This window comes from Mytilus trossulus, chromosome 5 (genome assembly GCF_036588685.1).
Source record: "Mytilus trossulus isolate FHL-02 chromosome 5, PNRI_Mtr1.1.1.hap1, whole genome shotgun sequence".
Classification (NCBI taxonomy): Eukaryota; Metazoa; Mollusca; class Bivalvia; order Mytilida; family Mytilidae; genus Mytilus; species Mytilus trossulus.
In genome coordinates this window covers 86567473-86639561 of record NC_086377.1, presented here as the reverse complement: position 1 = coordinate 86639561, position 72089 = coordinate 86567473, and the positions used below count along the sequence as shown (strand labels likewise).

At 31.2% G+C, this 72089-nt stretch overlaps 1 protein-coding gene and 1 long non-coding RNA gene across 2 annotated transcripts; both read left to right on the top strand.

Annotated features, from left to right (window-relative positions):
- Positions 1-41434: 41434 nt before the first annotated feature.
- On the top strand, positions 41435-51503 carry LOC134717524 (uncharacterized). Its single transcript, XM_063580014.1, has 6 exons — positions 41435-41528; positions 42126-42217; positions 42600-42640; positions 43227-43388; positions 48832-48948; positions 50986-51503. Exons 1-6 carry the CDS (start codon positions 41479-41481, stop codon positions 51190-51192), a joined length of 669 nt encoding a protein of 222 aa, XP_063436084.1. The 5' UTR covers positions 41435-41478; the 3' UTR covers positions 51193-51503.
- Positions 51500-52518, top strand: LOC134717525 (uncharacterized). Its single transcript, XR_010107367.1, has 3 exons — positions 51500-51636; positions 52210-52270; positions 52445-52518. It is a non-coding gene; the product is annotated as an uncharacterized LOC134717525 (long non-coding RNA).
- The last annotated feature ends 19571 nt before the right edge of the window (positions 52519-72089 follow it).

Below are 72089 nucleotides of genomic sequence, written 5' to 3'. Positions count from 1 at the left end.
CAAATGTTTCAGAAATAAAATTGAAACAACCACTAGTTTATTTAAAGATTACTCCTTTTTCATTTCTCCTTTTTCTCAGTAACATTTTTTCAGTAATTTTTTCTACTTTTTGATATTCATTCAGATTTGACCTTTATTGGTAATTTTTCAACATTTTACTGTTAATTTGACAATTTTTTGGATAATTGTATACAATGTGACTTTAAATCGGTCATTTGATGCAGATAATTTTCTAATATGTATTGACAAATGTATTAGAAGTAAAATTCATATAACCACAGCTTTATTTCAAAATACACCATTTTCTCAGTACTATTTTTTCAGTAATTTTTCTACTTTTTGATATTCATTCAGATTTGACCTTTATTGGTAATTTTTTAACATTTTACTGTAAATTTGACAATTTTTTGGGGATAATTGTACACCATGTGACTTTAAATCGGTTATTTGATCAAGATATTTTTCTAATATGTATTGAGAAATGTATTAGAAGAAAATTGAAACAACCACAGCTTTATTTAAAAGTTGACATCATTTTCTCAGTATTATTTTTTCAGTAATTTTTTCTACCTTTTGATATTCATTTAGATTTGACCTTTATTGGTAATTTTTCAACATTTTACAGTTAATTTGACATTTTTTTGATAATTGTATACGATGTGACATTAAATCGGTCATTTGATCAAGATAATTTTCTAATATGTATTGACAAATGTATTAGAAGTAAAATTGAAACAGCCACAGCTTTATTTAAAAACATTTACCATTTTCTCAGTATTATTTTTCAGTAAATTTATCTACTTTTTGATATTCATTCAGATCTGACCTTTTCTACTGTAAATTTGACATTTTTTTTGGATAATTGTATACCATGTGACATTAAATTTGTCATTTGATCAAGATAATTTTCTTATAGGTATTGACAAATGTATTAGAAGTAAAAATGAAACAACCACAGCTTTATTTCAAAATTATAACATTTTCTCGGTAACATTTTTTCAGTATTTTTTTCTACTTTTTGATATTCATTCAGATTTGACCCTTATTGGTATTTTTTCAACATTTTACTGTTAATTTGACAATTTTTTGGATAATTGTATATGATGTTACTTTAAATCGGTCATGTGATCAAGATAATTTTCTAATATGTATTGATAAATGTATTGGAAGTAAAATTGAAACAACCACAGCTTTATTTAAAAAATACACCATTTTTTCAGAATTATTTTTCAGTAAATTTACCTACTTTTTGATATTCATTCAGATTTGACCTTTATTGGTAATTTTTAAACATTTTACTGTTAATTTGACAATTTTTTGGATAATTGTATACGATGTGACTTTAAATCGGTCATTTGATGCAGATAATTTTCTAATATGTATTGACAAATGTATTAGAAGTAAAATTCATATAACCACAGCTTTATTTCAAAATTACACCATTTTCTCAGTACTATTTTTTCAGTAATTTTTCTACTTTTTGATATTCATTCAGATTTGACCTTTATTGGTAATTTTTTAACATTTTACTGTAAATTTGACATTTTTTTGGGATAATTGTACACCATGTGACTTTAAATCGGTTATTTGATCAAGATATTTTTGTAATATGTATTGAGAAATGTATTAGAAGAAAATTGAAACAACCACAGCTTTATTTAAAAGTTGACATCATTTTCTCAGTACTATTTTTTCAGTAATTTTTTCTACCTTTTGATATTCATTCAGATTTGACCTTTATTGGTAATTTTTAAACATTTTACAGTTAATTTGACATTTTTTTGATAATTGTATACGATGTGACATTAAATCGGTCATTTGATCAAGATAATTTTCTAATATGTATTGACAAATGTATTAGAAGTAAAATTGAAACAGCCACAGCTTTATTTAAAAACATTTACCATTTTCTCAGTATTATTTTTCAGTAAATTTATCTACTTTTTGATATTCATTCAGATCTGACCTTTTCTACTGTAAATTTGACATTTTTTTTGGATAATTGTATACCATGTGACATTAAATTTGTCATTTGATCAAGATAATTTTCTTATAGGTATTGACAAATGTATTAGAAGTAAAAATGAAACAACCACAGCTTTATTTCAAAATTATAACATTTTCTCGGTAACATTTTTTCAGTATTTTTTTCTACTTTTTGATATTCATTCAGATTTGACCCTTATTGGTATTTTTTCAACATTTTACTGTTAATTTGACAATTTTTTGGATAATTGTATATGATGTTACTTTAAATCGGTCATGTGATCAAGATAATTTTCTAATATGTATTGATAAATGTATTGGAAGTAAAATTGAAACAACCACAGCTTTATTTAAAAAATACACCATTTTTTCAGAATTATTTTTCAGTAAATTTACCTACTTTTTGATATTCATTCAGATTTGACCTTTATTGGTAATTTTTAAACATTTTACTGTTAATTTGACAATTTTTTGGATAATTGTATACGATGTGACTTTAAATCGGTCATTTGATGCAGATAATTTTCTAATATGTATTGACAAATGTATTAGAAGTAAAATTCATATAACCACAGCTTTATTTCAAAATTACACCATTTTCTCAGTACTATTTTTTCAGTAATTTTTCTACTTTTTGATATTCATTCAGATTTGACCTTTATTGGTAATTTTTTAACATTTTACTGTAAATTTGACATTTTTTTGGGATAATTGTACACCATGTGACTTTAAATCGGTTATTTGATCAAGATATTTTTGTAATATGTATTGAGAAATGTATTAGAAGAAAATTGAAACAACCACAGCTTTATTTAAAAGTTGACATCATTTTCTCAGTACTATTTTTTCAGTAATTTTTTCTACCTTTTGATATTCATTCAGATTTGACCTTTATTGGTAATTTTTAAACATTTTACAGTTAATTTGACATTTTTTTGATAATTGTATACGATGTGACATTAAATCGGTCATTTGATCAAGATAATTTTCTTATATGTATTGACAAATGTATTAGAAGTAAAATTGAAACAACCACAGCTTTATTTCAAAATTATAACATTTTCTCGGTAACATTTTTTCAGTATTTTTTTTCTACTTTTTGATATTCATTCAGATTTGACCCTTATTGGTATTTTTTCAACATTTTACTATTAATTTGACATTTTTTTGGATAATCGTATATGATGATACTTTTAATCGGTCATGTGATCAAGATAATTTTCTAATATGTATTGATAAATGTATTGGAAGTAAAATTGAAACAACCACAGCTTTATTTAAAAATTGCACCATTTTTTCAGTATTATTTTTCAGTAAATTTATCTACTTTTTGATATTCATTCAGATTTGACCTTTATTGGTAATTTTTCAACATTTTACTGTTAATTTGACATTTTTTTTCGGATAATTGTATACGGTGTTACATTAAATAGGTCATTTGATCAAGACAATTTTCTAATATCTATTGACAAATGTTTCAGAAATAAAATTGAAACAACCACTAGTTTATTTAAAGATTACTCCTTTTTCATTTCTCCTTTTTCTCAGTAACATTTTTTCAGTAATTTTTTCTACTTTTTGATATTCATTCAGATTTGACCTTTATTGGTAATTTTTCAACATTTTACTGTTAATTTGACAATTTTTTGGATAATTGTATAGGATGTGACTTTAAATCGGTCATTTGATGCAGATAATTTTCTAATATGTATTGACAAATGTATTTGAAGTAAAATTCATATAACCACAGCTTTATTTCAAAATTACACCATTTTCTCAGTACTATTTTTTCAGTAATTTTTCTACTGTTTGATATTCATTCAGATTTGACCTTTATTGGTTATTTTTTAACATTTTACTGTAAATTTGACATTTTTTTAGGATAATTGTACACCATGTGACTTTAAATCGGTTATTTGATCAAGATATTTTTGTAATATGTATTGAGAAATGTATTAGAAAAAAATTGAAACAACCACAGCTTTATTTAAAAGTTGACATCATTTTCTCAGTACTATTTTTTCAGTAATTTTTTCTACCTTTTGATATTCATTCAGATTTGACCTTTATTGGTAATTTTTCAACATTTTACAGTTAAATTGAAATTTTTTTGATAAGTGTATACGATGTGACATTACATCGGTCATTTGATCAAGATAATTTTCTTATATGTATTGACAAATGTATTAGAAGTAAAATTGAAACAGCCACAGCTTTATTTCAAAATTATAACATTTTCTCGGTAACATTTTTTCAGTATTTTTTTCTACTTTTTGATATTCATTCAGATTTGACCTTTATTGGTAATTTTTCAACATTTTACTGTTAATTTGACAATGTTTTGGATAATTGTATATGATGATACTTTTAATCGGTCATGTGATCAAGATAATTTTCTAATATGTATTGATAAATGTATTGGAAGTAAAATTGAAACAACCACAGCTTTATTTAAAAATTGCACCATTTTTTCAGTATTATTTTTCAGTAAATTTATCTCCTTTTTGATATTCATTCAGATTTGACCTTTATTGGTAATTTTTCAACATTTTACTGTTAATTTGACATTTTTTTTCGGATAATTGTATACGGTGTTACATTAAATAGGTCATTTGATCAAGACAATTTTCTAATATCTATTGACAAATGTTTCAGAAATAAAATTGAAACAACCACTAGTTTATTTAAAAATTACTCCTTTTTCATTACTCCTTTTTCTCAGTAACATTTTTTCAGTAATTTTTTTCTACTTTTTGATATTCATTCAGATGTGACCTTTTCTACTGTAAATTTGACATTTTTTTTGAATAATTGTATACCATGTGACATTAAATCGGTCATTTGATCAAGATAATTTTCTTATATGTATTGACAAATGTATTAGAAGAAAATTGAAACAACCACAGCTTTATTTCAAAATTATAACATTTTCTCGGTAACATTTTTTCAGTATTTTTTTTCTACTTTTTGATATTCATTCAGATTTGACCCTTATTGGTATTTTTTCAACATTTTACTGTTAATTTGACAATTTTTTGGATAATTGTATATGATGTTACTTTTAATCGGTCATGTGATCAAGATAATTTTCTAATATGTATTGATAAATGTATTGGAAGTAAAATTGAAACAACCACAGCTTTATTTAAAAACTACACCATTTTTTCAGTATTATTTTTCAGTAAATTTATCTACTTTTTGATATTCATTCAGATTTGACCTTTATTGGTAATTTTTCAACATTTTACTGTTAATTTGACATTTTTTTTCGGATAATTGTATACGGTGTTACATTAAATAGGTCATTTGATCAAGACAATTTTCTAATATCTATTGACAAATGTTTCAGAAATAAAATTGAAACAACCACTAGTTTATTTAAAAATTACTCCTTTTTCATTACTCCTTTTTCTCAGTAACATTTTTTCAGTAATTTTTTTCTACTTTTTGATATTCATTCAGATGTGACCTTTATTGGTAATTTTTCAACATTTTACTATTAATTTGACATTTTTTTTGATAATTGTATACGATGTTACTTTAAATCGGTCATTTAATCAAGATAATTTTCTTATATGTATTGAGAAATGTTTCAGAAATAAAATTGAAACAACCACAGGTTTATTTAAAAATTTCTCCATTTTCTCAGTATTATTTTTTCAGTAATTTTTTCATTTTTGATATTCATTCAGATTTGACCTTTATTGGTAATTTTTCAACATTTAACTGTTAATTTGACAATTTTTTGAATAATTGTATACGATGTTACTTTAAATCGGTCATTTGATCAAGATAATCTTCTTATATGTATTGACAAATGTATTAGAAGTAAAACTCATATAACCACAGCTTTATTTAAAAGTTACATCATTTTCTCAGTACTATTTTGTCAGTAACTTTTTTTCTACTTTTTGATATACATTAATATTTGACCTTTATTGGTATTTTTTCAACATTTTACTGTTAATTTGACAATTCTTTTGATTATTGTATACGATGTAACTTTAAATCGGTCATTTAATCAAGATAATTTTCTTACATGTATTGAAAAATGTATTAGAAGTAAAATTGAAACAACCACAGGTTTATTTAAAAATTACTCCATTTTCTCAGTAGTATTTTTTCAGTAATTTTTTCTACTTTTTGATATTCATTCAGATTTGAACTTTATTGGTAATTTTTCAACATTTAACTGTTAATTTGACATTTTTTTGGATAATTGTAAACGATGTTACCTTAAATCGGTCATTTGATCAAGATGAATTTCTTATATGTGTTAACAAATGTATTAGAAGTAAAATTGAAACAACCACAGGTTTATTTAAAAATTAATCCATTTTCTCAGTATTATTTTTTCAGTAATTTTTTCTGCTTTTTGATATTCATTCAGATTTGAACTTTATTGGTAATTTTTCAACATTTAACTGTTTATTTGACATTTTTTTGGATAATTGTAAACGATGTTACCTTAAATCGGTCATTTGATCAAGATGAATTTCTTATATGTGTTAACAAATGTATTAGAAGTAAAATTGAAACAACCATAGGTTTATTTAAAAATTAATCCATTTTCTCAGTATTATTTTTTCAGTAATTTTTTCTACTTTTTGATATTCATTCAGATTTGAACTTTATTGGTAATTTTTCAACATTTAACTGTTTATTTGACATTTTTTTTATAATTGTATACGATGTTATTTTAAATCGGTGATTTAATCAAGATAATTTTCTTATATCTATTGACAAATGTATTAGAAGAAAAATTGAAACAACCACAGCGTTATTTCAAAATTACACCATTTTCTCTGTAACATCTTTTCAGTAATTTTTTCTACTTTTTGATATTCATTCAGATTTGACCTTTATTGGTAATTTTTCAACATTTTACTGTTAATTTGACAATTTTTTGGATAATTGTATACGATGTTACTTTAAATCGGTCATTTCATAAGATAATTTTCTAATATGTATTGACAAATGTATTAGAAGTAAAATTCATATAACCACAGCTTTATTTAAAAATTACACCATTTTCTCAGAACTATTTTTTCAGTATTTTTTTCTACTTTTTGATATTCATTCAGATTTGACCTTTTATTGGTAATTTTTTAACATTTTACTGTAAATTTGACATTTTTTTGGGATAATTGTACACCATGTGACTTTAAATCGGTTATTTGATCAAGATAATTTTCTAATATGTATTGAGAAATGTATTAAAAGAAAATTGAAACAACCACAGCTTTATTTAAAAGTTACATCATTTTCTCAGTACTATTTTTTAGTAAATTTATCTACTTTTTGATATCCTTTCAAATTTGACCTTTATTGGTAATTTTTCAACATTTTACTGTTAATTTGACATTTTTTGATAATTGTATACGATGTTACTTTAAATCGGTCTTTTGATCAAGATAATTTTCTTATATGTATTGACAAATGTATTAGAAGTAAAATTGAAACAACCACAGCTTTATTTCAAAATTACAACATTTTCTCGGTAACATTTTTTCAGTATTTTTTTCTACTTTTTGATATTTATTCAGATTTGACCTTTATTGGTATTTTTTCAACATTTTACTTTTAATTTGACTATTTTTTGGATATTTGTATACGATGTTTCTTCAAATCGGTCATTTGATCAAGATAATTTTCTAATATGTATTGACATATGTATAAGAAGTAAAATTGAAACCACAGCTTATTTAAAAATTACACCATTTTCTCAGTCTTATTATTCAGTAAATTTACCTTCTTTTTGATATTCATTCAGATTTGACCTTTATTGGTAATTATCAACATTTTACTGTAAATTTGACATTTTTTTGGATAATTGTATACGATGTGACTTTAAATAGGTCATTTGATCAAGACAATTTTCTAATACATGTATCTATTGACAAATGTTTCAGAAATAAAATTGAAAAAACCACAGGTTTATTTAAAAATTACTCCATTTTCTCAGTATTATTTTTTCAGTAATTTTATCATTTTTGATATTCATTCAGATTTGACCTTTATTGGTAATTTTTCAACATTTTACTATTAATTTGACATTTTTTTTGATAATTGTATACGATGTTACTTTAAATCGGTCATTTGATCAAGATAATTTTCTTATATGTATTGAGAAATGTTTCAGAAATAAAATTGAAACAACCACAGGTTTATTTAAAAATTACTCCATTTTCTCAGTATTATTTTTTCAGTAATTTTTTCATTTTTGATATTCATTCAGATTTGACCTTTATTGGTAATTTTTCAACATTTAACTGTTAATTTGACAATTTTTTGAATAATTGTATACGATGTTACTTTAAATCGGTCATTTGATCAAGATAATCTTCTTATATGTATTGACAAATGTATTAGAAGTAAAATTCATATAACCACAGCTTTATTTAAAAGTTACATCATTTTCTCAGTACTATTTTGTCAGTAACTTTTTTTCTACTTTTTGATATTCATTCAGATTTGACCTTTATTGGTATTTTTTCAACATTTTACTGTTAATTTGACAATACTTTTGATTATTGTATACGATGTAACTTTAAATCGGTCATTTAATCAAGATAATTTTCTTACATGTATTGAAAAATGTATAAGAAGTAAAATTGAAACAACCACAGCTTTATTTCAAAATTACACCATTTTCTCTGTAACATTTTTTCAGTAATTTTTTCTACTTTTTTATATTCATTCAGATTTGACCTTTATAGGTAATTTTTCAACATTTAACTGTTAATTTGACAATTTTTTGGATAATTGTATACGATGTTACTTTAAATCGGTCATTTGATCAAGATAATTTTCTAATATGTATTGACAAATGTATTAGAAGTAAAATTCATATAACCACAGCTTTATTTAAAAATTACATCATTTTCTCAGTACTATTTTTTCAGTAATTTTTTCTACTTTTTGATATTCATTCAGATTTGACCTTTATTGGTAATTTTTTAACATTTTACTGTAAAGTTGACATTTTTTTGGGATAATTGTATACGATGTGACTTTTATTCGGTTATTTGATCAAGATAATTTTCTAATATGTATTGACAAATGTATTAGAAGAAAATTGAAGCAACCACAGCTTTATTTAAAAGTTACATCATTTTCTCAGTACTATTTTTTCAGTAATTTTTTCTACTTTTTGATATTCATTCAGATTTGACCTAAATTGGTAATCTTTAAACATTTTACTGTAAAGTTGACATTTTTTTGGGATAATTGTATACGATGTGACTTTAAATCGGTTATTTGATCAAGATAATTTTCTAATATGTATTTAGAAATGCATTAGAAGAAAATTGAAGCAACCACAGCTTTATTTAAAAGTTACATCATTTTCTCAGTACTATTTTTCAGTATTTTTTTCTACTTTTTGATATTCATTCAGATTTGACCTTTATAAGTAATCTTTTAACATTTTACTGTAAAGTTGACATTTTTTTGGGATAATTGTATACGATGTGACTTTAAATCGGTTATTCGATCAAGATAATTTTCTAATATGTATTGAGAAATGTATTAGAAGAAATTTGAAGCAACCACAGCTTTATTTAAAAGTTTCATCATTTTCTCAGTATTATTTTTTCAGTAATTTTTTCTACTTTTTGATATTCATTCAGATTTGACCTTTATTGGTAATTTTTCAACATTTTACTGTTAATTTGACATTTTTTTGATAATTGTATACGATGTTGCTTTAAATCGGTGATTTGATCAAGATAATTTTCTTATATGTATTGACAAATGTATTAGAAGTAAAATTGAAACAACAACAGCTTTATTTCAAAATTACAACATTTTCTCGGTAACATTTTTTCAGTATTTTTTTCTACTTTTTGATATTCATTCAGATTTGACCTTTATTGGTAATTTTTCAACATTTTACTGTTAATTTGACATTTTTTTTGATAATTGTATACGATGTTACTTTAAATCGGTCATTTGATCAAGATAATTTTCTTATATGTTTTGACAAATGTATTAGAAGTAAAATTGAAACAACCACAGCTTTATTTAAAAATTACAACATTTTCTCGGTAACATTTTTTCAGTATTTTTTTCTACTTTTTGATATTCATTCAGATTTGACCTTTATCATTTTTATTGGTATTTTTTCAAGATTTTACTGTTAATTTATCCATTTTTTGGATAATTGTATACGATGTCACTTTAAATCGGTCATATGATCAAGACAATTTTCTAATATCTATTGACAAATGTTTCAGAAATAAAATTGAAACAACCACAGGTTTATTTAAAAAATTACTTCATTTTCTCAGTATTATTTAATCAGTATTTTTTTTACTTTTTGATATTCATTCAGATTTGACCTTTATTGGTAATATTTCAACATTTAACTGTTAATTTGACAATTTTTAGGATAATTGTATACAATGTTACTTTAAATCGGTCATTTGATCAAGATAATTTTCTAATATGTATTGACAAATGTATTAGAAGTAAAATTCATATAACCACAGCTTTATTTAAAAATTACACCATTTTCTCAGTACTATTTTTTCAGTATTTTTTTCTACTTTTTGATATTCATTCAGATTTGACCTTTGTTGGTAATTTTTTAACATTTTTCTGTAAAGTTGACATTTTTTTGGGATAATTGTATACGATGTGACTTTAAATCGGTTATTTGATCAAGATAATTTTCTAATATGTATTGAGAAATGTATTAGAAGAAAATTGAAGCAACCACAGCTTTATTTAAAAGTTACATCATTTTCTCAGTACTATTTTTTCAGTAATTTTTTCTACTTTTTGATATTCATTCAGATTTGACCTTTATTGGTAATTTTTCAACATTTTACTGTTAATTTGACATTTTTTTGATAATTGTATACGATGTTACTTTAAATCTGTCATTTGATCAAGATAATTTTCTTATATGTATTGACAAATGTATTAGAAGTAAAATTGAAACAACAACAGCTTTATTTCAAAATTACAACATTTTCTCGGTAACATTTTTTCAGTATTTTTTTCTACTTTTTGATATTCATTCAGATTTGACCTTTATTGGTAATTTTTCAACATTTTACTGTTAATTTGACATTTTTTGATAATTGTATACGATGTTACTTTAAATCGGTCATTTGATCAAAATAATTTTCTTATATGTTTTGACAAATGTATTAGAAGTAAAATTGAAACAACCACAGCTTTATTTAAAAATTACAACATTTTCTCGGTAACATTTTTTCAGTATTTTTTTCTACTTTTTGATATTCATTCAGATTTGACCTAATAATTGGTAATTTTTAAAAACATTCTACTGTAAATTTGACATTATTTTGGATAATTGTATACGATGTCACTTTAAATCGGTCATTTGATCAAGACAATTTTCTAATATCTATTGACAAATGTTTCAGAAATAAAATTGAAACAACCACAGGTTTATTTAAAAAATTACTTCATTTTCTCAGTATTATTTAATCAGTATTTTTTTTACTTTTTGATATTCATTCAGATTTGACCTTTATTGGTAATTTTTCAATATTTTAGTTTTAATTTGACATTTTTTTTTATAATTGTATACGATGTTACTTTAAATAGGTCATTTAATCAAGATAATTTTCTTATATGTATTGAGAAATGTATTAAAAGTAAAATTGAAACAACCACACCTTTATTTCAAAATTACACCATTTTCTCTGTAACATTTTTTCAGTAATGTTTTCTACTTTTTGATATTCATTCAGATTTGACCTTTATTGGTAATATTTCAACATTTAACTGTTAATTTGACAATTTTTAGGATAATTGTATACGATGTTACTTTAAATCGGTCATTTGATCAAGATAATTTTCTAATATGTATTGACAAATGTATTAGAAGTAAAATTCATATAACCACAGCTTTATTTAAAAATTACACCATTTTCTCAGTACTATTTTTTCAGTATTTTTTTCTACTTTTTGATATTCATTCAGATTTGACCTTTGTTGGTAATTTTTTAACATTTTTCTGTATAGTTGACATTTTTTTGGGATAATTGTATACGATGTGACTTTAAATCGGATATTTGATCAAGATAATTTTCTAATATGTATTGAGAAATGTATTAGAAGAAAATTGAAGCAACCACAGCTTTATTTAAAAGTTACATCATTTTCTCAGTACTATTTTTTCAGTAATTTTTTCTACTTTTTGATATTCATTCAGATTTGACCTTTATTGGTAATTTTTCAACATTTTACTGTTAATTTGACATTTTTTTGATAATTGTATACGATGTTACTTTAAATCGGTCATTTGATCAAGATAATTTTCTTATATGTATTGACAAATGTATTAGAAGTAAAATTGAAACAACAACAGCTTTATTTCAAAATTACAACATTTTCTCGGTAACATTTTTTCAGTATTTTTTTCTACTTTTTGATATTCATTCAGATTTGACCTTTATTGGTAATTTTTCAACATTTTACTGTTAATTTGACATTTTTTGATAATTGTATACGATGTTACTTTAAATCGGTCATTTGATCAAGATAATTTTCTTATATGTTTTGACAAATGTATTAGAAGTAAAATTGAAACAACCACAGCTTTATTTAAAAATTACAACATTTTCTCGGTAACATTTTTTCAGTATTTTTTTCTACTTTTTGATATTCATTCAGATTTGACCTAATAATTGGTAATTTTTAAAAACATTCTACTGTAAATTTGACATTATTTTGGATAATTGTATACGATGTCACTTTAAATCGGTCATTTGATCAAGACAATTTTCTAATATCTATTGACAAATGTTTCAGAAATAAAATTGAAACAACCACAGGTTTATTTAAAAAATTACTCCATTTTCTCAGTATTATTTAATCAGTATTTTTTTTACTTTTTGATATTCATTCAGATTTGACCTTTATTGGTAATTTTTCAATATTTTAGTTTTAATTTGACATTTTTTTTTATAATTGTATACGATGTTACTTTAAATAGGTCATTTAATCAAGATAATTTTCTTATATGTATTGAGAAATGTATTAAAAGTAAAATTGAAACAACCACACCTTTATTTCAAAATTACACCATTTTCTCTGTAACATTTTTTCAGTAATGTTTTCTACTTTTTGATATTCATTCAGATTTGACCTTTATTGGTAATATTTCAACATTTAACTGTTAATTTGACAATTTTTTGGATAATTGTATACGATGTTACTTTAAATCGGTCATTTGATCAAGATAATTTTCTAATATGTATTGACAAATGTATTAGAAGTAAAATTCATATAACCACAGCTTTATTTAAAAATTACACCATTTTCTCAGTACTATTTTTTCAGTATTTTTTTCTGCTTTTTGATATTCATTCAGATTTGACCTTTGTTGGTAATTTTTTAACATTTTTCTGTAAAGTTGACATTTTTTTGGGATAATTGTATACGATGTGACTTTAAATCGGTTATTTGATCAAGATAATTTTCTAATATGTATTGAGAAATGTATTAGAAGAAAATTGAAGCAACCACAGCTTTATTTAAAAGTTACATCATTTTCTAAGTACTATTTTTTCAGTAATTTTTTCTACTTTTTGATATTCATTCAGATTTGACCTTTATTGGTATTTTTTCATCATTTTACTGTTAATTTGACAATTTGAAAAAATTAGGGTCACCATGGAAAGGGCCAGGCGTTGTAATTAGTAAGGTTACCGGGTACGTGTACAAGGTGAAACTCCAACGGGTGGTTTTTAACACTAATCATGACCGACTCAAGCCATGTGGGGATAGGAAGATTCCTGCTTGGTTGGAGACGTGTAGGGACAAATTTAAACAAGGTATTGATGTCTTGGCAGGCAATAAGACCAAGCCTACTACCCCTCAGTACTGTGTGTGTCGGGGCCCAGACACGGGTGAGACAATGGTCCAATGTGATAATTGTAGGGAATGGTTCCATTTAACCTGCATAGGTATGTCAATCCAAGAGGCCAATGAGATAGATCCCTACATTTGCCCAAACTGCCAACTTGTCCGTCCTACTCCACCCTCAAAAGATAAAAAAGGGGGAGAAAATGAGTAGGTAACCATATTGTGTAAATAGTCAGTTTTATTATTGTGTATCAGATACGTAAATTGTCAGTTTAACTAATGTTTGTTTATTTTTTTTCATATTTTTCAGAATGTCTGATTCTGAGTCCTTCAGGTCGTGCTCCAGCGAGGGCAGTGATTAGGGAAGGAGTTATGGTGACTCCCAGCCGGGAGTGGGCATTCAGCCCTTTGATGTGTCCTTATTGGATCAAGCCACCCACAGGAGAAGGGTCAGGATGGGAGAACCTGGCCAGGAAGGACCTGTGGTGGATTCTACAGTATTGCTGGAGGTACCAGTAATACTAGAAGTAAGTGTGTCAGGGGGACAGGAGGTACCTGTTCTGGTTGATGGCTTGCAGACACTTGCCATCTCAGAAGAGACTCCAGAGGAGACAGAAGAGCCAGAGGTGCAGGGGGAAGTGCCTACAGCACACGGTGAGGAGCAGTCTGCTTCAGTGCCTGCCAGCACGGACCCCATGGCTTTCAAGAGAGAGATACCCGATGCATGGAGGGGCAGGGAGTCACAAGTTTGGACAGGCCCCATAAGTGGGTATAAGGAGAGGACCTGGAGGGTGAGTGCCAGGGACGTTGCTTGTCCAGTTCCTGGATGTCCCGTGATGACGAGGCAGATGCGGGAGCACGCATTGGGGGATCATGTGTCCCCAATGTTTGAGTCCAACTTTAACAGGGAAGTGATGTCCAATCAAGGCTTCCACCAGTTCAGGGGCCACATGGTGATCCTGTTGGCCAGGTGGCTCACTGGCCGAGAAGACGTATTCTCTTCAGAGTTTGTCTCCTGGTTGCAGGAGAGAGCAGCCATCCCAAGCGGTTGTAAGATCCAAGGAGTGGACATGCCACCACTGAGAGCCGTTTGTCAGCAGATGAATTGGCAGAAATGCAGTGTGTATTCCCTGCATCCCATCACCAGCCCGGTAGTGATACTATATTGGAGGGTGATATTAGGTGTGCTTAGGTACCTAAGCCCAGCACACAGAGCCTGCGTCGCTCTAGATGAGTACCAGGGAGATAACGGTCCGGCATATGACATCCTATGTCAGGCAAACTCCAGATTCTGCCAGGTGGTAGAGCCCGTCGTGGCTCAGTCCACAACCAGAGAGCCAGCGACAGAGACAAGCTGTAGCTCTAGCTCTGTGGATGTCCCACAAGTGACACAGCCAGTGCAGTCGGTGCCCCAGAGGGAGGAGGAAGAGAGGGTCACTCCACCAGTGGAGGAGTCAGTAGCCGTGGCAACCAAGCCAGATGAATCATTGGTGGTTCTAGTGTACCACAACACTAGGAAGTTGGTTGGGGTAACATCTGTTGCTAGTGCTGTTGCCCAGGCTAGGGAGGTGTTTGACCTGGAAGACCAGGAGGTCGTGCTGACCTACCTGGGAGCTGAGTTAACCAGATCCGTCAGGATGGAGTTGCTGCCAGCCATGGCAGAACTCATGGTCACAGTCAAATGAGCTACCCAGAAGTGACAACAACAGATTTTGGTTTTTGGCATTAGCCTCCGCTTCCTGTCTGGAAGCTGTACTCCCCAGGATTTGAAAACCAGGCCAGTGTATAAATTGTAAAATAGTAGATTAGTGTTGGACATTTTTACATATCGCCATATTGAAGAACGGTATTGGTGTATACATTGTTTTTTATGGTCATGGTTTTCACTTTTTGTTCCATGCTGGAACGGGTGCTTAATTTTTAAGGGGGATTTAGTAGAATAGCAGGTAGTTTAGAATAATTGGAAATTCAAGGGGAGCTTAATGAACTGACAGAAATAGAGATCTTGTAAATTTTTGATTATTTGTAGTAGATTTAGTTTTTGTGTATTTTAGAGATATGTGATTCAGAATTAGGACAATTCTAGAAATTGTAGCTCCGAGTAACGGACATGAATTTTTTTTTTATTGTCTTAGGCAAATAGTTCAGTGATTTATTTTTTAAATGTCATGTTTTAAGGGAAAAGATAAAATTTCAATAGAGACCCAATAGCCAGGGAACAGGGGGGTGGATTTTAGAAATAACCCATTCGTTGGTTAGGTAATTAACTTAGTATTTTGAATTAAAGGCATAAGGGGCGTCTTCAGTTGTCAGGCCTTTGTCGGAACTTATAGTTCCTCCTTTTTAGGAAGGAGGGGGGTGTTGTATCTTTACCCTAAGCCCCGGGTTCTCCCTATTAGGAGTAGACAACTGATACCATTCTCCCTGCCAGGAGTAGACGATGGACACCAATGGGCCTCTGGTTGGATACAGCGGATGTCAGAGCCTGCGCACGCCTGCAGCGCCCTCTTCATCTTATGGTGAACTATCACGTTAGACGTAATCACGAAGACACAGTAAACAACGCCCAAGTTATAGGTAATTACATAATACTTAAGCCTAAGTACTTCTTATATGTATAAAGTCCAGGTCAGGTCCTTTTAAGGGAAATAGTCTTTCCCCAAGACGAACACCACATTACTATGTTAACCTCTTCAATTTCTAAAACATTTTAAGTGGTAAGCTCTTGTTGATCCAGAAATACATGTGTTACTTAATTATTAAATTTGTTTATTGAAAAGCACTTTACGCCCATATGGACCAATGGCTTAAAACATTATACATAATATACAGTTTACATAAAACAATGAAAATAAACAATGAACTATAATTTGTCTTTTTTTTAAAAATCAATATATAAGAGATTCAAATTATATCAAGGACTCCCTGCCCTCAGTCTTAGTGACTTTTTTAAAAAGGAGCCTAATTTGCAAGTGTCCTGCTTTGTTTCAGGATTGAGGATATGTTTTAATTTATCTATATCATTTAAGTTATTATATTTATTTTCATTTAAAAATTCTTTTCTTAATTGTTCATTTATTTTACATTTAAAAAAGAAATGAAACTCATCATCTAGTACATCACAATGTGTACATAGTCTTAAATCTCTGGGAATATTCCTGTATCTTCCAGTTTCTATTAATAAGCAGTGGTCACTTATTCGAAATTTAGAAATTAGTTGTCTATATTCAAAGTTTTGAGAAAGTAGGTATGGTTCAAAGTTATAGCTTTTCTTTATTTTTTTTAAAAGTTGGAGTTTGCTATTCTCTTGTAAATTTAATATTTTATCATTATATAAATAGGAGTTTTCTAGATTTTGTTTGTATATTAGCCTATAATTATCTTTATTTTGGTTAACAATTTCTAAATCATTTTGACTTCTGACATGATTTACATAGGAGTACCAAGAATAAATACCTGCATTATGTAAAGTTTTTGCCAAATTTAGTGTCTCTTTTAGTAAGGGACTAGTTTCTTCCCTTAATAGTCTATCATGAAAAAGAAGAGTTTGTCTTTTTATAAAGCAATCAATAGGGTAGCTGCCTAATTCAGATCGAGCAGCTATATTGCAAGAGCATTTTTTTACTCCTAAAGTTAACTTATTAAATTTATTGAGTACTTTATCAGGTGGACTTTTGTCAATGAAATTAAGAGTATCTACTTTTTTGTTATTTTTATCTCCTTTAATTGAAGCTTTATAAAAGGATGAGTATGCATCCATATACCATATTTCACTGTTATAAGTTAATATTGGTCTGACGAGTGAGTTAAATAAATGGTTTGACAAATTTACAGGAGTCTGATGAATCGAATTACAATATGTTTTTATAGAATACATTACTTTCATAGATTTTTTGGCTAATTCTTGTGCTGAATGAATAAGATTTCCATTCTGACTAATGATATTACCAAGAAATTTAAATTTTTCCATTTGCTCTAATTTATCACCATTATAATTAAAAGAATGGTTAAGATTTTTCCTATTGTTACTTGTGCTTAAAATCATAGTTTTAGTTTTTTTACAATTTACAGTTAACTGCCATTTATCACAGTATTGAGACAAATGGTTTAAACTTGACTGAAGACCCTCTTTAGTTTCAGACATTATCAAAATATCATCAGCAAATAGGAGGCTTCCAATATTTGTCTGTTCTATTTTCAAGGGATCACAGTCATCCTGTTTAAAAATTTGAGGTAGATCATTTATGAAAATATTGAATAGGGTAGGACTTAAAGAATCCCCTTGTCTTACCCCTCTAGTTACTTCAAACCAGTTAGTGATTTTATTATTAATCTTTATTGAAGATTTAGTGGTTGAATACATATTTTTTATTACTTGATACATTTTACTGCCGATACCCTGGGACAAAATTTTATATAATAAAGCTGTTCTCCAAATGGAGTCAAATGCTTTACGTAAGTCAACAAAACAAATATATAATGGTTTCTTTTTTAAATTTAAATATTTATTAATCAAAGTTTTAAATACAAATAGACTGTCTGTAGTTCTTAATTTAGGAAGAAATCCAAATTGTTCCTGGCTAAATTTGTTTTCCATATATTTAATTATTCTGTTATTTAAAATTGAGCTAAATATTTTGGCAATACCATTTATAAGAGATATTCCTCTGTAGTTATTTGGGTCTTTGGAATCTCCCGACTTAAATATTGGCACTAATAGAGAATATTGCCATGTTTCAGGGGAATATCCTGAATCAAGAACAAGGTTATATAATTTTGTGTAGCATTTAATAGTTACTGGACTACAATATTTAATCACCTCATTTACAATGGAGTCTGGTCCAGGGGATTTTTTCATTTTAAGGGATTTTATAACTTTATTTACTTCTGATATAGTTATTGGGCTATCAGTTATTTCATTAAATCTATTTTCACTCTCTTTGTTTTTCAAAAAAAGGTTTATCTCATCTTCTGCTTGTTTTTGAAAATGGTTTCGTTAGGTTATCTGATTTCATATTAATTTCTGTGGTATTCATATTATTTCTTAGAGATTTAAGTAGTTTCCAAAATTGTTGAGGGTCTTAATATGCCAGCTATGCTGGCACTTATGGTAGAAGCATCGTTTTTGGACAAAGAACGATAACTCTTTCTAGACGACCCATCTGAAAAGTTTCGTCACTCTCGTACGCTTATTTTTTTTAATGGCGGCCGAATTTAACGTTTCAACGCGATCTTGAAAAAAACGGGACAGATCAGAATAATTTTGATGTTGAATATGACATGAGTTTTTATTTGATAGATAAAACAAGAATTCAGAAATTTTGGCAACTTGTGTATCATATTTAAATTATTTATTATATATATAATATTTATTGTACCACGGAAATTACCGAAGTTAGAACAACAACATCTGACGCCATGTTTCGTCTGCTTCAACATTCCATTATCAGTGAGGTCAAAACAAATTAACTAAATTATCACAGGTACTTCATTTAAAAGTCACAAAATCATAGTTAACGATAACATATTTAGCGTAAAAGTTCCGTCCATCCATGGGAACACAGAAATAACCTCTGCAGGCTATACATTTCAGATTTTTTTTATAATGGCCATGCGGCATGCAAGGTAAACTCCGGTGCACTGGTTGACAATGAATACTAATGTTCATCTGTCACATTATTCCCCTCACCAAGGAACACTGATAATTATACTGTTGAATGTGATCACGGTTATTCATGCAGTCAATGACGAATCAATTATTTTTCATAAGGAGGACCCACTGACGGGGCGCTCTATAGTCATGCTTCAGTGACAGTGATTCTCTATATAATCAACAATTTCTTTCCCAAGAAAAGGGGAGACCGTCCCTCTCTGGATCATATGGTAGCCCACAGACTAATTCAAAACTTAACAATAGTTTAAAACATAAAAATTTATTCAATCAATTCTAATTCTGTTCTTCCTTTAGCAAACTCTCAACAAATCTTTTCAGACTAGTTGAGTATGTATTAATGTCACACCTTATAGATGGAAACTGTTTTGTTTTCTCTCTTTTAAGTTCAATCATAAAAGGAGACTTGAGTCTGCGTAGTACATTTAGAACTGACTTAGTACTGTATACATTGTACGACAACTACTGTATTGATTCATATATACAGGGCATGTTACTTGGAAGACTAGTGTGTGGGCTACATCCTAAAATTAAAGCTGCAGCAGTCACTTGCATATTTAATGCATCAATTTAAACCTGTCATATCAAAACATTTTCAATCTACCAAGTACTTTATCACTATTTCACTATCAGGTTCACATTTCAACAATTGGATATTTATAGTCTATGCTTACTCTTCATATTTTACGAAATGGATACTTATAATATATTGTATTTGCTAATTTTAAAAAGATGACGTTTTGATGACGTCGCATGATGAAGTTTTCGTTCATTTTGCTTTTTCAGTAAACAGTACATCTGTTGATAAATATTATGAACATGTTGTGTATATCTAAATATGTTTACCTATGTTAAAAGACGTGCATAGCATCAAATCATGAAAATGCAAATTGTTAAATCTCTAAGAAATCTCGTAGGATTTCCGTTGCTATTTTTTCGAAATAGGTGCAATTTGGGTACCCTTACGTTAGTGATGAAACTCTGTACAGGAGATGAAACTGTTGGTGTATTTACTACTGAAGTTGGTAAAAGAATCCATTGAGTTATTGTGTATCAGTCATTTCAAAATAATGTACAATTCCGAATTGGAACTTTTAAAAAAGTAAAGTGGTTTGAATACAAATTATATTTAAAGAACTAAAAACACATTGCTTTTCGAACATATTCCCAAAATATGCAATCTTATTGACACCTGAAATTTTTTTTTTGGAAATATTGTGCCAGATGGTGTCCGATTTTGTCCATCCTGTTACTTTTTTCAAATGTCAGAAAACATGATATTTAAAAAGAATATATCTAATCAAAGTATGTATCGTACTTATATAACAGTGTACATTTCAAATCCCATTAACATTTATCCTTTATGAAGATTACCAAAAAAAAAATCTGCAGATAGTCGGCACGTTCAGAAAAATCATCATTTTTTTTATTTTCTAAAAGCTCTGAAAAAAAAAGTTTGGTAAACTTGGCAGCACAAATCGACTTATTTGTTCCTTTTTAATAATATTTGATAACAAATTAGCCCAATGATCAGTTTTGTTCATAGTAAAAATGATTTTACACATTTTTGAAGGTAACAGGAACGAACAATGACAGTAACAGGAAAGACAAGGAAGTAACAGTAAAGACAAAAAACTTCTGGTCACACAAATCAATAAAAAAAACACTTTTTGGGATCTCCCAGTGATACAGAACCAGACAAATAACAAGAACTGAATAAATTGTATTCCCTGTTTTGTCGCTTACCCTGTGATAAGAACAATACCTTGTTGGCCCGAAGTCATAAAAATGGGTAAAGATAAAGTGACATGTCATTTTGTGAGTTCAGTGCTTATACGATTTTGCTCAGTATGTTGTCTTTATCTCGTTATGTAAATCTCATCCTGAATATGCATTTAAATTTAAATGGACGCTTACCAATTACAAATCCAACCTTCCGTCAAACAATCGTAGAGAAAGTATATATTGTAGGAGTAAAAACCAAAACTAATTTCATCTTTTTAAACTTTAAAGTAAAACTTCTTAAAAGAACACAACACAACATTTGAACAAAAAGTCAGGAAGAACATTTTCGATTGTCATTGATTAATATTGTAGTCGTGACAAGGTTTTTGTCCATATTTCCGGATCCACTTCATAATTACTGGAAGACCCTTTGATTTTCTTTGGCTTTGGAATAATGGCCAATATTCTTGAGTAGTTGTACCAGCACTTGTCTTTTACAGCTTTTGGCCAATAAAAGACATTCTTCTTTATATCTCTTTCAAGTCTTTGCATGCATACCACATATACATCTAAAGAATCTACGTCTTCCACATATCCTGGATAGAGCGTGCTTTCATAGGTCTACAATGACGTACTTGTGAAGACAATTGTTAGCGTCAGGGATGATTTCAACAGGCTCGTTTTTTTCCAATAAGGGCACAAAGTGGTTTGGAACCCAGTAGTTATAGTTCATATCGAGACGAGTTGATGTCCACATGATATACAACGGATTATCGGAATCCTTTTCCATTGGCTCTATTCTCCGATAAAGATCTTTCCGTACGTTCGGATTCCCTTTTTTGGGATACACTGACACTATTGGCCTTCTAATAACACTTGCCAGAGCAAAAATCTGCCATATGCCCATGTATGTTTTGGAATTTCTTATCTGCATTATTTCTCTCTCATATATATCTTCAATTGATCTTTCCATCAATACAACGCCATGGGTGTATTCATCAGAATACATTGCGAAACTTTTTAAGATGTTTTTATTCTGGTCATCTGTCCCAAAAGCATTTGACAAGTAGTTTTTATCCAGATAAAACCTTTTGTTTAGAGACACTTCTTTTATGATATGTGCTCGGATTTCATCGGCATAATAATCGTTTCCAAAAACAAAAACACTTCCGCATGCTGGAAGGCAGTTTCCATCAGCTCTGACCTGTACTGGAAATAGAGTTTTGTCGGTGCAGACGTCATCTGGGAATAGTTTCATGGATCTATTGTCAATAGCAAAGTTATCTTTTTGAATAAACCTATCTTTTCCATGCAAAGTTTCTGTAATAGATTCCAAACAAGTAATTTGCAAATGTTCAAAAGATCCACATTTTTGCAATGTTTGCAAAAGACTTGAATTCTTGTTTTGACAGGTTTTGTCCTCTTCCATTTTTCTCTGTAATATAACATCTTTTTTATAAGAATTCTTGATTTCCAAATTTATGTCTTTATAAGGTGTTGATATAGATACCAGTGGTTCAGATTTTTTAATCAACTTTGCTTGATCTGTACCTCCACATGCAGAAAATTCAAACGAATCACAAAGATGGTCAGAGCAATAAACATCAATGCAGCTTATGCCTCTATACCTTAACTTTCTCTCTGATTCGGTGAAGATTTGATGTATTTTCATCGTACCTGGAATAGTTTTCAATGGTATAGGAATTCTCTTGTCTGCTTCTAAAACGTCAGGCTCCTTAACTTCGTAAAGCTTGATTTTAGTACCAGTCTCAATTGTCTTGATAAATGCATCTGCTGTCAATATATCTGCTCCAAAGCTTACTTGTCTATCTGCTGATCGTTTAATAGACCCCCCTATGCCATCTGGTATTCCCTTCCCATGTCCTGCTTCGTGGAAGTTCCAGCAAGCACCAGTGAACCCAAGCTCAAATGGCATGGTCGAAAGAAGATAGAAATTGATTTTCTGTCTGTACTGACTTGTAGGTCCATCGCTGTAAAAATGCAAGTACTCTACAATTGGATACAGATCTTTAATTTCATTCAAAATAGGTAGCATGTATGCCCATATACTTTGAGGGTCATGTCTGAGGGAATCTGACACTCCACAAAATGAACGGATAGTATCCATATCTTTTGTAACATAGTAACCAGTATGAAGGGATATTTGTGGTAATGATGCTCCAAAATGCATCGACTGAATTTCCTTTGACATCTTGCAAGAGTAGTTTTCTGAGAAGTCTACATGAATCAGACATTCAGTTTGACTTAAAGTTTCTTTGACAGTTTTGTAATGTTTATACTGATTTTTGATATTAAAGAGATGGCGACTGTACGAGGGTCTTTTAAATAACTCATGAAGTTTTTCTGTTGCCTTTTCGATAGAAGCACTTTCTTTTTCCTTCACCGTTACGCTCAATTCTTTTTCGTCCCCACCTTTGAAGGTCTTTTTGATCTTTTTTGTTTGCCATTGAGACCAGGTTACTTCAACATTCTTGTCCTCTACTGTTAGTTTGACCGTCGATTGGTTACAGTCTAGACAATTACCATACATACAATCAAGATTATCCATGGAACATACTGTTTCTTTTACTAAACTTTCTAAGTTTGCAGTCTCAACAATTTTTGCTTTCTTAAGACAATCTGCAATCAATCCTACGTTTTAGCAACATTTACAAAGGCAAGTTTCTCTTTCTTTTTCTGTTGCTTTTCTTATCCAGTAAGGCTTTAGTTTCCAGAAAGTTATGAAGCCTATCTTTTCATTGTTTTCTGCTTTAAATTTGACAAAAAGATTCGAAAGTGTGTCGTTCAGGAATCTAATTTGTTTTTTCATTTTGTTCACAGTTTTTGTCTTCTTTTTATCAGTGGTAATTCTGGAATTGTCATCTCTCTCGAAAAAGGCCTTTACAGTTCCTCTAAGTTTGGCTGATATTGTTTGTTTTGACTTTCTTTTCCCTTTTCTTTGGTTTGTCACCTGCATTTGGCTGTGGGCAAACTTCGTCAGTTTATACTTTCGGAATAACTTGCCCCTGAGAATTTCCAAGATTGACTTCTTCATTGATTTATTTTTGTCACAGCTGTTTTGCATTTCATTAATAAGAACATGATGAAAGTCTAAAGTTTTTCGAACAGACTTGAAGTTTCTTGATGCATGTATAAACAGCCGTTTTGTCCTGCTTCGTGGTGTTTCTAGTTTTTATTTTCTATCAAATTCATCTTATTTTTTTCTCTCTTTAACCTCATTCTGTACATCTGCACTCTTCTGTTTGACACTTCAAGTTTTCTTATCAGTAATTTGTTTGTTCTGTAAACTTTAGCTTTTTCTCTTTTTCTTGTCCTCTTACTAGTGGTGTTCTGTCGGGACGGTCCTGGAGCATTTTCATGTGAGGCAACTGGTACGCCCTCTTCTTGAATGGCTTGTTCATCGTTACTAGGAGGGGATTCAGGGGGTGTTAACATATTCTTCATATTGGTTTGTCTCTTCCGTAGATCCCTTTTGTAATTTTTCCAATACTTTCTCTTGGAACGTAGTTCTCGTGTAGTCATTTCATCTCTATTTTTCTTCTTCCCTACATCCTTGAGCATTTTGTATCTTTCCCTTTCATTTTTTAAATATTGTTCACGTCTGGAAGGGTCAGTATCTCTTTTAAGCCTGTAACGACGCTGTTTCTCGGACTGAGATAGTACCATGACTACAAGAAAGAAATACAAAATTGGTTATTATATTTTATAAGCAAAATACTGTAATTACAAAATAGTACACTGAAGCAATATTGGTTAAATCTGAGGTTAAAAATAAAGAAGTTACCAAGCAGAACAAAAACCATAACTAGAGAATACATATAAAACAATTTAGGTCAATATACAACAATACATATCTACTAGTAAATCTTTATCACAAACGATGAAGCTATAACAAAAGATTATTGAAAAAAAAACAATGCAAATTTAATATGACAAGCTTAATAGCTGTACTGTAATATCGGCGACTGAACTTTCATTTATAATTGAAAATGATAATCAGACATCAATGGAGTTAAATATTGCCAGATCGAATGCATTTTACAAGTTCAAATCGCAAGTCATCGTTTTATTTTCCTTTGCATTATCATATATAAATGTCTATCCTGTTACCAGTTTTGTCCGTCCTGTTACCAATCAAGGTAACACATATTTGGTCAAAACAATAATTCGATATGAACGTATATTTCATAAAATAATGTACCGTATATTTATAAAAATCTAGAATGTTAACTATACAAAAACTATTGGGATCATTCAAACACTTTTTTTTACTTTTTTGTCCATCCTGTTACCATTTTTGTCCTTCCTGTTACTGTCCTTCCTGTTACCAAGAAAAAAGTAACAGGATGGAAAAATTAAAGCATAACCCGATTTTTTTTATAAAATAGTCGCTCCCTCATAACTGATGCAGTGTTTTTATACTTCCGGCCCATGCATACGTTACGGTAACATACGTTTTATTAGTATATTGCAATTAAAAATTATAAAAAAATAGGTAACATTAAAGACATAATAAAAAGGTACGCATAAATCAGTACTTACCGATCTTTTGAATTTGATAGCCAAACGTTTTCCCTTTTAAATCTTCACGCTGCCATTATGTCCTGGATCAACGTCTATGACGTCACACTAAGAGACTTCCGTTTTTGAAGGGAGAAACTATTTTTTTTTCGTAAACAAGTAAATAGTAACAGGAAGGACAAATATTCACGAACAGACATTCTAGATACTGAGGAATATTTGTGTTATTAATTTTAACCATGGACAGTTATTTTTCTTAAAGTTGTGATGTTACTGAATACAAAAATCATCCTGTTGACCATGTAAAAATTATTTTACTTACAGCTTATTTGAATGGAAAAGTAAAATATCAAATAAGAACACATGGAAATTGGCAAATACTTCACTATTTACAAAAAAAAATAATAAAATTTCTGCACACTAATATTTGCACTTACTATCTTGCAATATGTGTAACGTATAATGTTAAAAGGAAAAATGACGAAAAACAAGCAAATAAAACGGATAATAGACAATAACCGAAAAATGTACATTTTTTTGAAATGACTGGTATGGGAAACAGGAAAAATTAAAATCTTGCATTTAATCAATTTTAATTTATGTTACTCAACATGCTCAAAGCAGCCTTGAAAAATGTAAGATTTTTTTTTTAAGTAATTAAGTTCTAATGGGGGAATCTTTTATGCATTACTTGTGTGCAACTTATTATGTTAAATAATAATTTACCAGTGTTTGGGTTTTTGAGTGAAGCAATATGAATAACATCTCTAGTTTTGACGTAAATGGTGACCATTGTGTGTTAGTACATGTACTGTGTATTCCCGTATCACATTCATACTCCTCATCTGAAGATGATTTTTCCATGATCGGGTTGAATGTTCGCCTGTAATGTGTCACCAGTGTCATCTCTATATCCGATTATAGGTGACCGTGAGGTGAAGTCCGATTCTGTATCAGATTCAGTATTGTTGTTGTCCAGAGAAAAAAAAACGTAGCTATTTTGTGCCTATCCGAGTCCAAATGACGCGTAAAGTTGTTTTGCTTTTTTGTCTCACAATTGCAATCATGACACTCAAATATTTCTTCCTCTCTTCTTCGTTTCATAATTCCCCTTCGAAATAATGTAAACAAAGGGAGACAACTATGTTTAAAAGAGACCCGTAAGTATTAAATCAAGAAATATGTTATTTTAAATAATAAACAAAAAAGTCAATTTAGGATGGTTTGTAGTATAATTGTATCTATTTGTTTCTGAATTTACTTGCTTTTGAACACCAATTATTACTGTGGTCCATGATCACGATTTAAAAAAGCGCAATCGAATATGACGCCCATACGGCCCTCTTTGTTTACTGCCGTCTGCAATCAAGCGTTTGACGTTTAAACAGACGACAAAGCTTACGCAATACATCAAGAGTACTAGACGATACAAGGTAATAGAATATTTGGAAGAAGATTGATTTATTGATTGTTGGTTGCTTAACGTCCAGTGGTAAATATTTCATGCATATTCAGGACGAGAACAAGTTCACAATAAATACAATAGGTAGGTTGATACAATAGAGGCAACCTGGGATGATGGTCGGAGAAATTTGGACTGCCACCGGAAAAAGAGGGTATATTGGATAGGGACAGAAATTTTGCCTTGCAACAGGCCACCTACGGACCCCTCAGAGAGTTGTTGCAAGGGTTCTTAACGTGCAAAGAGCGTGGTACTCTCCTTAAACGAGACATAGGATTTAACGTCCCCAATCTGACCGGACGTGACTGCGAACTTGATACATCCCGCACAGCCAAACGGACGCCCCACTTCGGCAAGCGTTTTACTGCCGGTCGGGAGAAGACCAAGTGACCTTATTTCTATACCCCAGTCACCCTTGGGGAGATTTGGAAGAAGAAAAAAAAAGATATCTAGACGTAAGTTATACGCCCTGAAGGTTTAAGCTAGCGTACAATGTTGTTTTATCACAAATTGTATGCATTCACACGATAAAATGAATAACTCATCGGCAAAATACTGCTTAATATAGAAAAAGTACTATTTTGCCGGATCTGAAAAGAAAAATCATTGATGAAAATTAAAGGCTAGGCCTAAATAATTATTTAAAATCATTTTACAAGTAATACATTTTTATTACAATAAAAATAGGTACAATTTGAAGATAAACATGATAAATAATAATGATACTGGACCAAAATCTGGAAAAATCCATCGAAACAATATCTGATTTAAAAATGAAGATGCTCATAAGTTAATAATTTTTCCGTTTATATTAATTATTTAAAAGCATGACATGCCTATTTTTTCCAAAATATTTATAAAAAGTTAATTTTCAAATCTGTGTCAAAGATATGGTTTAAATGAGGGTACTAATGAGTGTACCTTCATAATGTATAATGGTAAAAATTCTTACAAATGGAAAGATGGCTGCATTTCTTCGTTTATGTTCTCTAATTAAGTTTGGCTCAACGAAATGTCATGAAAAATCACACACAACGCTTATTGACAATGTTCAGGATTTACAAGTTACAGCTTTTAAAATCACGGAAGTTGACAAGATATTTTCAATTTTTGAAGGTGTAGCTTTCATAATGAGTTAACTCAATATAATTGTATCATGTATTTGTATTATTTTTACCAATTAGAGTTACACTATTCAAACACTAATAAAGATTATTTATTGTTTGTAGACTATCAGAATGTCTCAGGATTTATTTGAAGTGAGTACTTCCAGTATTTTTTATTAATGAATTCAATGTGACAATGGGTTTTTTTATATGACCGCATAAATTTAAAAAAAACCTGGTCATATATTGGTTTGACATCAGCGTCATCAGAGACAGATGTTTACCGGATAATAACTTTAGTACATGTATTTTTAAGTAAATAGTTTCTGGACAATAACTTGTCTGTTATTATAGATAATTAACGAAAGAAGGTATAAAAAAATATTCCCTTGAATTTGACCGTTGTAGGTAATTAAGGTGGCTCGTGGGTACAAAAACTGTTGGAAATAGGTACAAGGCTAACGGTTGCTAATGTACGGAATATTCCCTTGAATTTGTAGATAATTAATCCTATTAAATTGGATTTAATGAGCCAAAAGTAAGAACAATTGGTGAGGGAAAACTGTTGGAAATAGGTACAAGGCTAACAGTTGCTAATGTACATATCAAAAAGGTATGTTTAATCTTAAAATGTCAAATAGGACTATTCATTTAAAATGTCTGTGGGATGGTAGCAAGGAACTTTTAAATATCCTTATAACCAAGAACCATTTTGTAGGTTATTTTGCATAATTGTAATACATCCATACTGAAACTAGAGGCTCTTAAGAGCATGCGTCACTCACCTTGGTCTATGTGCTGTTAATAATTTGCTGCCCCTGAATTGAAAATTTCAAGGAAATTCTGCTAGTTTGGTTATTATCTTGAATTTTGTTATAGAAACAGATAAACTGTATACAGCAATAACGTTCAGCAAAGTAAGATTTACAAATAAGTCAACATGACCAAAATGGTCAGTAAACCCCTTTTTGGAGTTTTAGCCCTTTATAGTCAATTTTTAACCATTTTTTCGCAAGTCTTTGTAATCTTTTAGAAAAGTCTTCTCTGAAACTACTGGGCCATTTTAACCAAACTTGGCAACAATCATCAACTTGTAAAAAAAATGTGTCTGTTGACTCGGGTAACCAACCAAGATGTCTGCCATGGCTAAAAATAAAACATAGGGGTAAAATGCAGTTTTTTTGTCTTAACAATCAAAGCATTTAGAGCAAGTCAGACAAGAGGTGAAATTGCTTACCAGGTAAAGATCAATCTACCCCGGAATTTCCAGATGAATCAGATCATCGATTGTTAAGTTGCTGCCCATGAATTGGTTATTTTTAGGAGGAAATTTTGCCGTTTGTTTTTATTATCTTGAATATTATTATGGATAGCCATCTTGGTTGGTTTGCACATTTTTCAAACAAGTTACCCAAATGATGATTTGGTTAAATTTGGCCATGTAGTTTCAAAAAAGATTTGTTTAAAAGTTAGACTATGGACGCCAGACGATTGATTGTTGGTTGCTTAACGTCCAGTGGCAAATATTTCATGCATATTCAGGACGAAAACAAGTTCACATTGAAAACAATAGGCAGGTTGATACAATAGAGGCCATCTGGGATGATGTTCGGGGAAATTTGGACTGCCACTGGAAAATGAGTGTAAATTGGATAGGGACAGAAATCTTGCCTTGCAACAGGCCACCTACGGACCTCTCATAGAGTTGTTGCAAGGGTTCTTAATAACATTAACGGTACCAATTTTCTTGCACCAGATGCGCATTTCGACAATACATGTCTCTTCAGTGATGCTCGTGGCCAAAATATTTGAAATCCAAAGCTTATATAAAGGATGAAGAGCTATAATCGAAAAGGTCCAAAAAGTATAGCCAAATCCGTGAAAGGAATGAGAGCTTTGCATGACACTCTCTTTACACGAGGCATCGGATTTAACGTCCCCCTTCTGACCAGACGTGACTGCGAACTTGATACATCCCGCACAGCCAAGCGGACGCCCCACTTCGTCAAGCGTTTTACTGCCGGTCGGGAGAAGACCAAGTGACCATATGTCTATACCAAAGTCACCCTTGGGGTCGAAGTCAGACGAAGATGTACACCACGTGATGACAAAAGCTCATTTGCCAGGCGTGCTAAAAAAAAATCATCAAAATTCAATTATATATATATATATATATATATAACTTCTCCGACTACCCTCCCACATACATTTGAATGGAATTACACTAATGTAGATCTTCTTGTTTTAATGCCTTGCATCAACTAGATAGATAAAAGTTAAATGCATTTAAGATGATCATCTTTCTTTGTTTTTGAAGGGCAATGTATGTATGTATGTATGTTCTGTATCTTCCTCCAGTCCTTTAGTGGGAGCACAGCCAATAAGTCTTGTCTTGTTTTTCCTTTCTGCAGAAGGTGTAAAAATAAACAAACACCTGAATTACTTTGATACCGTCCACTCACTGACTTAGATAAACTCTTTAACTCACTGACTTAGATAAACTCTTTAACTCACCTAAAGTTATGAAGATACCTCTTGTCCATGTCAATTTCCGATTTTATTCTGTTATTACACTCTTTTTATAGCGAATTACTTCCCTTTGTCAATCGTCGTCTGGTTCAATACTGGACATATTAAAATATATGAAAATAATTAAAAGCTGATGGCTTGTTTTGGATCAATTATTTATCAATGCACAGTCGCCTTAAGATTCCACAATTAAATAAAAATTAGGGAAATAAAATATTTCTAGTAGTGATATATAGAATAATGAAAGCTGGCGACGGGGATCAATGACATACAAATTCTCACTGATTGTTGTCATTGATTGATTCTCACTTGTTTTTTACAAACTCAGTCAGGTTCAAAACAAAGACAATGATGTACGAATTGTACTTTACTAGTGTATGTAGACATGTCAGTTATACTGAATAAACTGACTGAAAACTTAAAATTTACAATTATCAATAAAAATAGATACATATTATTGTATTCCAGTATTCTTCTATGCAAATCAAGGGAAAAAAATAAATTGGACGCGTCAATGCAGATACTCTGGTATTTTATAATCAAACTTCAACATTCTGCTTGCATAAAAAAACAACTGTGCAACTAAACAACAATAAGGGGGGGAGGGTGAATAAAAAGCAGAGCGAATGGATATACATTTTGTCTTGCAACAGGCCACCTACGGACCCCTCAAAGAGTTGTCGCAAGGGTTCTTAACGTGCAAAGAGCGTGGCACTCTCTTTGCACGAGGCTTCGGATTTAACGTCCCCTTCTGACCGGACGTGACTGCGAACTTGATACATCCCGCACAGCCAAACGGACGCCCCACTTCGGCAAGCGTTTTACTGCCGATCGGGAGAAGACCAATTGACCATATTTCTATACCCCAGTGACCCTTGGGGTGGCCACCAATGGGTCTTCAATGTAGCGAGAATACTCTCGCAAGCGTAGGCGTCCGTCAAGTTGCTCCTTACAAATTATGTATACTAGTACAGTAATAATTGACGGCATGTTAAACTTCGAACTGGCCAGAATCGTACTTTCAAGTTATTTAACATAAAATCATCTAATGTCGGATGTTGATATACTTTCAGACTGCTCCGAGAACACTTACTGATAAAACCTCGTTACAAATTGCAACAATGACCGATGAAAAAAGGGTTACCGTCTAGAATTTTGAAGTCAAATTCTTAGCCGTTAACCAGGAAGATGTGGTCACCGCCATGGAAAGGTTTACCGCGTATTCCCTCAGTTCCATGGTGGTTGAACTGTGGCAGGGGGTGGTTCAGTTTAATGCCACTCTGGACACATCCTTAAAGGTACGTATTTAACATGAACTATAAATACTTTTGAAAAAAGTTGGGTTCCAAGCTGATGTTAGTCGTATAATGTCCATCTACTCTCCGCATACTATATATTCGCATTCAAAATCATCACCTACTGAAAATGTATCGCCCTCTTTGCAACATTTGATTGTCAAATAATTAAAAAATTCTATTTAAGATCGTTTTTAAGTAGATAAAACAAAACAAATAATAAGTATGCATGCTCATTTTTGTACCTTAAGGGTTTTATTTCACTTAACGAATTTTTGTAGTTAAATACCACTTTTCTTAACATTCAATTCATCTTATTCATGTTTATTAATTTTAGAAATTACAAGAAGACCTTCAAATAGATAAGGGCCGTTATAGAGGGAGTAGATTTTGCAGAGTAAGTAACATGTAGTATAAATAAGTTTCTCTAACTACTGTCCATTGTACTTCGGGTTGAATGGGAGCTTAAATAGAATGAATTTGATCATACTTTATCAAAACTTGGCATAATGTTCTCTTATATTATTGAGGAATCGTCACCAGATATAAAAAATATCAACAGCAAATATTGTTTTGCCGTAAGTTTTTATCAGATACAATACAAAAACAAAACTTGTGGAAATTCCTTCAGAAAATGTCAATTAAAATATTAAAAATCAAGCACACATACTGGATGATATTCTATGTTTATGAATATATATATATATCGTTTATACAATTTTGATATTTCAGAAAACTGGTACTCACATCAGAGGGCGAATGCCCGATTAATGATGATGTTATGGAGAACAAGCTTTTCAAGAAAGAAGGGTTGCACTAGTGGTAAAAAACGGGAAAATTGTTAATGCTGTAAGTAATTTATAAGACAAGTTGTAAACTTGACTACTTTGTTTTGTAACTACGAGTAACCAGTGAATTATTTATATACCCGTTTTTAATTATTTCTATATAGCTAGTGTAAATGATAAGTGTCGAGAGTAAAATAATGATTTTTGAAAATGTAGATTTTGTATAATTGTATAATTTTAGATTTTTCATTTATTTCAAAGGTAAACTTCTACCGTTTTCTTTTTAAAACCATGCTATAGAATTATTTTTTAGCGCACACTACTAATCTTTTATTATCACAAATTGTTCAGAATTAGCGTTAAAAAATCAATATTTACGACTTTTTTTTCTTTTGTAGACCATACTTGAGGAAAACTGAAAACCCACCAGAACAGATAGATACTACAGATTCAGATGTATACATACAGTAGTTATGAATAAATATAAAGACAGATTCGTTTTATAAGTTTTTGTTGGTCAGAGCTTGGTTTTTTCTTTTGATTTGTTTCATTTTGAAAACCTTTATGAATGGGTCAGATTGTTCAATCTTCAAGAACGTAAAGTAGAATGGTTTTAGTCGATATAGAAAAGATTTGGTATAAAAGCCAACGAGACAACTCTCCATCCAAAATCAAGTTGTCGTTTTAGGTATACTACTTATGTTTATATAATATCTTCCAATAAGGAATACCAAGAAAGTTCTGTTATATAAACAAACCTAATGTATAACACTTGATACATATGAGTTAATATCAACAATAAAACTACACAATTAGAGCTTGATAAAACTTCCTGTTAAGATTTACAAGAAACACAATGAAACCAATATACATAATAACCACCGATCACCGTATAACCTGCAGCTATAAACAAAGGCCATACATTTTTAAGGTTGATATTTGCATCATAAGCAAAAACGGTTGAAATGTTCCTCCCTAGAAGCATTTAGTGAGTTCTATGCGTTTTTGTCTATCAAGGAAAGGCTCAAACTGAACATAAATAGATATAGGAAGATGTGGTGTGAATGCCAATAAGCCGACTCTCCATCCAAATAACAATTTATAAAAAGGTACACCATTATAGGTCAATGTACGGCCTTCAACACGGAGCCTTGGCTCACACCGAACACAACATTACTAGTGTAAAACCATTCAAACGGGAAAACCAACGGTCTAATCTATATAAAAAAAACGAGAAACGAGTATATATTACCTTGACAAACGACAACTACTGTACATCAGATTCCTGACTTAGGACAGGTGCAAACATTTGCTGCGGGATTGAACGTTTTAATGGATCCAAACCTTCTCCCTTTTTCTGAAACATTAGCATAACATCACAACTTAGAAAAACACACGATACAATATCAATTGGCAGACTTAACTCAATCAAAAAACGTATGATTACACAATGAACGAATACATTGGTGCAACAAAATTGGTTCCGTTGATTTTATTACTACCACTGGGTCGATGCCTCTGCTGGTGGACTATTAGTCCCCGAGGGTATTACCAGCCCAGTAGCCAGTACTTCGGTACTGGCATGAAAATACGGATTTTTTGTGTTATTAAAATTTGCTGTTACAAAATATTAGAAATTATTATAAATTAAGGAATGTATCTCCCTCATGCAAAGCTCTGATTCCTTTCACGAATTTGGCTATACTTTTTGGACCTTTTGAATTATAGCTCTTCATCTTTAATTTATGCTTTGGATTTCAAATATTTTGGCCACGAGCATCACTGAAGAGACATGTATTGTCGAAATGCGCATCTGGTGCAACAAAATTGGTACGTTGATTTTATTTGATCTGCGATATCTGAATACAAATGCACAGTTAATTAGATATTAAAGACAAACATTCATGACCAAAAAGCTAACAAACAAATTCAAACGAAGCCATGGCAGGACACCACTGAGAAATATTTAACACTTCGAAAATATTCATCAATATTCACTTTAGGAAAAAAACGGTTTTAAAAAAAAAATTTAATCTTGAAGTTTATACAAATGAAGTAAGAATAAGTGAAAAATTGAAGATATTACAAATAATCAAAGCTGGTATACATTCAAGATCCATATAAATACTAAATAACAAAAAAGCATTATAAACAGTATCAACAGGTTGAATTAACAAGAAAATACGATTTGAGAGTACTAATAGCATAGATACAACAAAGAATAACATTCAAACAATCTTAACTAAAATTAATACTACAAGTATTAGTACTCTCAAATCGTATTTTAAATAATAAAAAATGTAACTCATCTTCAAACAAATTGATATTACAGTTCTTACATAAAACCATGCAACTACAAGACCAAGCAAAACAAAATCCACAGGTACAAACTTTTATGTTTAATACAACAGCACTCCTTCAACCGTCAATATATGATGGACCTTCAGAACCTTCATCATGGATTTCCCATTTTTCATCGTGGACGAAACCACAAAACCTAACAGACAAAAACGCCATGAATGCGTTTACATTTTATCTATCTGGTCTAAAAATTTGCTTTCAAAGTTTGCCAGATTCAGCATAAACAAATCTAGCATTAGTTATAAAACTACAAGAAGTAAGATGTACAGCATCAGATGATGAAAAAATTCTAACGACACAAGCGAGAAATGAAAGTGTACATTAGTTTTAAGACCGACTTTCTCTAAAAGCGACAAGTCAACGCATACAAGAATACTTAGTTCTAAAAATAGCAAGAAAAGAGTTTACACAGGCGCTACAACTAACTATTATACAGCAAAATCTGAAAAAAAACCGTCATTGCACAAACATGCTTAGCATCAAACAAGTCTCAAGCAATGGCATTTCACAAAATGACTTAAAATCGTTAAGTGATACAATTAAATTATTATTTGACAAGGTAGAAAATTTAAATATTGAAAATCAAGAACTAAATGCCAACTTCGTCAAGGCCAATCAAAATTATCAAAATAAGCCAAATTGGCAAAATAATAGTGTTCCAGGCAGAAACTTTAATGATAAAAAAAATTTCAAAACATTTCAAGTTATCAACAAATCAGACCAGCTTACAATTCAAATGTCAGGAAGTCCTGAAAACCTTGGTTCGATTAATATTTTTTCTTCATTCTTTAAGCAAACAATTTGATTTTAATTTTAAATATTCAACGCAATCAATTTTTTTTCCTAAATTTAACACTACATTTCTATACGGTTTTAAATACATATAATTGTATTATATTAATCTGAAGGTATGTAGTCCAAATAATAATCATTCATTATGACATCTTGAAAGGCTTTTTTTTAAAAATAATTGATGCCTTATGGTACGTCCAGGAAGGGTGTCAAACAAAGATATGCTTCAATGTACATTTGTAGCAAGAACGTGGATGTTATACTTGGTATAAGTTTGAAAGTTGAAGAAACTGTTATATCTTTGCCTGAAAGAAAGAAAATTTTACTCTAAAAGAGAAAGTTTTTTTTACTTAAATAGGTAAATGAAAAACTACATATAGCCATATTGTTGTGTTGCCATTTAGAATGAAATCTTTACCTAAATAGGTAATAAACCTAATTCTGTTTAGGTAAAGAAATGAATAAATTAAAGAAAAAATTTGTAAAAAAAATGTTCTACCCTTTCCGCCCCTAGCTCCCCATCCACCTATTTTGATAATCCAACTACTCACTACAGTTTTATTATCTGAATCAAACCCATGCTACTGAGATATCGTGACACAAAATTGCCTGCATTGTGTCCCGCTAGACCACACGACCACCTGGCCTTCATAAAAAAAATGTTTTGGTGGCCGGGTGTTACCTTTCCACGTCAGTTTTAATCTAGCATCTTACTATAGTACATGATATATTGGGCATTGAGATGTTAAGTAGTTTTCACTGGCTCAGACTTACTTAATATATATATAAACATGTATATAAGACTATAAAAAGGACCAAACAGCAAATTTACTATGTTCTGGATTATATGTAATAGACCATACTATGCAGATAAGGCCAAATGAAAAAGTGTGTGTGGTTCCAGTTACATCTGTAAAAAAGTTAGGGTAGGTAGGTAGGGATTTTTTTTTATTTTATATTTTTTGTTACATCAAAATTGAGTCTATGGGAGCAACATTCTGGCTTTAACAATGCTTAATGAAAAATGACAATAAAATCTTTAGGGTAGGCTATTTTTAAGCCGGAAAAGTAGGGACAGTAGTGTTACTGGAACCACACATATATTTTTATTTGGCCTAAGGAAAAAATTATATCAGTTTATAAAAATTTACACAATGGTAACTGTTATAAGATGTTATTATACGAAAATGTTGTTATTAAATGGTGTTGACAAATATTTCGGCTCAACAAATGGCCTTCTTCAGTGTCAAAAGTTTTAACAATACTCACATGTTAATTACAATAATAATTTTTCACCTTGGGACTCAAAACATTGCCTTGCCTTATTCCAACACCTGCTGTAAAGAACTGAGCCTTCACTTTATCTTTCACTTAAAACACATTTATATAATGTTTCATTAGTATACATTCATGTAGACCAATACAAACATTTTTTATACCCCCGCTTTAAAAAAGTGGGGGGGGGGGGGGGGGGGGGGGTATACTGTTTTACCTCTGTCAGTCCGTCAGTCAGTCCGTCCCATGAAACTTTCGTCACACTTTTCTCAGGAACTACACATCCACCCTTTCTGTAATTTGGTATCAACATTAATATATGTCAGCCATACCGTGTGATGCGTTTTCAGATTCATCATTCATCGACTTCCTGTTTAATACTACGTGTAGAAGGTTTGAATACATTTTGGTGTTACTGTGCTAACAGTTTAAAAACAAGCACTTTTGTAGTTTCTGGACAATATTTTAACTATCGTGTAAGTGTATGGATGTCTCTGACATTGTACCACATAGTCCCATATTAACTTAATTTAAAGCTGGAAATGAGTTTAGGGGTTCAGACAGTAGTTAGATGCCTACAAAGGGTAAAAAGACGAGCATTATTCTATTTTATTTTCCAGACAGTAACTTCAGATATTGTACTTCAAGGTTCCATACTACAAAGGAAATGCTGGGATTGAGTAAGGGTGGTAATTGCTTAAAAATGGAAACGGGTGGGGTGTCACAGGGCTTCCAAAGTTTAGCTGGTGTCTAATTTTTTTAAGGGGCTCAATTGTTTTTATCAAATATTTTCAAATTTCTAATTTTTCAAATTTTTCAAGAAGAAATCTATAATCGCACAGTCATGACAGTATTGTACTATATATTTGTAAGATCTTGCATTGACATTCCTTTCGTTTCAGAAACCCAAGCCCTAGTAAGGTATAAGAATTGATCACAATCTTAATTCAGAGAGTATCAAGCTTGAATATTACAAGTGTCCAAATTTGCCCAAAATGTTCAGGGTTCAAGCTCTGCAGTTGTATCAGGCTGCACTCAGCAGAGCATTTTATTTTTAGAACCTTCATTACATTCATGACATTAGTACATAACATTTTGTTTTTGGTAGAAGAATACGTTAATAGCATCTTCATTTGAGGTGCTCTTTTTTTTTGGAGGAATATTTTCAGTTACAGAAAGATGCAAAAAACTACCTGTTTCTCTCCCTAATCAATATGTACAAAAATGTATCCCTTTGTTTTTGAAGTTGACATAAAAAAAACATTGATGTTTGACTATCTACACCTCACATACAGGCCAACTTTGATAAATACATGGTCATCGGTCATTGCAACTATGCAAACTTACTTTTTCTACAGATAGTAAAGCATCAAATATGCATTTTACAGCAGCCAGAGGCGACACCAGTGGTAGAAATAAGTGAAAAAATACTGAATGGGATTTAATGAAAAGTTACAGCACTGTACATGTATTTATATGTGTCAAACTTCCTCAGATCTGCATATATTTAGTACATGTGCAATTAAATGCCACTAGGTTTATTCTCTATCTGTTCTGTTCTGGTTAAGACAAACCCCTCCTTCAAGTCAAGAAGGACATTTTGTTAGTGTTAGCAATGATTAATGAGAGAGTTTAGGAAGAACCCTGATACTGAAATCCTCTGCTCAAAAACATGAAATCCTGAGATGTAACTATCACCTAATCCTGGTGTCCTGATTAAGGTTCTACCCCCCCCCCCCCTTTTTTACTTTTTACCTCTATCTATCCATGGATGTATAGACATTTCCAAAGTTACTCAATCTGTCCATAGGACCATATACCTTGTACACAAGACTTGATCTATATCATTCAATGGGTTTAAATGAAATATTATATATGAACAGGCTGTGCCAAAAACTATTTGAAGCACTAGTCCTATTACGAAGTGATCCAAACCAGGTAGGGGGCTTTGGGGGCATGCCCCCCAAGAAAGTTTTGGAATATGAGATGTAAAATTCTGCATTCTGCGGTAACATTTTTGTATCTAATAAAAAGGATGTTTTCCCAGTAAGGCAGTATATTTATGAAAATTGAAGAAATATCTTTAACTGACTAGAGTGAAAAAATAAGCACATGTTTAATTTACTTGATAAAGAAAGAAATGTTTACTTAAATAGGTAAATGAAATAAGAACTTTGAACATTCTTATATTTTATATCATGGCAGTATCTTTTATTTGGTACAATTTATTTGTTTTAGACTTCAGCTGTTGTAATTGTGACAGTCAAATTTTATTAAAAGCATTCATTTGATGGAACAATAATTCCACATTGCCTTATTTTTGTCCTTTATTTATTCTATTTGATATGAAATCTTTACCTAAACAGGTAAACAAATCTAAACCTGTGTAGGTAAATAAATAAATTAAATAGATGTTTTAATAGAAAATTATTTGAACATGTTGAAAGAAATATTTCAATTTCCCACAAATTTTGTTTGCCAACAAAAAAAGTCTGCTTTATTACGACGGTCCTATTTCTCTTACTCTAACGGGTGAACTCTTGGATATATATACCAAGTCACTAAATCTGTCCATAGGTCCATGTTCCTTGTAAGCAAGACTTGTTTTAAATCAGGAAATGAGTTTAAATGAAATATTACATGTAACTAAATCCATTTCTAAAAGGGAAAATGCATTCTTTTCCTCTTTGATACATGTCAACCATTATACTTGCATGTACTAGTTAAAATACCAATGCAGATCGACATATATAACTGACTTCATTGCAAAGTTTGAATAATTTTGAAAATTATAACACCCATACCATTGATATATCACTAGCAGTGACATGAAATTTCCCCCAATTATTTTTTGATAAATTATAACAGTTTTGTCTTACAGAATTGGAATAATTTTAGATCGATGTATACATATTTTGGTCATTGGACCAGAATATAAAAAATATCGGGTTAGTTCTCAATTTGAATAAATCTGGTATGGCTGAATCCATGCATGAACCCATCATTTCAAAACAACACAACGAACTGTTATTTGTATTTACTTGCGTAAAACTGTTTATCCTTGAAGAAGTCTGGTCTTGAGACCAAAAACAGAAACACTTTAGACATTAGGCGTCAGTGCTAAGTTGTTTATATTTAATTAATTTAAACAATAAAATGTTACATTCATGCAGATGATAGCGCTATTGTCCAACAGATTTTGGTCTAAAGACCAACTAAATGAATGATATCAAATAAAATAGTATCAATCTTATTTTTCTGGTTCTTAGACCAAGAACAAAATTGAATGTAAAATATAATGCGTATAACACTTTTTGGTTCTTAGACCAAGAACAAAATTGAATGTAAAATATAATGCGTACATTGCTTTTTGGTTCTTAGACCAAGAACAACGTGAAAATGTTACTCTAATCACAATTGTTCATAGACTAAAAAGGTACATACAGTATATATACATAATCAACCGGTAACATTTTGTTTTCAAATATTCAATAAGAAGATGTGGTATGATTGCGAGTGAGAATACTCTCCGCAAGGGACCAAATGACATAAAAAAGCTATAGGTTTTCTGTGACATACGGCCTTTTAAAAAGAGCAAAATCCTTACCGAACCTTCAACAATAAAAAGCCCCGAAATGATGCATATTTCTGGTAAAGAAAAACGTGTCTGATTTATGACAGTTTAATATTAACCAATTTCACTATAATAATTGTATATGCAGAGGCGAATTTAGGCGGCCCCCTTTTCTTGGAAACTTTGGTTGGTTATATAGGGAATCACTGAATCATGACCAGAGCTGGCCCCTTCTTGGGCAGTCAGTGGGCCCCCACTTATAATTTTTTTGGATCCGCCACTGATTTGATTATTTGCAAAACGTTTACTGTGGATTTAACTTATAAATTTAGACTTCTTACGTATATGTAGATGTGAGACTGCAACTAAAATAGTTACAAATTAGTATTTGGAATGTAGCTCAAACATTTGTCAGTATATGCTATGTGTATGTAATTGTATTTACACTTTCAGACCAATTCCTTTTCGAAATGCACAGTATGTACAAGTTTGGAACGACAGATAGAGACCACGCATGATCCAGTGATGAGAGAAAAATTGCGAGCTGAACGAAGAGAACACAATAGCAGACAGATGTATGTAAATATGCAATTAATAAATATGAAATCAAACTTAAGTTATAAAAAAGGGAAGAAAGACACCAAAGGGACAGTCAAACTCGTATATCCAAAACAAACTGACAACGCCATGGCTAAAAATGAAAAAGACAAACAGAAAAACAATAGTACACATGACACAACATAGAAAACTAAAGAATAAACAACACGAACCCCACCAAAAACTAGGGGTGATCTCATGTGCTCCGGAAGGGTAAGCAGATCCTGCTACACATGCGGCACTTTAGACTACACATAGAAGAATATAAATTAACTATAGCTACAGCCAATAACATTTATCGATAGTGTTCTGTTGTGTAGGTTTGTGTGTAACAGTGACGGTGTCTGCATATTTATTGTAAACTGCAGGTCACGATATGTGAAGTTTTTTGTCGAGTGAGCGCAGCGAACGAATTCAAAACGCTCCATATTGTATCAAGCAGCTGATATTTAACAATACAAATAAAATTAAAATCTGACAATCAATTTATTGGGTTGTATTTGTGGACTTTGCTTGCTAGACACAAGCGGAACAGCAAACTTATATTTTAATATGTTTAATATCTATTTTTGCAGGTTGGAAAGAAAGTACTATTACACAAAGAAAAATGCTGCAAAGACATCCCCATCACAATATCTAAGCTTAATTATAGATGGAATGGATCAGTGTAAGTTATGATCTACGGATAAATATTTGGACTTTTTAGAGAAAAATGGGTCGACCGTAAGATAAATGGTCGGTCATTTTTGTAAAAGTCAGTTAACATTGCGTCAGTTTTATATAAGTCGATATACTATTGACTCAGTTTGCCAATTTCTCATTGCCTTTGAGCATCTGATTACTTTAAAGGCAAAACCAATAAGATCTGGAAGGAACAGAAAAAAACATTGAAGTTAAAATCTTTTCTATTTTATTTAAACTAATGAACCAAATAAGGAATTATTTTTTCGCATTTTTTTTAATTTCAAATGGGAAGTGTGATGTTATTCTATTAAAACAAACTTTGATGACTGAAATATAATGAACTTTAAGTTTTGTTTTCATTGTAGCAAAAACGAATCTTCCTCATTTTGTTGGTCGAATGGCAAAGGTAAGTTAGGTATTTTATATAACAGAAAATTCCCTCTTCGGAAATATACGAACATCATAGTTTTCTTTCGATTATAGAGTTTGATGTGGAACTTTGGAATTATGCAGATTTTATTTTGTATCTTTTACCATACGTTTTCTTTTAAAGAGCAATACAGGTTGAGCAACAAACAATAAATCAATCTATCCATTTAGAGCGATTTTTGTATGTACAATTAATTTAACATACTTTAGCTTTTATCTCATTGCAAGTTTTTAGACGGCAATTTGAGAGGAACTATTCGCGAATTGACGACCACGCCACAACTGTAAATTAAATGACACATCCATACATTCATACGTGTACATTTTTTTTCTCATTAAAATTCATGTACCAAGCTACAAAAATGCAGGAATATGGCAGTAACTTGTTCCGTAAACATCGTTTGATATTGTCAGTTTGTTACAGACTTCCTCTTTTTAGTATGCCTTGTAAATCATTGTTTTATTATACTTCAGGATAGTAAAATATTTAATTTACAACGAATTTATATATCTTTTACTTTGGTCCATATACGTGGTTGTCTTATTGACACGTTTTATTGCAGGCTGTGAATAAAGTTGACCAACTAACGACACATGTCACCGGAGTTTTAGCTCATGGACAAAATAAATTTTTCACCTTTCTCGACTGGAACCAATATGCGCACGACTCTAATCTGACCATGAATATCCTTATGCTAATTCTTCACCAGATTTCAAAACTTATGGTAAGTAAAACACTTCACAATTTAAACGTATGATCAGTCAATACATGTATGACTTCGGGTGGGGTGAGGTTGGTGATGAGCACTCCCTATACTGGTTTATTCCTCGAATGTCAACATCCTTGGTTGTATACAAGTGATAGGGCGTTCCGCTTGAATTGGTCACATTTCCAGCTTGAAGAATATATTGGAAAACAATCGGAAATAAGATGAAAAGAGTTCCAATTACTTGTTATATGACACGCCCTGTATTTTTTCACAGCAAACAGTCTCGCCGTACGTCAACATGACACAAGGAATCTCTGATTCTTAGATTTGAACTCCTATGAACACATCACACAAAATCATAAGAATAAAAAGTTGAATTTATCCTAGGCAATATATGAAAAGTATTATATTTTTTGAATCGAAAGTATATGTAAAGGATAAGATAACAGACCCATATCAATTAAGATTGATTGATTGATTGTTGGTTGCTTTACGCCGCATTAGCACAAAAAGGCTATATCGCGGCGAGAGCTAATTCGAATATTTTTACAATTTAAAGCATATTTTAAAATAAGACAAAAAGTCCTTCAGTATACTAAAATTATTGACTAAAGCAAATTGAGTATATACAAATAAAAATCAACAGTAAAATAACGTGATAAAAATTAAAATCGATTTAAATATAATAACATTTTTATATTTTATAATAAATTCCAATTTCTTTTAAAAAAGCAACAATATTTGTAAATGGAACATCATTAAATAAATCATACATATTATTGACATTGAAATGCTTCTTACGAATATCAGCAAAGTCAATACAATTAATTAAAACATGTTTAATAGTATACTTGCAGTTGCAAGGAACACATTGTGGTTCATCTTCATTTTTTAAAAGATACTCGTGTGTTATTCTAGTATGACCAATACGACATCTAGTAATAACACACTGATCTTTTCTGCACATAATATTATCAAAAGGTTTGCCTAAACTAGGTTTAATTTCATGCAATTTATTATCATCTTTTTTACTCCATTTATTTTTCAATATATTAAAAACATATTCTCTAATATTAGATTTAAAATCAGTATATGGTATATCACAGTTAGATAGAGGGTCACCCAGGGCATTCTTTGCCTCAAGGTCTACAGCTGTGTTTCCAAGGATTCCAACATGACTCGGAACCCATAAAAATATTATTTCTTTCAGAAGAATTTTTAAATTCCTCATTACATATAAAATTTTCAGGATTGTTGGGTTTTTAATTTTAGTATTTCGTATAGCTTGTAAACATGAAAGTGAATCCGAACATATAATAAATTTGGATTTATCTGAAGAAGCAATAAATTTCAAAGCCAAAATTATTGCTTCTGCTTCAGCAGTAAAGATGGATGCATCAGATGGTAAACGGAGGGTTGCAGCTCAGTCCATGAAGACAGCAGCAGATGCAACTCTATCACCATCTTTTGATCCATCAGTATAGACAGTTGAAAAATCTAGATAATCGGCTTTAATTTCAGCATAGTGTTGCTGAATTAAAAGAGGATTTGTTTTATTTTTATTGTGTTCACGGAGATCAAATATCATTTTTGGTTTGGGAAGTTCCCATGGAGGACATTTGCAAGTTTGAACTTGAGCAACAGATTTGAAATCAAAAGAAGCTAAATGTGGTTTTAAACGTAAACCTAACGGAGGAATTTTATTTTCATGTTTTGCAAAAATATCTTCATAAATCGGATTAAAAACACAGCTGTAGGCAGGATTATCTGAATGGGCTTTTAGTTTGACAGCATATTGAAGTCCAAGCTTCAAACGTCTGTCAGTGAGTGAGTGCTCATCAGCCTCTACATACAGACTCTCAACTGGTGAGGTTTTAAATGCGCCAAGACAGAGACGTAAACCTTGGTGATGCACAGCATCGAGAATCTGTATGTAGGACTTCCTTGCAGAACCATACACTATAGAGCCATAATCTAGTTTCGATCTAACAAGAGATCTATATAAATTAAGTAAAATGTTGCGATCAGCACCCCAGTCAGTGCTGCCGACAACTTTTAAAATATCTAAAGCTTTTAAACATCTCGCTTTTAACATTTTGATATGGGGTAGAAAGGTTAACTTTTTATCGAAAAGTAAACCAAGAAATTTGGTTTCATCAACCATTTTAATTGGGTTGCCGTACAAAGTTAGTTCTGGATCGAGATGCAATTTTCTTTTGTTACAAAAATGCATCCCGACCGTTTTTGACGTGGAAAATTTAAAACCATTTTCCGAGGCCCATTTTTCAATTCTTCCAAGACATAGTTGTAATTGTCTTTCTATGTTATTCATATTTTTGCCTCTGTAACATATTAAAAAATCATCAACGTACAATGAACCTTCAATATTACTTTTAAAACTTCAACAAGGCTGTTAATTTTAAGACTAAATAATGTTACAGATAAAATACTGCCCTGAGGGACACCCATCTCTTGATCATACAGATCAGACATGGTCGAATTAACTCTAACATTAAATTGTCTGTTAGAGAGAAAATTAGAAATAAAATTAGGCATATTGCCTTTCAACCCCATATCAAATAAATCTTTTAAAATACCATATTTCCATGCAGTATCATAGGCCTTCTCAAGGTCGAAAAAGACCGACACCACATGCTCATTTTTCGCAAAACCATTACGGACAAATGATTCGAATCGAACAAGATGATCAAGAGTACTGCGACCCTGTCGGAATCCACACTGGATATTGGCTAATAGCCCATTGGATTCCAGGAACCAAACAAGTCGATCATTGACCATCCGTTCGAGTGTTTTACAGACACAACTGGTAAGAGCAATTGGTCGATAATTAATAGGATCCGTATGATCTTTACTTGGTTTTGGAATAGGCACGACGGTTGCAAGCTTCCAGATTGATGGTAAATCACCAGATTCCCAGATGTTATTCATGAGCTGCAAGAGAGCTTCTAGCCAGGAATCTGGCAAGTGTTTTAAGAGTTGGTAGTGAATATTATCAGGCCCACAAGCTGTATCATGGGCTTTTGACAGAGATGTTTTAAGTTCTTCAAGAGAAAAAAGTTTATATTTTCACCATTTTTTGATTTAAAGTTTAATTTAATTTTTTCTTTTTGTTTTTTAACTTTTTTAAAGTCTTCCCTGTAGTTGTTACAAGAAGAAGACTTTGCAAAAGTTTCACCAAGTTTGTTGGCAATATCCGTTTCAGATGTTAATAAAGTATTGCCGTCTTTCAAATGTTTTACAGTGGCTTTAGAATTTTTACCTTTTATTTTATTTACCATATTCCAAACTTTTGTCATCGGAGTGCGAGATGTAATCCCCGAGACAAATTTTTTCCAGGATGTTCGTCGGGCTTGCCTACAAGTCCGCCGTGCCTTAGCGCGAAAAATACGGAAATTACTCAAGTTTTCCGTCGTTGGTTGTTGATTGAACCGTCTTTCAGATTTTTTACGGTCACCTATGGCTTGATCACATGCGTCATCAAACCACGGTTTACTGGGATGTTTTGGATTTGCCGAGGTCTTAGGAATAGTTCTGTCAGCAATTGACGTTAGAACTGTATTAAAAGTTAAAATTGGATCTTGCACAGTCTCAAACATCTTTGACTGAAGTTCCGCTCGACAGAGATTCTCAAACAGGGACCAGTCCGCCTTGTCAAGTTTCCAACGTGGTACTCTCTGTTGGGCAGAATTAAAAAGATGTTCAAGTACTATTGGAAAGTGATCACTTCCGCATAGATCATCATGAACACGCCATGAATAATCCAGAAGCAGAGAGGGATCGCATATAGTGATATCAATAGAAGAATAAGACCCGTTTCCAGGATGAAGATACGTATTAGATCCATCATTAAAAATGCATAATCCTTCTTGAGAGACAAAGTCCTCAATGATCTTACCTTTGGCATTATGAGTCTTGCTACCCCATAATGGATTGTGGGCATTGAAGTCGCCCATAAGTATAAATGGTGAGGGTAATTGATCAGTGAGGTTTTTGAGTTTTGCTTTATCGATAATTGAATTAGGTGGAATATATATCGAACATAATGTAATTGTTTTGTCTAATGATAAACGAATTGCAACTGCTTGCAGATCCGTTGTGAGTTGGACAGTGCTATGAATGACGTTGTCCTTCACAAAAATGGATGATCCGCCTGCAGCACGTTCATCTACCTTAGAAAATGTGCTATACATGTTGTATCCTTTTAAAGATACGTTGTCACTTTCTTTTAGATGAGTTTCTTGAAGACAAAATGCAATAGGTAAAAAAGACTGAACTAGAAGTGTTAATTCGAGAAGATTTATTTTAAGACCTCGGCAATTCCATTGGATTATATTTGTCATTATTTTTTAAAAGAAGGGCGAATGCTGTCGAGTTTGCCAGCATTCTTATTTCGCTCACCCTGAGATCGTGATCTTTCGGGTTGAGGAACACTTTCAGTTTCCATTTCAGTTTCGATGATAAGTGTTGAAAATCTGTTGTGCGAGGAGAGTCGTCGATCTTCAGGACTACGCGCAGCTGGTGTTACTCCGCCTCGACCATATCAATTAAGTAGTGAATTGGTCCCCGAGTTTTACTGTGGTCCACATTTCTACATATCTTTTTAATTTGTTGAAAATAATTAATCTATACACCCAAAACAAATAAGTTCGCCCGATTAGCCATATAATTTGAATGACAGAGTTTTGTGCTTTTAGAATGGTTTATTGTTATATTTAACGTAATCCTTGTTATATTTAACAAGAATGTGCCCAAAGTACACGAACAAACGAACAGACGTACGGACGGACTTACGGACCCACAGACCAGAAAACATTATGCCCCTCTACTATCGTAGGTGGGGCATAAAAATAGCTATTGTAACTTGTTGCCTTTGAAAACGGGTTAATGTGCCCCCAAAAAGTTTTATGTAAATCCGTAATTCTACTCCATCATGATGGCGATTCAATATTTTGAATACAATCTTCATTAATTCTTTAAACAAACTTGATTTTTCCATAAATTGAATTCTTTTTTTTTTTATTTCTTTATGATTATCATTTTATAATCTCACTGCATTTTCATTAACGGTCCCAATTGCCTTCTTCATAGAATCTCGTTTAATCATTTATAAAGTAGAAACTCTCTTTGTCTGAATAGGCTGATCCCAGTTAATTTGACTTTGTATATGGTTCGAGTTAATCTATGAACAATCCCTGTTATCCTGCACCGCTTCACATCCACGGATTTATCTAACGAGTCCTTAAGCATCACACACATTTACAAACCCTTACGATTTTGTCATTTTTTGCGACAATTTTGACAGTTGAAATGAATTATTAGGGAGCCATTTACGGATTACTACGAGTAATTATAAGAAGTTTATTATAAAACTATGTCCATAAGGTAAAACATGGTAAGATACGATACTGAAGTAATTTTATGATTATTGTCCTTGTAGGGTAACAAGTTACCGCCTATTTTGTACTTGCAAGCAGATAATTGTTGGCGGGAAAATAAAAATCGATATGTATTGGGTTTTTGTGAACTCCTTGTTCACCAACGTATTTTCAATGAGGTAAGTTGCAATTTACAAATCATTGCGATTCTTGTTACTTCATTTAAAAGAACAGTTACCAGGTGGTTGTGAAGGTATATACATATGGGCGTGTGCACCCTTAAAGGTGAAAATAGTTTTACGCATAAAAAAATATATTCCTCTTTCCTCCCCTCGGCAAATTTATTTGGGACTTCCTCTTCACTTAGAAATTATCTATTGCTAGATTTAAAAAGTGTGGTTATTTCTAGATTTAAAACGGTTAGGTTTAAGGGTTAAAACTGTGGGAAGTATTAAGCATATTTGCATAGGCAGATCCAACCGTGGGAGGGTATGGGTATTGGATGATTATAAGGGCCTGTGCTCCCTAAAATTCTTGAAAATATAGTGCATTAAAATTCATCAGCACTGAATTCTTATGTGTTATCATTACGCGAGAAATAAATACAATGATTTGCTTTATTCGAAATTTAATGGTTCTTTGAGGGGCGGCAGGACCTTTTTCGGGGTGTTTTTAAGCTCGGGATTTACGCTTTCGGGATCCGGGAATTCTCTTTCCGAAGTTCGGGATGTCGGGTCTTTTTTTTTTAAATCCGGGACCTAGGGATTTCATGTTTTTAAGCCCGGGACTTCGGGATCAGGGCCGTCTTCCCCCTTCTTTTTCACGAGGAGGGACTATACATGTAGGACTGGACTTGAAAAACGTAGCCTCTTGTTATATACTATATTAATTTAATGATTTGTATATATTTCTTCTCTAACATATAATCTGTGACATCTTAATAAGGATTAATTATCTTGTGTCAACAATAATTCCACAGATAAAGATGCTAACCACATGGGGTCATTCATCTCAAGTAGATAAAAAGAACAGTGAACAGTATATACATATACATTGTATCTTACCAGACAATGAAAATATATGATCAATTGACACATTAATTATTGCCTATCAATATAATTACCTCTGAAATTGCACACATGTATCATTGATTACAGTTTATACATGCTATTGCTACGCCTCTCTGTAAAACATCCATTTACAAGACCCTTTTTTGGGGATTTTTTGTGGGACTTTTGGTTGATCATGTAAGTTATGATGTCTGTAATATAAGGTTTTAGCATGGAAGTAAAATACTTCTACGATTTTAGTTAGAAATTGTTTTCCCAGTGACACTTATAATATTGAATAGAAATTACTATTTAGGATGAAAAATGTTGTCCTGCATTTTTTTTTAAAGCTGTAATCTCTGTCCTGCCTTTTTATTTTTCACTGTGTTTGGTCCTGCCTTTTTTTTTTAGTTTATCCTGACTTTTATTTACCTAAATAGTCGACCTGACTTTTTTTTCAAGTGTCTCATTTTTTTACTCAAAACTGTCCTGCATATTGTTTTCAAATTTCATCCTAGCCCCCCCCCCATTAAAATCAAATGGTAGCTCCCTTATGTAGATCTGTCTACGTGAGTCTCTTTCTATTTTTATAAATTATAGATTTTAAAAGTGTTCAAGTTATAGGAATTTTATCCATTTAAAAGGGGCTTTTTCGAGTGTTTTCGTATAATAACTGTCAAATGCGTAGAACATTTTTCATGATATTTTGGTGAAGTGTTTATTGAAGTATGCTATCGATGTTGTATATTATGGCAATTATCGTTCCGAGTTGTGGGATTTAAGTCATTAAAGGAGGGGGGGATTAGTCAGTTTTCGGACAAAAACTCAAAATGATTTCATGAAACCTTGTAGGCTGGTTTATATCTATCAGTATAACATCCCTTGAAGGTTATTTTTTTTTATAGATTTATAACATGATATTTAGAAGTACTAGAACTTCATTCTTTGAAAATAATACGGGAATATCACGTGCTCTTTATTCATATACATTTTGAAGTTTCCTGCCTTTCAATACGAAGGGTATTGTCAACTCTTATAATACAAGACATACTATGAATCAATTTGGCATTTTACACACTTATAATGTAAGTTCAGTCTAGCATTACATGTTAGCGTATTTAAATCACCTATTATTATACTGTTACAAATAGGAAATTTTCTTTTCAGGTGCATTTATCAATTTTACCAGTAGGACATCCACACGAAGATGTGGATGCCGCTTTTAGTCGAATAGCTGAAACTCTTCGTAGAAATGATGCTGAAACAATGCCTCGTCTGAAGGAGATGCTTCCGAACGTTAAGGATATAGAGGCTATTTATGACATTCGTTCATGGATAACATCAAGCCTTAACGACATTCGTAAGCATACTTAACCTTTGCATTATAAGTTTATCCGGGATTTAGCAACAAATAATGTGAAAATGCAGTACAAAGCTTTCCAAGACAGCGAATGGAAAACTGAACATGGCATTATTCAACTCATTTCCGGAAAACCTAATTTACCAAAGGGAATACCACAAGTTATCAATCCTCTGTTCGAGAAGATAGATATAAATAAGATCAAATCTAGAATACCACATTGGCAATGTCTTTTCACCGATCAAATAGAACATACAGAGCAAAAGTGGTGGGGAGGATTTCTTGGACATCTAGAAAAAATTAGAGACAGTTTGCCATACAGAAGGACAAAAGTTCTATCAAAGGCAAAATGGATTCTGTTACCCAAACAGCAATTGAAAAGACAAGGACCATCCGTTGATCAAGACATTCCAGCAGAACTAAGGAGATTATTGGAAAAAGAGCGAGAGGAATGTTTTGTAAGTCGGTCTAGTTCTTATCTATATAAGTTTTCATATTTCTCATTTAATATATTAATAAATTTAATCTCCAGTTTCATTGTATTGAAATAAAAAAGTATAAAAGGTATATCATCACAATATAAATAATGCTTTAAGTCTATGTGATAAGTTTGTCCATATATTATGCTTTCCAGAGTTCATTAAACTAAAAGATAAGACATAGTTTATCAATATAGGACACAAAATTACTATACGTCACGAAATATTTTAAATCAAAGGAACAGCGCTCTTCGTTTTTCATTCGAAAGTGACAGTGAACCTTCAACATGGAGCAAAGTAAAACAAAAACAAAACCAGTCCTATCGCTCCAACTTTAGAGCGACCCACTACACATTTTAATACTTGTTTCTGTGGAAATCATTGCAATGTTAAGAAGTCGATCACGCTACTAAATGTGACAATTGTTTTTCGCCATCGTCTTCTGTTATATGTTAACTCAAATATTAATTATTTAAAAATCTGCATTCGATGTTATTAAGAAACGTGATTTGTTCATACAAACTACAATGTATATGATTTCTTACATTTCAGGTGCAAGTACAGCCAAAACAACAAAAAAGGACACCAAAAGGAAATAGAAAAGAATCAGAAGGTATTATGTGATTTATATTTTGTTCTTTCATTTGAATTGATTTTTTTTTCGTGAATAGTCACGAAAGTATCACCATTTTGAACCTCATATTGATATCTTCCTTTAAAGCTGAAGAAAAAAAGATGAATATGCATTAAGCAAAATTATGTAAATATATCGTTTCTTCTATTTCAGAGAAAACATGCCAAGGAAAGAAAAGGAAAAAGAATGTGAAAGAAATTACCAGAAAAATTTACTCTTCATACATTTATTTTTGTGAAACTAAAAGTTATTATCAAAAACATAGAGTATACTTAGCGATATATTTTCTTTTAGAATCATTGTTCATGTATTTTTTGATAGACGAATATTTGCATTTAGTATTGATATTTTACCTCAAAATATTTCTAAGTCTTTGGGAAAGAATTGTTACATCACATATTTATCCTTCTATGTCAAACCAACTTATATATTATTTAGACAGTTGTCAGTTGTAATTACAAGTTTCGAACACATTTGAAATATTTCATTAATAAAAGTTGTTTTATTCTCCTAAATATCTTAGCAGTTACTTATCATTAACATGTGAGAGACATAAAGCTATTAGAATGACACTGACAGTGAATCGTAGATGTTTCTTTTTGTCATATTTGTTTTGTGTTTTTTTATTATCTGGCCTCATTCGTTGATATTGATCTTTTGTCTTTGATAATAAATACTAAAAATTCTACCGAATCATTTTCTTCTTCTTTTCTTTTCCTTTTTTTGGTTTAAAGACCAGTTTATGAGTATCAAACATACTATAGATTGGTTTAATTGTTTGATTGGTTTTTCTTTATGAATAAGAAAATACATGAATATTTGGTCTATAGACCAGAATAATACAATATCGTTTGAAAACATTATTTTTGGTCGAAAGACCAAAATATCTATTCAAAACATTTGTGGATTAAACATTTGGTATTTATCAAGTTTTTATTGAGGTTGTGTTTTTACAACAATTAAAAGTCACTTCTCCAGTTTTGGACTAACGACCAGATAGCAAATTTTATGCTATGTGAATTGATAGAAATTGTCTATGGACTAGTATATAGTATATTGGAGGAAACAAATGGAATTTGATGCGACTGTCATATAAGTGAGAGGTTTAGCTAGCTATAAAACCAGGTTCAATCCACCATTTTCTACATTAGAAAATGCCTGTACCAAGTCAGGAATATGACAGTTGTTACCCATTCGTTTGATGTGTTTGGACTTTTGATTTTGCCTTTTGATTTTTGATTTTCCTTTTTGAATTTTCCTCGGAGTTCGGTATTTTTGTGTTTTTACTTTTTTCATAATAAATTTACAAGATATTGTAAAATTTGTTAAAATTCTTGAGCCAATATGAAAAATCTAATACTTAAGTTAGAAATAAAGCATTAAAAAGGCATTTAATGATTTAAATTAATCTAAAATTGGTTTACAAAGGTCAAAAGGGAAAACAATGAATTTTCCCTTTTAGAAATGGAATCAGTTATGTATATATGAAGGTTGAACACCATACATGTATTTATATGTGTAAAACTTTCACAGATCTGCATATATTAAGTAAATGTACAATAAATGATACAAAGTTTGTTTTTCACGAAAAAAAGCCATTGTGTTAGTTTCCCATGATAAATAGACAAAGGTCGCAGCAATAACAAGGATGTTTTCCCAGTAAGGCAGTATATTTATGAAAATTGAAGAAAAATCTTTAACTGACTAGAGTCAAAAAATAAGCACATGTTTAATTTACTTGATAAAGAAAGAAATGTTTACTTAAATAGTAAAATGAAATAAGAACTTTGAACATTCTTATATTTTATATCATGGCAGTATCTTTTATTTGGTACAATTTATTTGTTTTAGACTTCAGCTGTTGTAATTGTGACAGTCAAATTTTATTAAAAGCATTCATTTGATGGAACAATATGGAATTGCCCATAATTCCACATTGCCATAGTTTTGTCCTTTATTTATTCTATTTGATATGAAATCTTTACCTAAACAGGTAAACAAATCTAAACCTGTGTAGGTAAAGAAATAAATAAATTAAATAGATGTTTTCATTGAAAATTATTTGAAAGAAATATTTCAATTTCTCACAAATTTTGTTTGCCAACAAAAAAAGTCTGTTTTATTACGACGGTCCTATTTCTCTTACTCTTGAGGGTGAACACTTGGATATATAAAGTCACTTAATCTGTCCATAGGTCCATGTACAAATGTACCTTGTACGCAGAACTTGTTTCAAATCATTAAATGAGTTTTAATGAAATATTAAATATGAAGGTTGAACACCATACATGTATTTATATGTGTAAAACTTTCAGAGATCTGCATATATAAGTAAATGTACAATAAATGATACAAAGTTTGTTTTTCATGAAAAAAGCCATTGTGTTAGTTTCCCATGATAAATAGACAAATATCGCAGCAATATAAAGGGTGTTTTCCCAGTATATGTATGAAAATTGAACATTTTTATATTTTATATCATGGCAGTATCTTTTAGTTAATACAGTTTTAATTATTTTATGCTTCAGCTGTTGTAATTGTGACAGTCAAATTTTATTAAAAGCATTCATTTGAACAATACTGAACTGCCAATAATTCGATGTTGCCATATTTTTGTCCTTTATTTATACTATTTGATATGAAATCTTTACCTAAACAGGTAAACAAATCTAAACCTGTGTAGGTAAAAAAATAATAGATTAAAAAGATGTTTTAATAGAAATTTATTTGAAAGAAATATTTCAATTTCTCACAAATTTTCTTTGCCAACAAAAAAAAAGTCTTTTTTATTACAGCCGTCATATTTCTCTTGCTCTGACTTGTTCTTAATCGTTAAATGGGTTTTAATGAAATATTATATATGAAGGTTGAACACCATACATATATTTATATGTGTAAAATTTTCACAGATCTGCATATATTTATATTAGCTTTTCATGGCATTAAATTAATTTAAACTAGGTTTCAATTTTCAGTTTAACTATGAACACACCGGGATTACAAGGTACAGACATGATCGACATGACAAGGAACTCACCTGACAACTTTGGTATGTGTATATGGCAGTTACTTTATTTGAGCCTATTTTCAAAGGACAGTACAAGTCCAGTTTATCTTAATTTCAACTTTTTACATATAATATATATTATATATGTATCCATGGCTGATTGCAGTGTCCACCAAGGCCAGTCTATATTGACTTAATTGTCTCTGTTGTCATTAAACAGTCAGAGCTCAGACTTAAACAAGTCGATTTTTGTTTTTTTGACTTAAAGAAGTATTCATTATTAAATGTGTTTTCAATTTTAGACTTATCAGAAAATAACAGACTTGTTAAGGTCATTGTAAGGTTAATTTACATTATCTCTGATATTTTTTACTCTCCTTCACATTTTGCTTTAGAAAACAAAGCATTGTCTTTCAATCTTGTCATTATTTAATTTAGATGCATGACCTTTTTATAATTATATGGGTCTTGTAGGAGTCAATATTTACAACTTTTTGATTCTTGTAAATTATTTCTTGCTTTATAACAATATTTGACTTAATAAGTCGTGTTTTGTCTTGTGTTTAAAGGAGAAACATCATAAAACTTACAAATTTAGACTTCTATGAGTCAAAATCAGATTCAGTCTTAACTCATGTCTGAGCTCTGAATGTTAAAGAACATACAATTGTTTATCATGCCTGCGAGTGCCAATGATCAATTGAATATGTTAATCATAATACATGTACATGTAGAGTACCCATAAACTCCAATGAATAACTGTTTAAATTCTTTCCTGAAGCTTCTCTTTTGTCTCGTTACTTTCTGAATGCATTGTGTATATATATTTAACACCTTATTAACCTTACCATTTTTGTGATTTTACAACGAAAATCAATCATAGTATTAATACTATTTCAAACACTGAAAGTGTTAGTTGTTTTGTTTTCCTCAAGATTACTTTCATTTGAATTTATCCTGCAAAGTAGACATTCTTTATAACTTGATAATTGTGCTGAAATGGCATAAATATTCACAATCAGATAATAAAGATTTAAAATGGCTGGACTGCAGTCTGCTGTATTAATTAAATGTTCAGATGAGCTTAAAAAACATATGGATAAACTAAACACCTTTTGTCGCTTATGTCATAAAGTAATTTCGAAGCCGTATAACAAACTATCTTTTGCCAGGGACATTTTAACTTTATTTGGCATAAGTGTTGAGGGTGAACCAAAGGAAATCTTCCCATTATATGTTTGCCACACATGTTCAAGACATTTATACAGATACAGAAGTGGGACAGACATTTCATCTTTACGAACATTACAATCAATTAAATTAAAAGTTTACCTTCCTCACAGTAAAGATTGTGTGATATGTTTTATCAATGAGCCATCTGCCAAAGGTAGACCAAAGAAAAGAAAGTTGAAACATGTCAACAATGAAAATCAAGATTCCATTGACCATGAGTGTGATATATCTGAGAATATGAGCCAAGATTGGGGTCTGACAGACGAGGGAGAAATTACTGTAAATTTTGGGAATGCAAACCAAACAACTGATGCAATGCTTCTTTTAAAACACATTCAACATGTCATATCAAGCAGTAGCAAAGAACAGCATGAAGATTTCTTTTCAAAATTTTTAGATTTATTACCAACAGACAGTTTATCAGTTTTGTGTGAATGTTTAGGAAAGAAACAAAAACAATCCATTTCCAGAGATGCTGATTCTTTTTTTCTTATGTACAAAGACATGGAAGCAATGTCCAGTTTTGACATCTTTGATTGGTTGAAGAAAAGAGACCAAAGTGTCACAGCATACTTACTTGGCCTAGCTGGTTGTGATGTTAATGCTCTTGAAAACAATCCCAGAGATGCTCTCATAGTATCACGTGCAGTAGAACACATATATTATTTATGCAGCAGAACTTTTATTTCCCCAGTATCATTCTTAGCAAACCTCACATCATATGCCATGACCGGTAGCAAGGTTGTGGTTGATATCTTTGGAAACGCAAGTCCTTCAGGTCATTATAAAACTGTCACAAACTGGCTGAAAGATCAGGGAAGTAAACCAGTACAACTTCCATCTAATGATTTAATGAATGTATTTGATAATGAACAGGTAGTTGGGAAAACTTATTCAATTAAACCTAGCAATAAGGTACCAGTTTCTGTTATAACTAACAAAGGATTTTTAGAATTAAACATGCACTCTATTGGTAAAACACTGCAAAATGAGCTATCTCTTAAACCTGAAGTGAAACTGGATCTTCAGGGCCATAATGTCGTGACGAATAAATCATCATCGGAGGAAAAAAGTGAAAATGGAGAAAGTAGTTCATATCATAATGATAAGGAAGTCAAGCTAAGAGGTGTGATAAATTGTATGATTGATCAAGTCAGTGAACTGTATGTTAAAATGGAAATTGACCATAATGAACAGCTTTATCATTTTATAGACCATGCTATTGAAGTTGTACTTGCTGAACAGCAAGACATGGATGGTCATTTTGAAGATCAAATTGACTTAAAAGTTAGACAGGATATTGTTGAAGAAAATTATATCAAATGTGCAGCATGTGACACCCTTAATTCAAAAAGAAAACAGAAATGTACTGGCTGTGATGAAAGAGAAGGTATCAAAAAGGCTAAACTTGACCAGAAAAACACAAAACCTGATCTAAAGAAAAAAGAAAAGATTCCAAAACTTGTACTTATTCATGATGAAGATGAAAGCACTGTCACAACTGAGTTTTCTCAATATGACCATATCACTACAAATCATAAAGGAAAACATGAATTAGTTTTGACGGACCCAGTGTACTGCAACCCAAATAGTATAAAGTCAGTCGCACTTGTACTGAGGAAAATTGGGCAGGAGAATGGAATTCATAGATATGGTGGGAACAAGCGTCATTGGACATTTGTTTGTTGTGATGGTTTGCCTTACTTAATTATAATCAAAGCGCGAAAGCGCTGTAAAGGCAGTTAATTACAGGTTGTGTGTATTTCTAGTCCAGTTATATCATTATCTTCCATAGAACAGAGGTGGTTTGTAGAATTTAAGATTTAGAGTTCTTTTGTACCTAGTTCACCTATATCTAGTCTACTGTTTACAGTATATTTTCTGTGCCTCCCATGAAATGCATTTTTAGCCATGGCCTTGTCAGTTTGCTTTAAATTTATGAGTTTGAATGTCCCTTTGGTGTCTTTCGTCCCTCTTCTTTAGACATATAAGAACTTTTCCATTTCAATATAAATAGACTATTTTTAATTATTGATTGTATACACATATTTTATGACTCCCATAAAAAATAGTTCACAAAGATTGACTAGTCTCTGTACTGTGTGTATAGCAAGGACATCAAGTAACATAATGGTAAATGTACATAGTAACATGTCAACTTTTTTGATGACCATACCTGTCAACTGTCAGTATTTGCAGAGTATTTCCCCCATCGAGCTCAAGGCTCCAAAATGGAAATTTTGTGAGAGCAATTTTGTCGACTATTTTAAGGAAAACAATTAATTCAGCAATGGCTATGAGCTTGTTAATGCACGAAGAAGCCAAAAACCACATTGGAATATATTTGAAGGGAATCCATGACAAATCGCCCCACTTTTTCACTAACTCGCCTCACTTTAAAAACAAGAGTGCACACACTGAAATGTCTCGCCTTCTTTACTAATCATTGATATTCTGTTCATAGTCCTAATAAAAAAGCGTTATTACAACTGTCACATAATCTTAACATAAACCAAGAAAACTAAACATTGACCTTTGAACCATGAAAATGAGGTCAAGGTCAGATAAACCATGCCAGGTAGGCATGTACAGCTTACAATTCTTCCATACAACAAATAATATTGACTAATTGCTTATAGTTTAAGAAAAACAGACCAAAACACAAAAGCTTAACACTGAGCAATGAACCGTAAAAAATGAGATCAATGTCAAATAAAACCTGTGCGACTGACATGTAAATCATGAAATATTTCCATACACCAAATATAGTTGACCTATTGCATAAAGTATTAGAAAAAAAGGCCAAAACTCAAGAACTTAACTTATACCACTGAACCATGAAAATGAGGTCAAGGTCATATGACACCTACCAGGTAGACCTGTACACCTTACAACCATGCCATACACAAAATATAGGAGACCTATTGCAAACAGTATAAGAAAAACAGACCAAAACACAAAACTTAACTATAACCACTAAACCATGAAAATGAGGTCAAGGTCAGATGACACCTGCCAGTTGGACATGTACACCTTACAGTGCTTCCATACACCGAATATACTAGACCTATTGCTTATAGTATCTCAGATATGGACTTGACCACCAAAACTTAACCTTGTTCGCTGATCCATGAAATGAGGTCGAGGTCAAGTGAAAACTTGCAAGGTACGCACATACCAAATATAGTTATCCAATTACTTACATGTATAATAAGAGAGAATTTAACATTACAAAAAATTTTAACTTTTTTTTCAAGTAGTCACTGAACCATGAAAATGAGGTCAAGGACATTGGACATGTGACTGACGGAATCTTCGTAACATGAGGCAACCATATACAAAGTATGAAGCATCCAGGTCTCCCACCTTCTAAAATATAAAGCTTTTAAGAACTGAGCTAACATCGCCGCAGCCCTGCCAACTGGTCCCATCTAATGGAAATGGGTGAAATCTAGATAAATATATTATTAACCAGGATGAATTAAGTAATGCCAACTCGCCCCACTTATGGAAAAAGATGTTATTCCATTGAATATAAGTTAAATTCCTTATATTGCATTTTGATACATTTAACTGGTTACTTTTCAATTGTTATGCAAATAACTAAGCTTCAAAACTTAGTTATTCTTCAACAATCAGTTTTTTTTTAGAATTATAATCTCAGTATATATCAATAATAGTAATTAAATTAATTTTCGGTTTGTTTGTATTCTGTGTAGATTAGTTTTCATTAAAGTGGTGCGAGTTTTTATTTTTAATTGTATATATTAATCTAAATATTACTGTTTTTTTTTTATAAGTAGGGCGAGTTGGAAGGAGTAATATTAAACATGATTTGACCAATTTCACATGTGGGGCGATTTGATGAATCAGTTTGTGGCGGTTTTTTAAAAAGTGGGGCGATTAGCCAGTGGGGCAACTTGTCCTGCTTCCATTTGAAGGCTCCCTTGAAGGTTTTGTATGACTATATGGACCATCTTTCACATAAAACCCCCATGTGCATTTTGAAAAGTTGGCAGATATGTTTCTAACTCCAGGCAAAATCTACCGGTATGAATGAAAAAGAAAATTTCAATTAAGGCTATGTGGCCATAACAGCTGTCTCATTAGCATTTTAACCACTTCCCATATTTTGCAATTAAAACAATAGAAGAAAATTATTTAACGCAAAAACAAAACTTGCTTGTAAATATGAAATTCTCTTTTATACGGTATGAGTTTTTCTCATTGTTTGAGATTGTACAGTAGTACCTGTAACTGCTTATACCTATTTCTTATTCACTTTTGCTTGATAAACTCACTAAATATCAAATACATTGTACCACATCTCCTTATTTTTATAAGCATTCCAATAACATGAACAATTGTAATTTAATTCTATATACCAAAGCAAAATGAACTGCACCACTTTCATTCACTAGTATGCATCTTTTGGCAAAATACAAGTTCTTAAATGACACAATATATATTTATTGATAAAAGAATAAAATTTAGTATTCAACTCTTTAACGAGTATAAAAAAAGCACAGCTGTGTCATAACTTGTGAAATTTGTGCTGAAAACATAGACATTGGTTTTTGAGTAATTCCATATGTGAAGCTCAACATTAGCTCGTCAGTTGGTGGTGGACAGTTAAATATATAGTTCCTTTCTGTAGGCTAGGATGAATGACTTTATCATTTATTACAATTATCGAAAAAGTTGTCAAATTTACAGTGAAATTTTAAAAAAGCGTGATTAAAACATTTGACAGGTTTAGTGATATATTCTATACAACTATCTTTAGAATATGGTCGATATAATGTAATATCAGAATAAATTATGAAAAAAAGGGGTAGAATTTACTAAAAAAACATAATATTATTAAAAGAAATTAAGTTGGTTTAAGTTTACTTCAGATACAATTGTGATTACATATTATAAATTAATCTTGATCAAACGACCGATTTAAAGTATTATCTAATACAATTATCGAAAAAGGTGTCAAAATTACATTGATATTTAAAAAAAAACTTGTTTAAAACTGTTGGGAGGTTTGGTTATATATTCTATACAACTATCTTTAAAATATGGTCGATATTATGTCAAATCAGAATTAATTATGAAAAAGGGGTAGAATATACTAAAAAAATATAGTATTGTTAAAAGAAATTAAGTTGGTTCAAGTTAACTTCAGATACAGTTGTGATTACATATTATAAATTAATCTTGATCAAATGACCGATTTAAGGTATCATCTATTATAATTATCGAAAAAGTTGTCAAATTTACAGTGAAATTTAAAAAAAAATTGATTAGAACCGTTGACAGGTTTGGCAATATATTCTATACAACCATCTTTAGAAAATGGTCGATATAATGTAATATCAGAATGAATTATGAAAAAGGGGTAGAATTTACTAATAAATATAATATAGTTAAAAGAAAAAAAGTTAGTTCAAGTTTACTTTAGATACAATTGTCATTACATGTTATAAAGCTATCTTAATCACCGATTTCAGGTATCATCTATTACAATTATCGAAAAAGTTTCCAAATTTACAGTGAAATTTAAAAAAAAACTTGATTGAAACCGTTGGCAGGTTTGGTAATAAATTCTGTACAACTATCTTTAGAATATGGTCGATATAATGTAATATGAGAATGAATTATCAAAAATGGGAAGAATTTACTAAAAAATATAAAATTGTTAAACATGTTAAAAGAAATTAAGTTGGTTCAAGTTTACTTCAGATACAGTTTTCATTACACATTATAAATTTATCTTGATCAAAAGACAGATTTAAGGTATCATCTTTTACAATTATCGAAAAAAAAGTTGTCACATTTACATTGAAATTTTAAAAAATCGTGATTAAAACCATTGACAGGTTTGGTAATATATTCTATACAACTATCTTTAGAATATGGTCGATATAATGTTATATCAGAATGAATTATCAAAAAGGGGTAGAATTTACTAAAAAAAAGTAATATTGTTAAAATAAATCAAGTTGGCTCAAGTTTACATCAGATACAATTGTGATTACATATTATAAATTTAAATTGATCAACTGACCGATTTAAGGTATCATCTATTACAATTATCGAAAACGTTGTCAAATTTACAGTGAAATTTAAAAAAAAGCGTGATCAAAGCATTTGACAGGTTTGGTGATATATTCTATATAACTGTCTTTAAAATATGGTCGATATAATGTCATATCAGAATGAATTATGAAAAGGGGTAGAATTTACTAAAACAATATAATATTGTTAAAAGAAATAAAGTTAGTTCAAGTTAACTTCAGATACTATTGTGATTACATGTGATAAATTTATCTTGATCAAAAGACCGATTTAAGGTATCATCTTTTACAATAATCGAAAAAAAAGTTGTCAAATTTACATTGAAATTTAAAAAAATCGTGATTAAAACCGTTGACATCTATCTTGATCAAATGACCGATTTAAGGTATCATCTATTACAATTATAGAAAAAAGTTGTCATATTTACAGTGAAATTTAAAAAATAACTTGATTAAAACCGTTGGAAGGTTTGGTAATATATTCTATACAACTATCTTTAGAATATGGTAAATATAATGTTATATAAGGATGAATTATCAAAAAGGGGAAGAATTTACTAAAAAATGTAATATTGTTAAAATTAATTAAGTTGGTTCAAGTTTACTTCAGATACAATTGTGATTACATAATATAAATTTAAATTGATCAACTGACCGATTTAAGGTATCATCTATTATAATTATCGAAAAAGTTGTCAAATTTACATTAAAATTTTAAAAAATCGTGATTAAAACCATTGACAGGTTTGGTAATATATTCTATACAACGATCTTTAGAATATGGTCGATATAATGTAACATCAGAATGAATTATCAAAAAGGGGTAGAATTTACTAGAAAATGTAATATTGTTAAAAGAAATTAAGTTGGTTCAAGTTTACTTCAGATACAATTGTCATTACATATTATAAATCTATCTTGATCAAATGACCGATTTAAGGTATTATCTATTACAATTATCGAAAAAGGTGTCAAATATACATTGAAATTAATCAAAAAAACTTGATTAAAACCGTTGGCAGGTTTGGTAATATATTCTATACAACTATCTTTAGAATATGGTCGATATAATGTAATATCAGAATGAATTATCAAAAAGGGGTAGTCTTTACTAAAAAATGTAATATTGTTTAAAGGAAATTAAGTTGGTTCAAGTTTTTCAGATACATTTGTCAATACATATTATAAATCTATCTTGATCAAATGACCGATTTAAGGCATTACCTAGTACAATTTTCGAAAAAGTTGTCAAATTTACAGAGAAATTTTTAAAAATCGTGATTAAAACATTAGACAGGTTTGGTAATATATATTCTATACAACTATCTTTAGAATATGGTCGATATAATGTAATATCAGAAAGAATTCTAAAAAAGGGGTAGAATTTACTAATAAATATAACATGTTAATAGAAACTCAGTTTGTTCAAGTTTACTTCAGAAACAATTGTCATTACATATTATAAATCTATCTTGATCAAATGACCGATTTAAGGTATTATCTATTACAAGTGTCGAAAAAGGTGTCAAATTTACATTATTTACTGAAAAAATATAATATCGTTAAAAGAAATTAAGTTGGTTCAAGTTAACTTCAGATACAATTGTGATTACATATCATGAAATTATCTTGATCAAATGACCGATTTAAGGTATCATCTATTACAATTATCGAAAAAGTTGTCAAATTTACATTGAATTTAAAAAAAAATTTGATTAGAACCGTTGACAGGTTTGGCAATATATTCTATACAACTATCTTTAGAATATGGTCGATATAATGATATATCTGAATGAATTATCAAAAAGGGGCATAATTTACTAAAAAAAAGTAATATTGTTAAAATAAATCAAGTTGGCTCAAGTTTACATCAGATACAATTGTGATTACATATTATAAATTTAAATTGATCAATTCATATTCAAGTTCCTGTACACTTAGACAATCACTGTGTAATTATATAGAAGAAATTCTTATTATTTTAATGAGTTTTTAAATTCGCCGAAGTAATGTGATAGAACTTTTCCGAGAGGATGAAAGTTGGCAAAATAATGTATCAGATACCATGTCATTGGCAATAACTAATCTTTTTGCAGTTACAGTTAAGATATACAGCAGCAACCCTGATCAACCAGTTGTTCTAATTACTCATTGTTTAAAAGAGACATACGAGAAACAAGAAATTACCATTGCATACCTTTCGTGTTCTGTGACATGAACACTATGACTAAGTAAAGAAACGCGTTATTGGTTTACAATTTGAATCTGAAAATGAACTGGAAATTTGCGACAATCTTTACTGTCAACGTAGCACTGGAGACGTAACTATTGAATGAAATAATGAAATATGAAAATAATGATGATTCAATCTCTAAGTGATGCTGAAATTATTACACCAAGAAAGAAGGCAAAATAAACGTCTGCAGAAAAGAAGAGGGTAAAAAAAATAATCATAAAAGTTGGAAGAAAAATATTCGTTAGATCATGTCAGAGTGGTATCCCATAATTGACCCAGTGGAAACCCTGAGTATGGAATATGTTAGTGTAACTGGAAAAAACTGTAAAGGCGAGATCAATAAAAAAAAGCATGCCTGCAGTAACTATACATTTATATGTGCAGATAAAATGAGTGGAGATGAGAGACTGGCATTATACAATGACTATTGGAATCTGAAATCATATGAACGACAGCGAGATTATATTAGCTCTCGTGCATTGATTTTTTTCGGATCACCTACCAAGAAACGAAAACAGGTAACTAAAACATTTACATTTCATGTATAGGGACAAAGTGTTCGCGTCTGCAAAATATTATTTTTACACCTTAATTAGGAATAAGTAGAAAAGCTATAGAAACAGCTTTAAAAAAGTAGCAAAACCATTCTAGTCCTATTTCTAATAAAAGAGGAAAACACTGCAAAGCTATCACATTGACTAGGAAATATATGCGACTGTTATGCAAGTGAGCGGTTTGGCTAGCTATGGGACCAACTTCAAACCACTATTGTCTACTTAGAAAGATGCCTGTTGTAACCAATATACGGACATTGTGGACGTAATTAGTGGAGGCATTAAAGGTGATATACCGCGTGAATAAATACCTTGTAACGTCAAATTCGTACCAATTAACTTTGACTTTGATAACCTAGTTAATGAGAGTTGTAGTAGTGGTTATATAATTAATGAGGATAATATTAACAGATGCATTGACAATATGGACAATACTTTAGCTAAAATGAACCCAATAGGACTATATTAAGGGACATTAGAAGATTCGATATGAACACTACTGGTTTACGCTAATATACACTATGCTACATTTTCACCATGATTTGGATCGGATGAAATTAGAATATAAAATATTTTGGGATGCTATGCAGAACAAAGACGCCAAATTCATTCAAGTGTGGACATCACAATAGAGCAAATAATTACATAGCAATTGATTATGTAATAATTATGTCATAATGAAATTATCACAATTTAAAAGATTACTCTTTCTTTTTTCTTTTGGTACCTCATTTATAAAATATATAGAAGGATGAAATGAATTACATCAGTTTAAAGTTGTCTGATTTGGAGTGAAACAATCTTTGTATTGTGCAACATTAATTTAGCAAAAAGCATATTAAAAAAAAAAATTTCAGATGCCAGACTGAGTGAAGAATACATAATCGTGGTCGTTCCCTTATGCCATAGATCACAATTGAGTTTACTCTGTTGTTCCACCAGCATGCAGCACTGAAGTTACGTTCTCATGTCTCTGTTAGTCATATTTCATTAGCACGCATCAATGTGAGCAACATGCCTATGCCCTATGTTGTTCAACCAGCACGCAGCAATGTGAGTAGCATGTCCATGTTTCATATTAATCATACATCAATGTTCTCTTGTCCGGTAGTTCCACCATCATGAATACCTGTGCCTTACACAGTGTGTAATCCAAGTCACATTAACAGTAATTTGACAGTCAGAATGAGTTCACGGGTACCATTTAATGTGTCAAATCCACATCTTTAAATAATATGTCAGTTTCCCATGTCAATCATATGTCAAGTATGAACTTTTGAAAATAAAAGGTGTTCTTAAAAATCTCCATTTTCAAAGCCAAAACGGGCATCTGTGAGCTACGTTCAGGGACGGGTACGCCACTACACTAGTCTAACTGAACATCACAATGTACGGGGGCCTGCTCCTGTTACAAATATATACATTTTTTAATCATATACCTGTGTGCTATATCAAGTGATCATTGGAAGTAAAATCGGTTAGTATTTGTTCATTTTGTACTTGTTATGTATTGTTACGTCAACTCTTAATCCCCCGCTATTAAATATTCATGTTTTTTTTTTATAGATGTTAAGATGTACTAGCTGGCGGAAAATAAGACCATATTGATTTGCGAAAAATACCAATCTTGAGAATGAATTTTCCCTCGCCTTATGGCTCGTGATATTTAACAATACCAGGGAGTAGATCTAAGGCTGTAGTTATTGAATATCAGCACTTTTCTTATTTAATAAATAAGTACATTCTCATGAAAACAGTTCCAAACAGTTCAACATTGGACCAAAACCAGTTCAGATGAATAGGGGCGAAGAATTTTTTTAAAATTGATTGATTGTTGGTTGCTTTGCGTCCAGTGGCAAATATTTCATGCATATTCAGGATGAGAACACAATACATACAATAGGTAGGTTGATACAATAGAGGCCATCTGGGATGATGGGCGGGGAAATTTGGACTGCCACTGGAAAAGTAGGGCATCTTGGAGAGGGACAGAAATTTAACCTTGCAACAGGCCACATACGGACCCCTCAAAAGAGTTGTTGCAAGGGTTCTTAATGTGCAAAGAACGTGGCACTCTCTTTTTAACGAGGCATCGGATTTAACGTCCCCCTTCTGACCGGACGTGACTGCGAACTTGATACATCCCGCACAGCTAAACGGACGCCCCACTTCAGCAAACGTTTTACTGCCGGTCTGGAGAAGACAAAGTGACCATAGATCTATACCCCAGTCACTCTTTAATTTTTTTTAGAAAATAAAGGGATATTTAGTAATTGTACATTCGACAAAATCACACAAAATTGAAGTACCTAGTCAAGTTCTCAAACAAAGTGTACAGATGTTCTTAAAAACATTAGGTCAGAACAGATAAAAGCCAACAGTTAGATTGAAACCATGATTAAAAGGATTCACGCGCTTTATGAATGAGATGAGTTTAAATTTCCTAGAAAATCCATAACATCTCGTTTGATATATTAGCAATATTTGGACTCGGACAGGGAGTTGTACATCTTGTATTATACCCAATTTTTATGGAATAGGATACAGTTTTCTTTTCATTGCGTATGACAAAGAGGTGTATCCTTTACACAAATCTATGATGAGTTCATTTGTAATCATACACAATTTTATGTTCATGGTTTCAATGTTAAATGTTTCTAGTTTGAGGTGTCGTTTACACGGTCAGTTTTATCTTGATCAGAAAGCAATTCAATACCATCCAACCCTTTCTTTGTTCATACATTTTTTATTCTGTTTTCAGTTTACGTTTTCTAGTATGCACCCTTTTTAAAATAGAAAATAAACCTTAATCATTTTTGATTGATTTGGTTAATAATTTATATATGTATGCTTGTTGTTTGTTATATTAGAAATTATATTTGGTCGGGTTGTTGTCTCTTTGACACATTCCCCATTTCCATTCTCAATTTTATTTTCGTCATTTTTGTAACTTGTACAAAAATCTTCATATCTAAAACTATGGGCCAAATTTAACCAAACTTGGCCACAATCATTACTAGGGTATCTATTTAAAAAAAAATGTCAAATGACCCCACCTACCAACCAAGATGATTGACATCAGTAAATACAGTAACAGGTGAGCGACACAGGCTCTTGAGAGCCTCTAGTTTTCTATTAATAAGTTTTCCTTTAAATAAGTTTTAAGTGCTATTATATTGGTTTGTTCCATAGCTTATTTGCTTCTATAGATGTAGAATTTTATAAGCAGAAGTATTATGTTTCTTATATTTTTTTTTATCTGTTTTTGTTAAAATAACAAATAAACCCAAATCAATATTTATAGTTAGTTCTATTTCTGTCTTCTCAAATATCCAGAAGTTAAGGTCTTCCCATAATTTTGATATATATGGGCACGGCACGTCCAGAATATATGTTCTATTGTTTCGACCCCTCCGCACCCAAAACTAGAAATATTTGTATCTTTTAATTTGTATTTAAAAATAAATGTCCCCCTTTTTCTATGTGCCTTGCAACCAACTCGACTATTGAACCTAGATCACTTATTTGAAATCATGAGATGACTGAACATCAATTCATCTTCAATATTAATTACGATCTACAAACCCCAATTACGATTGATTCTGATAACAAAAATGGAACAGTTAGTAATTATAGATGTACAGAAAATGAAAATACGGAGGTTGTCACAGCTGATAAAGAAAAAAGAGGTTGTCACATAGAAAGAAGTTAACATTAAAACATGTCTAGCATCATCACATGATAGAAGTGTTGCACTATGTGAGAAAATGGATAAGAAGATAGTTATCAAAGGTACCAGGGTGATAATATAGCACGCCAGACGCGCGATTCGTCTACCCAAGACTCGTCAGTGACGCTCATATCGAAACATTATTATAAAGCCAAACAAAGTTGAAGAGCATTTAGGATCCAATCGAGGAGTTCACGGAAATGTTACTCGAACAAAGAGAAAGAAAATTGCAAAAATTGGACAGATTTTTATAAACATCTATGAAAAGAAATCAAATACTTAAAAGGTTGCATACAATTAATGACACACTTAAATAAGATTACTTTGTAATGCTTGTTGAGTAAGACTTTGGAATTTTAGAGCCATTGATACAATCGCTGTTAGTCCTGCATTAATGCAAGTTATGATAATTAATTGGATAAAGCTAACCAGTATTGAAGTTGATCCACAAAGTGGCAGAGCGGCCCAGCATCGTACATACACATTCTATTATTGACAACATACCAAGTTATCAGTTGCAATTTTTATTCTTGTGTCTTATCTAGAGGATTTGATTGTGAAACAGTTTATTTGAGGTGGACATAAGTTAGGGCTTTATAGTATGCCAGGATTTTATTGTAGATTAACGTGTCATAATTTCTCGTATTTTTTTAGGTCATTTTTGAATGCTCATAATAATTTTTTGCGGACACCTGAGTTAAAATCAACCATGAATTCATAAAAATCATTGTCTTATCTTATCAATGATGCGAAAAAGTCATGGGGAAGTTTGTCTCATCTTTTTGTTACCATGGATACAAAATGCCTTGTTTTCATTTTTTCAGAAATGTTTTTTTTGAAATTTTTTGAAAAAAAAATGTTTCAAAACCTTTTTCTGCATTCAGAAAAATAATAGATGAATAATTTATAGAAATTATTGTAATCATTAAAATTTTAAACATAATCATATATAATGGTATTATAGTTTTAACTGTGTTGCTATGGAAACAATTTCATAATGCCAAAATTTTGAAAAAGTTTCAGTTAGTTTCTTAAATTTGCACAAAAGTAGGAAAACTAAAACACTTATTAAGTTTCACTGTATACACACATGTGTATATATACATAATTTTGCTAGTATATCATATCAATAATGGTGTTAACACTTGTAGGAAACAAATATAATTTTGCTAATCTGGACAAAAGGATCATGAAAAATATACCAGAAAAACTAGAAAGAAAAAAGAAAATCATTTAAAAAATCATATGTTCAATTCTGCAATATTTGCCATTGAATGTAGTGCCATTGAAACAAGCTGTCCATTTGCAAAAATACTGATCAGTGCTAATTTTCACAAATTCGTTTAATGAACTTCCATTCATATGATAAAATCCTACAAATAGACTTAATCTTCATACAAACAAGCTCTTCTGTAAATTTTCAATTTAATGCTGTGTCAAAGAATGATGGGTTTTACAAGTCGTTCCATCAACTGTTATTCAAATGCTGTAGTGAAGATTAAAGATCATAGTGTCACTTGGTGTTGACAGTTTGGAATTATAACTACTAGCTCTTTTTATACATAATTTTAAGAAGATATAATCAGAAATTTACAGTTCAAGAAAGGCCAAGCTTAAAATTGTTTGTGTGAAACACAGAAATAAATACAAATGAAATATTCAATATCGTTGGGGGTGGGGGTGAGTAAGATTTTGTAAAATTGAAAAGATCGATTAGTTGCGGTTTGCTTTATGTCCATTGTCAAACATAGTCTACTGACCAAAAAATAATTAAAGTCAATAATTTGATACAATTCAACACAATAAATAATAGAACCAACCCATAAAAGGGTTCTTTAGCAAACAAAAGGCGTAACATGCAAGGGCGGCTATGGTCACATGTACATCTGACACATTTTTTGTTTGACGTTCTGGTAGGGGAGAATTTTTCGTTTCCAAAACGTTCCATTTCCCAACGAGAAACTTCGGAAAATCTGTCGGTGAGTGACTGCATGCGGGTCTTACAACGAGCAACAGGGGGGATATATACAATCTATACAATTTTCATATACGGGGTCCCACTGACTGCCTTAGAGATGGCCTGCTACATTCATGCTTAGTGATTCCATATGTAATCAACCAAATGTTTCCAATGAAAGGAGGGAGCGGGCCCTCGGGGCTTCCTGGATCCGCCTATGGTAGCACTATAATAACATTAGAAATAGGCATTGCATTATTGAAATTTGAGAAAATAACATTTATCTTCATTGATTTTTAACAGCATATTAAAAAATATTGACTATTTGATAACTCTTTACACAGAGTAACTTGAAAAGAATTTTATACTTGTACATATACTTTGATTTTCACTAAAAGCCTATTACAGAAAGATATTTCTGAATAAAGTTTTTTTGTCTTTTTGTAAAAAAAAAAAAAAAAGGATTTTACTTTGACACAGGAGTCAATGTATGTTAATGATATAAAATACGTGATACTTTTTGTCAGCGACTTTTTGTCTGTGACAATTTGTCTGCGACTTTTTGTCTGTGACTTTCTGTCCTACATACTGACCATTATCATGACCAGGGAAAAGGACTTTATACCTATTTATATGTATTAGGCGTTGAATCAAATTTATGGAAACGCTTAGTGTAGTGTATAATCATAAGTATTTTTTTCTTCAGAAAAAACTCATCAGTGCAGTGGTTGGTGTGGTGCTCACTATCATATCAGTTATGATAGTGAGGGGGTGAGGAGAAAGAAGAACAGGCAAAGACTAGGAAGAAGAAGGACCTTTTTCCGAACCCCCCAAGGCATGGCACCAGAAAGACCTCCCGGTTACCAATGAGGCTCCATGCCCAATGTGGGGCATCTTTAAATTTTATTGTAAATTTAGAATATAAATTATATCTGTGGTTCTTATATCAAGCACCTTGTTAAGTGTAAACTAGAGGCTCTAAAGAGCCTGTGTCGCTCACCTTGGTCTATGTG

Coding starts and splice junctions, on each gene's coding strand:
- LOC134717524 (XM_063580014.1), top strand. CDS start 41,479: ATGAGAGAAAAATTGCGAGCTGAACGAAGAGAACACAATAGCAGACAG. Junction 43,389..48,831: donor ACCAGATTTCAAAACTTATG/GTAAGTAAAACA, acceptor TTGTCCTTGTAG/GGTAACAAGTTACCGCCTAT. Junction 48,949..50,985: donor ACCAACGTATTTTCAATGAG/GTAAGTTGCAAT, acceptor TTTTCTTTTCAG/GTGCATTTATCAATTTTACC.